The 72,089-nt window shown below is 41.2% G+C and overlaps 1 protein-coding gene across 1 annotated transcript; it reads left to right on the forward strand.

The window, feature by feature from the left end:
• Positions 1-8,058: 8,058 nt before the first annotated feature.
• SI (sucrase-isomaltase) lies at positions 8,059-55,305 on the forward strand. The gene is made up of 48 exons (XM_064720715.1): positions 8,059-8,075; positions 9,667-9,787; positions 11,512-11,585; positions 16,130-16,250; positions 16,909-17,018; positions 17,696-17,847; positions 19,253-19,424; positions 21,694-21,793; positions 22,413-22,525; positions 23,482-23,607; positions 24,098-24,229; positions 24,389-24,505; positions 25,120-25,233; positions 25,461-25,545; positions 26,141-26,258; positions 26,632-26,803; positions 27,379-27,495; positions 28,336-28,490; positions 28,764-28,848; positions 29,612-29,668; positions 30,034-30,158; positions 30,520-30,608; positions 31,815-31,864; positions 33,198-33,368; positions 33,840-33,989; positions 35,263-35,469; positions 36,280-36,434; positions 38,090-38,258; positions 39,129-39,225; positions 39,950-40,062; positions 40,149-40,274; positions 41,019-41,147; positions 41,252-41,359; positions 41,455-41,517; positions 41,763-41,894; positions 42,471-42,555; positions 43,543-43,681; positions 45,692-45,825; positions 46,353-46,387; positions 46,479-46,595; positions 47,752-47,900; positions 48,415-48,499; positions 48,595-48,651; positions 49,247-49,371; positions 49,604-49,692; positions 50,847-50,896; positions 52,466-52,633; positions 54,675-55,305. Exons 2-48 carry the CDS (start codon positions 9,667-9,669, stop codon positions 54,747-54,749), a joined length of 5,433 nt encoding a protein of 1,810 aa, XP_064576785.1. The 5' UTR covers positions 8,059-8,075; the 3' UTR covers positions 54,750-55,305.
• Positions 55,306-72,089: the final 16,784 nt, after the last annotated feature.

Here is a 72,089-nt window from a genome sequence, read left to right on the forward strand (position 1 = left end):
CAGCAGGGCTAAAATGGAGATTTTATGGCAAACACACTTCAAGAAACAGAACTGACCTCGGTGCTCTCAGCCCTAATTGCCCATAATTATAGAAGAAATGAGAAAATGGGGCAGTGTAATAAGATGCTGGAGTGAGACTCAGGAATTTGTGTGCTCTGCCTGTTTGCCACCATCAGATATTGTATTTCTGCTGAAAGGAAAGGGAAATAATTGCCTAAATGTAGGCTAAGGAGTGGAGTGGAGAAAGCTGTAAAACAAGATAACTGGGAGAATGAAAAAAAGGGAAACAGCACTTGTGTTGCAGGGAAAGCTTCAGGTCCAGCAGAGTGGAGCTATTTAGATGGCAAATATCTAATGGATTAAAGTCTCCTTTTCAAAGGCAGCTGCTTTATCTCACAGCACACACCTTCCACGGGCCCTGAAAGCCTCAAAATGCAGATTCAGGGTTATCGTGGTGCTTCCAGCCCTGCCCAATTTGCCAAGGTATTGTTCCTACATTTAATAAAGACTTGAGGCTCTCCTGACACCAGTCCTTGGTGCCTCGGGCTGATGGGTGATGTGCCCTGGGACGTGTCACACCTTGGGGACACTTTGCATTAAACATTTTTACTGTTTCCCCTGGGTTTTTATCAGCTTTTCCCCTTTTTAATTCCCATCTTATTTTTAGTGTTGCTTGCTCTATGATCAAAGAATAAATAGATGGAGGTGTTTAAACAATTTGTTGAAGTGATATTTCGGTAGTCTCAGTCCTAAATCTGTGCATGGATTTCCATCCTCATGGTTTGAGCCTGACCAGGGCATCTCCATGATCAAGGACTCCTAAAGTCAGCTGAAATAAATGTATATAAATGTTTTTATATAAATAAATGTGTGCAAATATTGAGGAGGTGTCACTCCTATGGAGAATTTTCCAGTTAGGAGCAGAACTGCTGGGATATGATGAACACCCACAGTCTCACTGGTCCCCAGGCTTTGTTCAAAGTCTGACATTGTTCTGTCATTCCCACTCCCACTTGAATTACAAGAGACTGTAAAAACATCATTAAAAACCCCAAACAAATCCATCTTCCAGCTGTTGTGTTTGGAGTGAAAACTTAGGACCAGTGTGATCAGAATCTGCAAGGATTTGTGGCGTCTAATGGCATGGTTGATCATTTTTTCATGGACGATTGGAATCCTTTATCCCAGTGATACAAAAATTACCCCTGGGTTCAATTTAGAGGTCACTAAGTGTTGGAACCCTGGTTAATGAGAATTTCAGACTTTCTGTGCTGGCAGGGACTGACCCCCAGGAGAACACTGCATTGACCTGAGGCCGTGGAGAAGCTTCCAGAATGGAATGATGGAACTGGGATTGTAAGGGTGGGGTTTGGATAGAAATGTGTGATATCACAGCTTGGAAAACTCAGAGTTTAAGGGTTTAGAATGAAGTAATAGATATAAAGCAAGATGGAGGTTTTAGGGTGGAGGCTCCTTCTCCTTCTCCTTCTCCTTCTCCTTCTCCTTCTCCTTCTCCTTCTCCTTCTCCTTCTCCTTCTCCTTCTCCTTCTCCTTCTCCTTCTCCTTCTCCTTCTCCTTCTCCTTCTCCTTCTCCTTCTCCTTCTCCTTCTCCTTCTCCTCCTCCTCCTCCTCCTCCTTCTCCTCCTCCTTCTCCTTCTTCTTTACCTTCTTCTCCATGGGTTTGGGTGGTTTTGTGTAATTGGATAAAAAGTCCCCATTGCAGCCCATGGGTGGTTGGTTATTGGGTTAAAAGTCAAAAATAATTTTGGTGTCATTTCTTAATTGGACAGTTTATCCTTAAAAGGCCTTGCAGAGAGAGACATGGGGCTCCATTTTTAGTTTGTTAGAGTGAAGTGCTGCAGAACTCAGGGTTTGTGAGACATAGATAAGAACTAATAAACATCTGAATTCCAACAAGAAATATCTCACACATTTAATCACGACCTTGGCAAAAAAGAAGTTAAGACTCGACAACTAGGAGCTGAAATTCCATGGAGGTGACAGTGGCAATGAAGGTCAAAGCTGTGAATTTTGAGTTTTCCCACATCTTGGATGGTGCTGGGTTCTGCCTCATCAGTGTCCCTTGCCCAGCCCAGCCCTCCTGGGCAGTGCTCCCTGAATTACCACACAAAGCCAGGTGTAAGGAAATCACTCTCTTGGCACTGATGTTGTGTGCATCTCTCAGTTGTTATTACAAATATCTCAATATTAAACATGCACCCGAAGCTCCTAAGCCTTTAATCCTTTTGTTTTCCTACAATAGCCATCTATTTTTTTTTTTTTTTTACTGGTAAGAAATGCAAAGCTGAATAATATCCAGCAGTATCATGTCTAAATAAGCAAAAAGCTGGCGAGGAATCAAGAGATAATAACGGTGGCTTTGCTTTGTTTCCTGCTCAGGAGCAGCAAGGAACTCAGGAATTGGCTGTTGGACCATCTGCAGCAAGGACAGGGAAAGTCATGGGAGCAGCAGAAAAGCTCTGACAAAAAAACTGCAAGGGGTCAGAGCCCTGATTTCATTAAGCAGCTCCTTTCAGAATTATCTTTTCCTCTCTCCAATCTGTCATTTCAGCTTTTGTTCAGTAAAAACATGAAAAAACTCAGTGGAACAGGGTAGGAATGGTGGATAATGAAGTTAGGACTTTATAAGGTGCGTTTTGAGTGTTATTTACTAACTGGAGGTTTTTATTCCTTTTAGGTTGTTGCCATTATGGCAGATCTGTAATTTCACCATAAAATTCTTTATTTTAATAATTATTATTATTGTAATTATTAACCTAGATATTAACCTTAATTTTTTTAAAAAACCCTAAAATTTCTGGTCTTTCTGGTCATAAAAATATGCATATTTACCAGGCAAGAAATTAAAGAGTCCCCAGTTTATTGGGTTTTTTTCCTTAACTAGCATTACAAAATCCATCCAAGGCTATTTTGGACCTGCCTGATGTATGACTCAAGGATCTTTGGAGCTGGCAGCCTCCTGGGTGTCCTGGTGCTCTGGGCATATGTGTCCCCAAACTGGCATGAAGAGGTGGTTGTGTCAATATTTATTTTGTGTTAGTCAGTCTTTGGACAGCCTAAATACAGAGGGGGGGTTTGGCCTCTTTAATCCAACACTCTCATTTGTCCATATTTGAATTCTTGAAGAGTGTCTGCTTTACTTAAGCACATCACATTTGAATTTATGCATTTCTGGAAGGCACAATGTTAATGGCATGCCTTGTTTTTAAGGAATCAAAGGAAAAGGAAGGATATTTTTTAAAGCGATTTAAGACATGATACATCCTTTCTTAACCAGTTCTTCAACTTTTCACCAATTAGGTTTTACAGGAAGTGATACCTATATTTTTATTTCAGACTTTATTTGAATTTAACTTGAATATTAACCTTGATATGTCCCCGTGCAGAAAACATCTCTGCTGTTTCTAGGTCTGCCAGCAGGAGTGAAAATTCCTTTCTGCTGGTACATTCCAGGTAGGAAGGAACTTGGGAAAAAAACCCCACATGAAGCTGAAGCAGTTGACAAAAGGATGATTTGAAAGTAAAACCTGACAGTTGTTCCCATCAAAAGGACCCCAAAACCAGCGCCCACAGTGGGCTTGGTCTGCAAAATCAACAAATTGTGAATTCAGATATTTGAGGAGGAAGGATAATTACTAATTCATTAAACTTCTTTCTCTTTTCTCTCCATTTTGCCCAAAGCAGAGCTGGGGGGATGCAGCTGAGAGTCACTTTCAGCTTGGTGCATTATCTGGAGCCAGCAATTAGCTGGAAGCAAATATTAATTGTCCTTTTCCCCTTCATTTACAGGCAGTGAACTCTATCCTGGAGTGAACATTGTCAGCTACAAATGCCAGGTTCAAATCTCTTGCTTGTAGGATATTTCCCTTCTGGAATATCCCTGATGTTCTCTTATTACAGCTTAAAAAAAAAAAATCAAAAAGCAGATGATAGATTTTGATCAAGTAATAATGCCAGGCACATTTTGATATTTATGCATGAATGGCCAAAAGAAAAATATTCTCTTTTTTTCGTGCAATCTTGTAATTTCTTTGTCAGTTGAGAAGGTAGATAATAAATATTGGCAATACATAAGACTTGGCTGTACTAAGAGCTACCCTTTGCTATCTTGAGCAGCAGCAGTTATTAATTTTCAGACATAATCAAGTGATTTATATTCATGATTATGGTTCAAACCATCGTGACACTTGTTCCTTCTACATCTGACGCCTTCTCGCTTCGTGCTTTCTGTGTTCAGCAGCAATTAAAATAGGAATGAGAGGGTTTGGGGTTTTTAGGAGTATTGTTATAACATTTCTCCTCTGATTTCAGGTCTTACGCACTGAGTCATCACCTGAGCAGTGTGTTCTGCACTGAATTCCAGTAATTATTTTTGTGTTTTAGAGACTCCCAGCAAGTCACTTCCTCATTTGCACTGAGAACTGCAAAATTTATTCTTTTTCTAAGCCATAGATCCATTGGAATTCTTACTTTTGTCATCATTATCATGGTCACTAATCTCTAATTATCACTGGCCTCTAATTTGACCTAATAAAAATTCATAAATCCCACTGGCATTAAATTTTAATGTTCCTCACCTCAGCCATACTTTGTTGGATCGAAAGTGGTATTGGAATGAGAATAAAGATCCATTGTTTAGACATAAAGAAACATATTTATCTAGAAAAATCATTTCTAAAGCATATCTATTTGCATTTCCTTGAGAAGAACTGCACATACTTCGAAAATGAACTTCAAATATGTTCTGCTTTTCCACAGCAATGAAATGACTCAGTTGATATTATTTCTCCGTCTGTTTGGTAAACAAAATCAAAATATTTTGGTTGTCAATTACTATAAAATGAAAACTGCTTTTGTCTGAGTCGGAGCTCACAGCATCTGATCTTGAATTGTGATGTGCTTTGGGAAAATGACACAACATGGGATGCATCCAAATTCGTTCTCTCCAGAGTCTCTTTGGGGGAAAATCTGTTTTCAGCGCCTTGGTGAGGCTTCACAGCTCCTTGCCTTGCTCAGCTGAATGTCTGCAGGAGACTCTGGGCCCCTGAAAACAGCTCGGCCTTTATTCTTGCTTGGACGTGGCCAGAGCCAGCCTGGAGAAGAGGGAATGCAGGGAGGGTTCAGCCACGCACAGGAGGAATGTGGGATTACAGGTGTGTGTTCCTGCTGGTTCTGTGCCGCACATCCTTCCAGGATAACGGTCCTGGCTGGACTGGAAATGTGCCAACAGATTCTTACAGAATTTAAGGGCTGTAACTCGAACTTATATTTAATATTTGACACCAAAACAGTGAAAAAATAAATCTTATTAAACTGGAAACAAAGCATGAACCATTTCTGTTTCCTTTACTAAAATGTACACAAAGCATAAGCCATTTCTATTAGCCTTTATTAAACTGTAGACAAAGCATTAGCCATTTCTATTTCCTAGCATGGTCAGGTAGCTGAAACCCCAATTTTTAGCCCTGCTGACTGAAGGTATGTCAGGGAGCTCACTCTGCCCAGCTACTGAGCTTTGCAAGCTGTGTGTGGTTTAATTAAAAATGGACCTGTTCAAAGCAAAGAGATAAATGTCTCTTTTTAAATTACTGCATTTTTAACGGTACCTCATTTCCCAGATTGCTTTCCTGTGCCATTTTCTCCAGCCCAGCCTGTACCCCTGGGTTTCCAACAATTCTTTTTCCCAGCTTTTTGTCAGAGAGGAATCAGCTCTGAATTCCTGGAAACCAAAGCAGGAGCCAGCAGAGACCACACTGCTCCAGCTCTTCTCTTATTGGAGTTCTCCTTGTCTTTATGGGCTCTCAGTGTCCCTTCCCCATTCCTCCCCCTTGCAGCTTTATCTCACACCTTGCCCTGATCTCCTTTGTGGAGTAACAGAGCTGGAAAGGAAACAAAGGAAAGCGTCACCGTGATATTTTATGAAAAATCCCTTCGCCAGGATTTCTTCTCCTGGGAAGCTGGGAAGCCTCAGCTTCTCCATGTTTTGCTGCTTTGGAATGTGATTTGGAGAAATATTTACCCAGCATGTGAATTGTTTTAATTTAATGACCAATCACAGTCCAGCTGTGTCAGGACTCTGGTCAGTCACAGGGTTTTATTCTTCATTCTTGTTCTAGCCTTTGGATGTCTCCTTTCTCTTTCTTTAGTATAGTTTAGGATATGATATGATTTGATAAGATATGATATAGTATAATGTAATGTAATGTAGTGTAATATAATGTAATATAATATAGTGTAATGTAATGTAGTGTAATATAATATAGTATAATGTAATATAATGTAATATAATGTAATATAATGTAATATAATATAATATAATATAATATAATATAATATAATATAATATAATAATATATCAGCCTTCTGAGAACATGGAGTCAAATTCTCATCTCACCTCGTCCTGGGGACCCCACAACAGCACAGGAAAGCTGCTGGGAAACCCTCCTGGAGTGCTGGCATTGCTGGGTGTGTGCTCTGGAGCACGGGGAAGCGTTCCCTGGGTGATGGATAACTGAGCTTTGTGGCACTGCCAGCTCAGGGAAGCACTTAAGCAAATGGTTTTATTGAGGGCAGGGAGATTGTTAAATGGAACCCCTGGAATATGTTGTGCTGGGCTTTCCTGGAACAGGCAAATGAAATAAATAAACTTTGGAGAACAAATATCCATCAAACAAACCCCTCAGGCTTTCCCAACCGTTGTCGTCTTCATAATCTTCACTAAACCATTTTGGTTTTTTCATGGACACCCACAAAGCAGCATATCTGGCATTTTTTAGCAATGTTTCCATCTTTTTCTTAGATTTGGGGGTTGTTCCCATGGAAAGGAGGGGTGAGGTTGGTTTGGAAACTCTGCCTGTGGTTCACTGAGTCCCTGGGAGTGGTGGCATTGATCTGAGGGGAGGGATGGATGGATGGATGGATGGATGGATGGATGGATGATGGATGGACAGGGATGGATGGATGGATGATGGATGGATGGAGAAGGAAGGAAGGAAGGAAGGAAGGAAGGAAGGAAGGAAGGAAGGAAGGAAGGAAGGAAGGAAGGAAGGAAGGAAGGAAGGAAGGAAGGAAGGAAGGAAGGAAGGAAGGAAGGAAGGAAGGGCGGAAGGAAGGAAGGGGCGGAAGGAAGGGGGGGAAGGAAGGGCGGAAGGAAGGGCGGAAGGGGCGGAAGGGGCGGAAGGGGCGGAAGGGGCGGAAGGAAGGAAGGAAGGAAGGAAGGAAGGAAGGAAGGAAGGAAGGAAGGAAGGAAGGAAGGAAGGAAGGAAGGAAGGAAGGAAGGAAGGAAGGAAGGAAGGAAGGAACTTCTCAGCCATTTCTTTATTATTGAAAATTCACCTGTAAATATTCATAAAAATATGAATTGAAAGCTTTCCTTTGGAAAATGCAGATTTAATGTTAGAATCCCACCTATCATTTGCAAAAAAAAGACAAAAATCAGTTAGGTGTGAAGCATTCATATTAAGGTTATGATTGAAGCCTCTTGGCTATAAAATTTTAACATTTCTGTGTTAATCTTTCATCTTTTTCATCTGCTTTTGACATTTATTAGTAATATCCCCTGAAATCTGTTTATATTGATTTAAGATTAATCTTTTATAGTTAATTCCAATAAAAATTTTAATGGTCATAAATTAGATTCTCCCCTGCAACATGTTCAACAGCTCTTTCCCTCATTTGAGAATGTTTAATGACTTCTTGTGGTGATTAAGCAGAAATATTACAAGAGGAACGTGACAGTTCCATGAAGGTTAAAGTAACAAAGATATGGGAGAAGAACAGATTAAGAAAACCCAGCCATGCAACTGGATGAGCTGTCTGGCATTTCATGGCTGCTCTTCACTCCTTTGCAGAACCTGATGTTTCATATTGAGGTCCAAAGAGTGTTTGGTCCAAAGAGTGTCTGTAATCTGCCTGTAATTCTGGCTGTGCCTGCCATTGGCCCAGGGCTCTGCAAACACAGCTGAGAACTGATAACAGCAGCTCATAAAGCCCCAGGTCTGATGCTGAGCTTCACACTCAGGAGCAGCAAATGAAGGAACCACAGAAACGTTAAGGTAAGGCTCTCATTTTCTTATTTTTATATATATTCTATTGCTTATTATTTATTTCAAGGTTCTGGAGAGTTTTGCCTCACTGATGAACGCTCATCACATAACATAACTTAAATGTATAAATTCTAAGGATTTATTTCCAATGTTTTAGGGTTTGGAGGGAGACCAGGAGAAGAAAGAACTGAAATTCAATGAGATAGAAGGCTTTAATGACAAGAACTTTAATAAAATCCTGCTTTTCAGAAAAATGAAAATGGTTTTTAAGTTTTAGGATGATACCAGCTGGGGCAACACCGCAAAAGGGGATTTTAGTTTGTGATGGTGGGAGGGTGATGGGTTAAAAATGGCAGCCGGTGCACACAATGATTTAAACTGTTATTTCACACACAAAATAGTTCATTCTAAAGTATTCTTCACTTGTGCAGGTCATCACTAAAACATGTGAAAGTGTTCTGATGCGCCAGTGCAATGCCCATGTGCTCCCATGCTTCCTTAACTGAAAAGAACCAATTTCTCTGTATTTAACTCTGTTTTATGAGGTTAAATCCCTTAACCACGAGCTAAATGCAGTGGTAGCTGCCAGTGTGTATTGATCTGGCTGCTGAGATTCGTTTTAATTAGTTTTAATTAGTTTTAATCAGTTTGATTGCTGGTGCACAGTTCAGTGTTGATGGCTCTGGGTTGTTCTCTGAGCCAGCACAGCCCCCTTGGCTCAGCACTCCTTTCTCACCAAAAATATTTTAAAAAGGCTGTGGAAAACACGAAGTTTTCCCAAATTCCTAAGGCACTGACTCCATTGAGTTATTTCCCATATTTGAGTTGTGATTCCAGCAGCAGCCACTGTGCCATGAGCTTGTACACACTCTGTTCTGCCACTGCACAAAAAAGCAATTTATCTCTGTCTTGCCTTCCCCACGTGTCCTGGACACGCCCTCAGGGTTTATTCCAGCTTTTCTCAGGTATATTTCTAACCAATCAAGTTCCTCCTTTTTAAATGAATTGCCTTGTGTTTGCTTTATAGGAGAAAAGAAAGTTTAGAAAAGGAAAAAAGGGGAAGAAGATTTATTTTATTGTCTGTTTCAGAAATTTTGGTAACCTGTGGGAAACTTCATGGTTAATTGCAGGAGTAAATTGTTCTGTGTTCAGTGATTTGCAGGGACCAAAATGCGTTTCTGAGTGTAATAATTTCATAATCTGCACTGGGCGAATTATCCTGAACTGGAGACTTATTGCACATAGCATTTAAGTAGAGTTTTATTTAAACCTCAGGATTAGGTGATGTGGCTTACAACCAGAAAAATTTATTTAAAAAAAATTTTAATTAAAAATCATATTTTAATTAAAACGTATTAAATTATAAATGTTATTAGCAACATTTAGAAATATAATATATACAATTATATAGAATATATTATATAATTATATACATAATATATATAATATATATATTATATATATAATTATATACATAATAATATATATATTATAGATATAATAAATTCTATATATATAATATAAATATATATAGATTATTATAATTTAGAGCTGATGCTCGTGTTTCTCCTTGTCTGATGGAGTTTCTCTGGGTTCCTAGATGGGCAGGAAATTCAGTGGGCTGGAGCTCACCCTCATTGCCCTCTTCACCGTGGTGACTGTCATTGCCTGTGTCCTCATTGGGCTGCTGGCCACAGGAGAGCCCGGGGTCAAATCTCCAGGTGAGAGCTTCCCCTGGCTGCTGCAAGAACAAAAACCCTGCAAGAACAAAATCCCAAAAAAGCTGCCTCAGGGCTCCTGCTCTTATCAGTACCCAAATGCTCTTATCATCACCCAAAGGTGAATGGTGGCCGGTCCTCGCTGTGGGTGATACAATCACAGTTATCATGAATGCAATAAATGGTGTGAGTCAGGGTTTATTGTCGTGAAAAATCTCTTATCTCTCCCCTCCCCGCTGGTTGGACTTTCTTTAGGAGCATGGAGCTCAGATAATCGCAATTTTTGGAGTGTTAAAAAAAAAGATAATTCTGAAAAAAAATCTCCGCCTGATCCCTGTGTGGGACTGGACAAATTGTGTGCAATATTATAATAATCCTAAAATCCCCCAGTGTTTCTTGCTGAGGCACTGATAAATCAGGAAACCCTCATGTTCCAGGGCTGTGATGCCGAGCACCTGCTTTACTTCCAGTCCAGTTCTGTGTAATTCCATTCACACACAGGGACTGAAGTAAACAGCTTGGAGGTGAAAATGGCAGAAAAATAAAAATTATTGCTTATAGAAGGCAAACCTCAGTGTTTTAGTAGAACTGCCCATCCAGACTCATATCTGCATATTTTTTTCTTGTTTCTGTCAAGAGCAGGAGTTTTTTTGAGCAAAAAGCACAAGTGCAGCTGATGCAAAGAGGCAAATCTGGGGCTGTGTGTCCATCTCAGCCCAGGGCACTTTACAGTCCTTGCTCCAAACAGTTCCCAAATACATAAAATAATTTTCACTGCTCCCTTTAATCAGCTAAAGCTGCCCACCTTAAATTCAGTCCCACAAACATGAAATCTAAAGGAGCATTTTAATGGAGTTTTAAGATGCTTTTCCCTGTTGCTTCAATTCCAGTTCCTGTTAAAAACTCTGGCTCAGGGGAAGGAGCACCAGGACAGCCCAATTTAAGAAGAGAAAAGTTTTTCCCATTTTTATTTTTTGCACATATTTTCAATGGAGCAGAGCACATTGACAGGAGTCACTGAAAAGTGGACTAATGAAATAAAATTATCAAAATTACCTCTATGCCCGAAGATTATGAAGTTTTCATATCTGAAATAATTGTGTGCCATTTTCCAAAGGTAAAAATGAATCACAGAAGCCATGGTTGATAGTGAGTTGGATCTCTGTTATTGTTAGGGAAGCAGGCAGCAGGAGCTGAGTTTAGAGGGAATCAAGTTATTCCTGCAGTTTAGAGACACTGGTATTAACCCATTCCTTTATTTCCCTGGTATTAACCCATTCCTTTATTTCGTGGTATTAACCCATTCCTTTATTTCCCTGGTATTAACCAGTTCCTTTATTTTCCTGGTATTAACCAGTTCCTTTATTTCCCCTGGTATTAACCCATTCCTTTATTTCCTGGTATTAACCCATTCCTTTATTTCCCCTGGTATTAACCCATTCCTTTATTTCCCTGGTATTAACCCATTCCTTTATTTCCTGGTATTAACCAGTTCCTTTATTTCCCTGGTATTAACCAGTTCCTTTATTTTCCTGGTATTAACCCATTCCTTTATTTCCCCTGGTATTAACCCATTCCTTTATTTTCCTGGTATTAACCAGTTCCTTTATTTTCCTGGTATTAACCCATTCCTTTATTTCCTGGTATTAACCCATTCCTTTATTTTCCTGGTATTAACCCATTCCTTTATTTCGTGGTATTAACCCATTCCTTTATTTCCCTGGCAGACTTTTTCCCACAATGTCAGGATACACCAGTAGCACAGAGAATTGACTGCATCCCAGATGAACTTGCAACACAGGTTGGTAACATTCTGGAAAATACTAGAAAAGAGATTTTATCCCATAAAACCTCCTGCTTATTTATAGAAATGTCATTTGTCTCTACTAGCTCAGGTGTTTCCTTAACCTGTTTAAATGTGTGATTTTCCCAGTGTTTGCAGGATTTCAGCCCATTGACAGCAGGTCTGATTTCTCTGGTTTGGGGAGAGGTGGCAAAAATATTGGTCAGACATCAAGCAGTTAAAAGAGTCACCCTTGGTTTTTAACAACTTTTTCTGAATGGTTTCATTTGGTTTGATGGCCAAAAAGTGGCATTTACAATAATTCAGAAGTGATGGCCTTTACTGGGATGTGCCATTTTACAAGGTGTGGTCAGAGTTTCCTTTCAGACCCACTTTGGATCATTTCTTTTAATATAATATATATCATAATATAATAAATCAGCTTTCTGGGAGCATGGAGTCAAATTCTCATTTCTCACCTCATCCTGGTTGGGGTGTCTGAGAGAGCAGAGTATGGAAAAGACCTTTTGGCTTAAGAATCTTGGAGTTAAAATTCCCATGAAAAGCATCGTCTCAGGCTGGATGAGCCTTGGAGCAGCCTGGGATGGTGGAAGGTTCCCTGCCCATGGGAGGAATTGGAATGAGAGGAGATTTGAGGTCCCTTCCAACCCAAACCCTTCCATGATTTTATGATGCCCTTTATTTTTTCAGCCCTTTCACATTGAGAAGGTTTTTGTAATAGTTACTCCTGAAAGACTACAATCGTTATAATTTTTATTATTATAATTATTATTTATTTATTATAATTAAATTATAAATGTTAATTATTTATTATCATTATTATTTTCATATTTATTATGAATTTTCTTGTTTTCTGGTGGATGCCTGGTATCTATCTTTGATCTGGGGAGGGGCAGCTTAGGAGAGAAAAAACCCCCAGTGTGATGTGGGTTACTTCTGTCATTCACAGAGGTATAATAATTGCTACCCAGCTGTTTGAACCTGGAGGAAATCCCCACCTAATTCCAGAGCTGGCTGTTGTTAAAGCCTCTCCTGCCATGGGTTTTGTTATGATTTGTAGCTCAATAAAGTCCTGCAGGGGATGGGTTAGGAAAGGTTCAAATCCCAGCCTGTTCTTGCCTCTTCAGGCTCCTTCCCTGGCCCAGGAAGAGGCAGAGCCCTGCAGGAGAAGCCATGCAGATCATTTAAATCCATTTAAATCTGTAATTACTGCCTCTGAACCGGTCACCCCACGAGCAGGGAGGGCAGCAGGGCTGCTCTGCTCTGCTTGCAGCTGCAGGGCTGGGGCTGGGAGAGAATTAAAAACCATCAAATCACAGCTCCCAGCAGAAAAGTAGATGCAGATTGCAACGCTGAGGGTGCCTGATATGGAATTTAGAGGTAAAATAAATGATTTCTGAATATTAGTGAAGAGCAGGCAGCAGATTTGACAGGGTTCAGGATCACATTTAGTCCATGGGGAAAGCCAGAATCCCATCCCAGTGATTCCATTCACTCTTGTGCTCATGTTGCCCTGGAAGTGATTTGGTTCCTCTAATGCAGGAATCTGTGAAACTGCATCACTCTGCTGCAGTGGTTTGTGGTTGTGGTTTGTGTTTGTGGTTTGTGGTTGTGGTTTTCAGAGTAAACAGCAGCTGGGGAAAATGGCTTGGCTGAGCTGATCTGCAAGGGTTGGTGATTGCATTGAGTACCTTGGTCACTGAGGATGTCCAGGGTGGAGCCAGAAAATGAGTGGGATTGCAGAAATGAGAAGTAAATAGGAGAAAGAAAGAAAATGAAAGGAAGGAGGAAATAGAGAGGAGATGGAGAGAGGAGAAAAAAGAGGAAGGCAGGAAGAAATGGAGAGGAGAAAAGAGGAGAGGAGAGGAAGGAAGGAAGAAATGAAGACAAGAGGAAGGCAGGGAGAAAAAGGAAGGATAAGGAAGGAAGAAATGCATAAAAGAGATAGAAAGTAAGAAAATAACAAAAGAAAATAAATAGATATTTTTTATTTGATCATGTGGTTGGTGAAGATAGAGCTGCTGGAAGAAGGAAGATATTCAGGATCTATTCACTGCTGTGGAAAATTGCCTGGAGGTCTGCTCAGACAAGCAGAACACAGCAGTAAAACAAGAATTCCACTGAGCAGAGCTGGAGTAGGCCAGGCTGACACCTCTGAAAGCTCAGGGAAGGGGGAATTGTTGCTTTGGGCTTGGTTTCTGTGCTTTTCTCCCCAAAATGCCCTGCTGGAGGAGGCCTGTGTGGATGCACATCGAAGCTCAGCACGTGGCCAGGCTCCTCTTGGAGCCCTTGGTGCTCAGCCCATGCTGTACCCCAGTGCACGCAGCTTCCTTGTATCCAGGGTAATTCCTAATGAAGCTTTGGGTGCTGGTATCCATCGTGCTGCTTTTACAGCCCCCAGGCTGGGATCCCAGCGTTATTTATAGCAGATGATTGCTTTTACAGCAGGCTCCCCAGTGTCTCTGGTGAACTCTGCTCCTTCCCCTGTGCCGGGCACAGCTCCTGTGTTCACTTCCTTGTGCAGATATAAAGCTCAATATGCCACAAAAATAGGGATCTGCCAGGGTAAGATCCAGCTGGAAAAATATCACTGGACTGTGAAGGAACTGCTGAAAATAGTTGAGGAGTATTCAGGAGAAATAGCTGGGGAGAAGAAGAAGGTGCTTAGGAAGCTGGGAATGTGGATGCTTGAAGTGCCAGGTTTTAGGAAAATCAGTTTATTCTGCTTTTTATGGGATGGTCTGAGAAGAGGATGGGAGTAGTGAATCTGTTCTTATATTCAGGATATTCCCCTCTATATGAAGGAAATGAAGTGAGGGGATCAAGCTGAGATCTCTGCAGTCTTGGAGAGCTGTGTGCTTCCTCTCCTTTACCCTGGTTTATAAATGGGAAATGGGGAGTTCTCAGCTGGCATCTGGGCAGGTGGGAAGTGAGCCTGGGTTTTTCACAGCCTTACAAAGGCTCTGTGTGTCAAAGGGGGAAATGAGTCCCTACAGCTCTCCTCCAGCCCTTAATTTTGGCTCGGAACCTGATGGAAATGACAGCAAATGCTTTCTGATGGGATGATTCTATGACAGAGAGGAAAAACATTCACCTGTTTGGTGAATCTGGGGTTTATTTTGGGTGGTTTTGAGTGATTTCTGTGCTCTGTAAAACCACTGTCAGATAAATGCCCTGAGGCTTCCCAAGGCTGTGGCTTTGTGAGCTCCCTCAGTGCTTCCTCCAGCACCTGCCTGATTGCTGGGCTGGAGCTGCCTTATCTTTTATCTGCCCAGAGCCTCTGAAAGTAATTTAACCTGCACTGAGCACTCTGGGCTCTCCAACCCCAAAGCAAGGACAGCAGCAATGCAGGTTTGGGCTCATGTCCACCTATTTCAAGCTGCAGAATATTTTATATATTTATTACAAACAACAAAAGCATTTTTGCACGTTCAGATGAAGGCAGAAAGAGCTTCTGGTAGTGGAGAGGTGAAAGTGAGGTTTGGAAGGTGCCTTTTGGAGCAGGGTACCTGAGGTCACTGATGGAATCACCCTTTGCCCTCAGTGAGAGTTGTTTTGCCGCTGTCCTTTGCCCGAAGTAATGAATGGGGGTTTGAGGAGAGAAAATGGGTGGAAACTTTGTGATTCATTGCCCCAATCTTATCTCCAAACATAAACCTCACACCCAGAGCGCATGAACAAGTTCATTTCTAACAGCAGAGCAAAGGAATTCCAGCTTTCTAGTGAATGGGTGTGTAAAGCATGGTGCCACTGCACTGAGACAGAGGCTTGAAAAAATAGGTTTATTTTTAAAAAAAAATATATATTTATCTCAATTTGAGGTTATGCAGAAGCAGTCTGACTATTTCTGATACTGGAAAATTACATTAAAATGTAGATATTATACACAATGTTTAATTATGCATTTTTAGATGTTTATTACATGTTAATCCCATGATAAATTTCAACCCCTCTCCAGTGTGTGACTGTTAGTCAGACTCTGCTGTATCTGTCACAGCAGAGAGATGTAGATTATTGAACATAATAAATAATTCTATATTATGTATTATATTATAATATATAATATATATTATAATATAATATATTATAATCAATATATATTATAATTAATATATGATTCAACAATAGAATAATATAACAATTCATTAAGTATTGAATAATAATTCAATAATATAACAATATATTATTGAATAATATAATAATTCAATAATTATTGAACAATAATTGAATAATTCTTTTAAAATATTTAAAATTATTCAATGATTCTTTTAAAATATTTATTTTACCTGTGGATCTTGTCTTGTCCTTATGAAAGACTGCATCTCCAATAAGCAAGTTTTCTCTGAATCCATAAAAAACCTTTCTAGTGTTTTTTGTGCCACTATTGAGTTCACTCCATGGGGTTTTTTTCAAAGCAGGGCTTGACCCGAGTGCAGAAATCCTGGAGGTATTTGGTGTTTGGGGTGAAATGTGCACTGGACTGGTTTGGTGTGGGTATGTTTGTGTAACCCCACTGATCTGTGCCCGCTGTCCTTGCTCAGAGCACCTGCTCCCGCCGTGGCTGCTGCTGGAGCCCCCAGAGCGATGCCAACGTGCCCTGGTGCTACTTCTCCCCCAACCACGGCTACAAAGTGCGCGGCTCCGAGAGGTCCACGCAGGCAGGTGAGCTCTGGGCTGGGCCCCGGCTCCCCCATCTCGGGATTTCTGCTGGTCACAGTGACTCTGAGATCCGTACCAGCCTCTTTTCCCAGCCCAGCAGTCAAAGAAGGAGTCACAATTCTTCTGTTCTGGTTCTCAAGATGTTTATTGTTTCGTATTTATTGCATTCTTTCTCTGACACGCCGAGATCTGTCTGGCAGGTGGGTTGAGGCACACTGGTGTTACCTTTTTATACTAAAAACTACATCTACACTATTTACAATAACTTCCCAATACCCATCACCTATGTTAGACAGTGAGCTTCTACTCTAAACCAATCCAAAAGTGCCACCATCACCCAGAAGATGAAGGCCTGGAAGAAGAAGGAAAAAGACCAAGGCACACCCAGATTCCTCCATCTTGGGACCCCAAGCCCCTATTCTAAAACCCTCAAAAATCTATTTTTCACCCCGTGACAAACTATTCTTCTACTTAAACTTTCTTGTCTCGTAATTCTTCATATAAAGGTTGGTGGTTGTTTTTTCCAAGGGCTCAACCAGAGGCACAGGGGTCCTGGGCTCTGTGCCAAGGTCTCTGAGCCCCTCAGGCAGGGGCAGGAGCCCTCCAGGGCAGCCAGAGGAATTTCCTGGGTTCTGACACACCCCCCTGTTTGTCTCCCAAGGGTTTGAGGCCACGTTGGACAGGCTGCCATCCCCTTCCCTCTTCGGGGATGACATCCAGACCGTGCTGCTCACGGCGGAGTATCAGACAAACAACCGCTTCCACTTCAAGGTCAGCTTTGTCCTCTGCTGCCCCACGGCCTGTTTGCTCTGCCAGATGTGGGGCTGCCTGTGCAGGGAGTGTAGGATTGGTGCCTCTGGAGCACTCTCATGGCTCCCAGTGAAGTTTTTTGTTGTTATCCCTGCTGTTGCAATGCCTCAGGCTAACGGGGACTTGGCGCACTGGGAATTCTGCATGAAAAATCACCCAGACCTCTGGAAAGCTCAGCTTTCCTATTATCCACCATTTGTCCTCATCACAGGAAGATTTGGGGGGGATAAATGTATTTACTTACTTTTTGTTGATGGCCCAATCACATCTCTCAATCATTTTGACAGACAATATTAGCTTTTCCAATGGTTTGTGTTTTCCATGGAGAGCTCAAGCTCTGTGCCATGGATGTGGGGTTGAGAACCTTCTGGGGGAGACTTTGTCCTGTGGTGGGTTCCTGGTGAGCCAGGGAAGCACAGAGACAAATATTCTGAAGAAAATGGCTGGAAATGAGTAATTAAAGTTAGAAGTGGATAATAATAAAAGCAGAGGAGGAGACTGGGATAAGGGTGGAAATACCCTGAGTCAGAACTGGGTGGAAATACCCCGAGTCAGAACTGTGGATAATGCTGGAAAATGTCTGTATTGGGGACTAATTCTGTCAAGGCCCAACGCTTGTGTTGTGTCAATGTGTGCAGATCACTGACCCCAACACTAAAAGGTTCGAGGTCCCTCACGAGCACGTGAAGCCCTTCCAGGGATCCAAGGCCTCCAACCCCAGCTACAAGGTGGAGCTGAAGCAGAACCCCTTCGGCCTCGTGGTGACCAGAGCCAGCAATGGCAAAGTGCTGTAAGTCCTGGTGGCCTTCCTTGGTGACACAGCTGTCACTGGGGCTCCCTGAGAGCCACACCAGGTGCCACCTGTGAGGTGTCCTCGTGGACACAGACTCGACTTCTTCCTTCTTCTTGACTGCTGGATGTGCCTCAAGGACTCTTGGGATGACTTTGGGGGCAAAGTCTGAGGTGGGAAGCTCTGTCTGAAGGGTTTCAGTGTGGCTCTCTGATCACGTTGCCCCAGTGCAGGGGAAATCTCAATATGGGGAATTTTTATTGCCTGAGCGACTCTGCCAGTGCTTCAAACCATGTGGGAAAATTCCTGATTGCCTTTTATCTTCTTTACCTTTTAACCTTTTTTTAACCTTCCTTTACCTTTTATCTTCTTTACTACACTTGTGCTGAGGCCCTGAATAACCAAAATCAGGCTGCCCTTTGTATCACCACCAAAATCAGGCTGCCCTTTACACCTGTGTTATCCAAGGACCGCTGGTTGTGTAAGGCTGTGTGTAAAATATTGAATGAACTTGAACATTGGATTGTCTCATCCCATTCATGTTCTAAAAATAAATGAATGAAGCCAAAGGCACCAACCCAGAGGTGTCCAAGTGCCCTGAGAGCAGGGAAGTGCCAGATGAAGGTGCTCATTAAATCAGCCAGGAATGATTACCTGTCACAGGGCTGGGCCACTTGGATTAGCAAGGCTTCGAGTTTCATTAATTAAGGGTTGCTTTTTGCTCTTATTAGTATTGTTTTCTTGCTTGGAATCCTCTGTAGTGATTGATTTGCAATTATAGAGGGCACAGAAGATGGACTTGGCAGTCAGCAGTGCCTGACTGATTAAACAGGTACAGGGAGGGGGATGAGACACCTGAGGGACCACACTGAAACAATTCTCTGGAATATTGTCTAAATTTCCTTAGGCCTTCGTTTAATTTCATCAAAGTGTTTGCATTTGGGTGTCTAAAGAAAAAACGACATGTGAAAAAATGTCTAAAGAAAAAAATGACGAATGTTGGACTCTGAATTTGAGGCTCTTAAAGGAAGCTGTTGCTACCATGGGATAAGAGCAGAGATAAATCCTTGATAAATTTCTTTGCACGAGGTTTACACTGATTTTCCCCAGCTCTTAAACAGAGAGGTTTTTTTATAGAAGGAGAATATGTCATGACAATTCACTGCCAAAATCGTGATTATTCTCATAAAGCGTGTGACTGTCCACCATTAGTTGTTCCACTTGAGGTCCCAAAAGAGTTCTGATTCCAGCAGCAGCTGGAAGAAAACCTGAAAGATCTGTGTGGAGACCTGACTCTGCCACCCATCTCCAGCTGAAATGACCAGAAACATTCCTTGCAACAACCCTTATAAAACCCTTCCTTTTTTCCTCATTATGTTTTTTTTTTTTTGCACTTTTCCACCAGGTTTGACACCACCATTGGGCCCCTGCAGTACGCTGACCAGTTCCTGCAGCTCTCCATCAGGCTGCCCAGCAGCAACATCTACGGCATTGGGGAGCACGTGCACAAGCAGTACAGGCACGATGTCAACTGGAGAACCTGGCCCCTCTTCAGCAGGGACACTCCCCCAGCTGCTGTGAGTCTGGGATTCTTTCCCCTCAGTCTTTTCAGTTCTGCCACCCAAACCTGGCTGGGAGCACATTCGTGAATCCACCCGAATGAAATTAATTGTTGCGGATCGAAAGTTGATTCTGTGTTTGGATGAGAATAAATTGTTATGGATTGTGACGGTGCTCACAGGGGTTCTTGGATGAGGGAAGAGATGAGGATCTGACTCCATGTTTCAGAAGCCTTGATTTATTATTTTATGATATATTATATTAAAACTATACTAAAAGAATAGAAGAAAAGGTTTCATCACAAGGCTAGCTAAGAATAGAATAAGAAGGAATGATAACAAAGGTTTGTGTCTCGGCTCTCTGTCCGAGCCAGCTGACTGTGATTGGCCATTAATTAGAAACAACCACATGAGACCAATGCCAGATGCACCTGTTGCATTCCACAGCAGCAGATAATCAACATTTACATTTTGTTCCTGAGGCCTCTCAGCTTCTCAGGAGGAAAAATCCTAAGGAAAGGATTTTTCATAAAACATGTCTGTGACAATGGATTATTATGATTTAGAAGAAAACACCTGAAGGAAAGGAAAAAAAGAAGGATTCAGTTAGTCTTGGGTTTGACAGAAGTTACTGAAACAATAGAATTGGCACGAGAAATAAAACTTCCTTGCTATTTTATCAGTATCCTTATTTGGTGAAAATTCCCGCATTTCTTATGGATTTACTAGAGGCTGTTGCCATAAAACAGAGGGGTTGCATAGCAGTGCTGTCTTGAAGGATTGAATTTGAGACAAGGTCAGGATGTTCATCCATTTAATTCAGCCCAAGATATTGTTTTTGATAAACATCATATCTGCCTAAACATTTGGCACAAATGTTTCATTTTATTAATTTAGTGTTATTTGAAAACAGGAAGGAGCTCAGGTCAAAAGAGGAGATATTTGCACTTTTACATACCTGGGTAACAAGCTTGTTCTCCTCCTGTTTCTTGTTCTAACATAATTTATATTTGAATGTAACTCAGTAGTACTGAACTCAGCCCACTGAAGCACTTCTGCCTGTGGAGTTTTTCCATGAAGATTTTTCAGGCACTGTGTTGTTGCTAACAGCTCCATGGTAGTGATGGGTGTTCCCTGGTTTTTACGTTGCTGTGCAGTGGAAAACCAGAGGATAAACCTTAATAGATGAGTCTTCAGTTTCTACTAATAATCAGAATAAATAACATAGTAGTAAATAACAACAGGCTTTGCTGAGGGCAGGGTTCAGTTCCTCTGGACAGGCTGCCTCAGCAATATCCTTGGAGCTCAAATTATGGAAAAATTCTGCTTAACAGCTGCTTCTTTCCAAGATAAAATATGTCTGTCAGCTGTTATTTGTTGTTATCATTTTCTGGCTGTCCCTTTATGAAGCAATTTCGGTGACACCCATTTTGTGGTAATTGTAAGATTATTTTCACCATTGCCTCAGCTTCATAAAGCAACTCCTTGCTTTGAAAGACAACTTTTGTTCTCCTGCAACAGGAGATAAATGGACTGAAACCTGAGGGTGAGAGGGCTGCATGTAGTTAATTAATAATCTGGAATTTGTACCCATTGCCTTGAGGTTCCTCCCCACTCTTTGCTCTGGATTGAAGATAGTTCTTGACTGAATGGCTCCACTGAGTGCAGACTCATTAAGCTAAAATGACACTGAACAGCACCAAGTTAGGCTGATTTCAAACTGCTCAGGCTCTGTTTCTTGTTCATTTGAACTGAATTTGCTTTTTCAGGAGAAAAAACACAACTACTGCAACAATTGTTAGCATCTCTCAGGGGTTATGTTGCTAATAATAACAGCAGAAATAAAAAAAGAATTAGAAAGGAAATGAAAAAGCAGCGAGGCACTCTCCTATTTCCATAGATTAGGCATCAAAATTATTGCCTTGTCGGATGAATAGAAATATAGATTAGATGTAAAACCTAATCTGTGGTGAAAGGGAAGCACCTCTCAAGTTCTTGATGAGCACATTTATTCCCCAGAAATAGAGCTGCAATATCTGCCAGCCTTCCTGGAGATCCATCAGATCTGTTATCTATTTATTGGGTAAATTCTTGTTTTAATGGAAAATAAAGGAGAATAACATCAGGAAAACCAGAACATATAAAACAGGGAAGTGTCGGGATTTAAATTTCTGCTGTTTGCTCCATTTTGAGGCGTTGTGAGTTCTACCTGTGATCTATTTTGGAGTATTCCAGAGCAGATCCTGTTGTTAGATGTTGATCAGCTTGCCTGTTCCCTCTATTTTAGACCGTGGATAACTTGTATGGAGCCCAAACTTTCTTCCTGTGTTTGGAAGACAACACTGGAGCCTCCTTTGGTGTTTTCCTGATGAACAGCAATGCCATGGGTAAGGAACCTTTCTCTGGGGCTCTGAGCAGTGCAGTTGAGTTCCTTCTGAAATTATTGCAATAAAACTGAGCTGATGGAAGTGTCCCTTCTTAAAAACACCCCCAATATCTGAGGGCAATCATTACCCTGTGTCTAATAATATTTCAAGCACAAGCAGTGAGTAGCTCCCAGTTAACTGGAGGATTTTGATGGAAATCTGAGGGCCAGGAATTTATCCAAAGGCTGTACAGGTCTGCACTGCAATAAGAGGCTAAATTTGGAGTGAACAACACTTGGAAGTAAATGTCCTTTAATCCCTTCAGATAAGTGTATTTGTATTTATGTGTACTGAGCTCTGCACATCTTTGGGCTGGAAAGCTGTACTAAAAATTCAAGAAAAAAGGTTGAACCATTGGATTTCTTCTGATGCTCTTCTCTGGAGGATGTAAAGCAATGGGAATAGGGACACATAAGGAGTTGTCTGATTTCCCCTTCTTTGCAAGTTCAATTAATGGTTTAGGGTTCAATAGGTATTTTGTGGTTTTTACTTCAGTGAATTCTCTCTTATCATCAATTGTAAAAGTTACTTTAGCATTTCCTGTCCTTCAGAACTGTTTTTGTGCCCTTTTGTCTGGCAGAGTTTGTGGTGCAGCCTGCTCCAGCAGTGACCTACAGAACCATTGGAGGCATCCTGGATTTCTACATCTTCGTGGGGAACACTCCAGAGCAAGTAGTCCAGGAGTACCTGCAGGTACCTTTACCTACAGGGATTATGCAAAGGGCAGTTTTTTTCAAAGTGCTTGGGGTTTATTTTATCATATTTTTTTTGTCTGGGTGCTGGAGAGGAGACAATTTTCCAGGTCCAAGAGCTCCAAAGTTCATAAATCTGTAATTTACACCATGGCCTTTAGGGCTGGAGATGGTCTCTAGAATAATTTGTTTCCTTGCTCTTGTCGTCAGGAAAAATTCCTGTTCATATGGCAATATTATGGGATAGAGAGTGTGTTTACACGATGTCTGGATCTTATGATCACAAGATATCACTGAATGTCTTTTGCAGTTCTTGAGATCTTCCATGTGACACCTTAGAGAATGGGCATTGTCCCAAAATACCAGTATTTATTAAAATAAAAAATAGGGAAAAATATTGTGTTTAGGAGTGGGCTATTGGAGTAAATTTGGGAAATGTGGTGATGCCTTACCAGGGCTACCTAAAACCAGAGGGCAGACAGAGTTAAAGGAATAAAAAGCAGTTCTGTTGATTGAAGCCCTTCAGGTACATCCAGGGCAGACCCAGCCCCTCAGGGCCTACACCCAAACTGCCCCACGGCTCACGGCTTTCACACTTTTATAACTTTGGGCCATTTGCACTTTGGGGGTTCATCCTCCAATTCCAGCTTCAGGTAATGAAGGCATTGAGCCCCAGTTTGCTGCCCCAACTCCCTTTTGTTTCCATCTCTGGGCCCTGGGGCAGTGAGGTGTCCTTGATTGCCAGGCCTGGAGAGGAATTGTTGTGTCTGCCCCAAATGGGACAGCAGCAGCTGACCCTGGGTGTGGAGCTCAGAGTTACACACTAAAGAACTGCAGGGTTACAGAGAGATGGAAATAGGAAAGCTCAAATCCTGAGGCATCACTGGGAGCAGGGAAAGGGAATGGGGTGACCCAGGGTGTCCAGCAGCACATGGGATTTGTGTTTTCCCCTCCCAGCTTGTGGGACTGCCAGCCCTGCCTGCCTACTGGAACCTGGGATTCCAGCTCTGCCGCTATGGGTACGCGTCCCTGGACGAGGTGAAGGAGGTTGTGGAGAGGAACAGAGCTGTGGGACTGCCCTACGTGAGTATGGGGCCGGGGAGCGCTCTGGGGTCCCACAACCGGCTCGTCTTCCATGAGCTTGGGTTAGGAAACCTGTGGTGCCAAAGGTTTTTGTGCATTTTGATGTTAGACCCATTATCAGAACGTTGGATGAGGGGTGGAGCATTGAATTGTCTCATCCCATCTAGGGGTGTCCCATCTAACTGCAGTTAGATTTATTCAAACACTTTCTTGTAATAATTTTTCTTTTATTCTTTCCAACTCTATCCATTTTTCTTCTCTTGAAACATTTTTTATTTTCCTATGGACAGTTATGGAACAATATATTATTATTATTGACAGTCAAAGGCAAAGTACGATTAACTTTTAAAATTAGACTTTACGGGACATGAACCTCGTGTCTTCAATAGAATAAAAGTAGCCTAATATTCAGCTAACATTTGGGAAGAAAAATAATAAAAACCCTTACCAATCACTTCTCATGGAAAAGCTGAACTCCCTTCTCTTTCAGGATATCCAAATCATTGATATTGATTACATGGAGAACAGGAAAGATTTTACTTATGACAAAGTGAAATTCAAAGACCTCCCTCAATTTGCATCTGATTTGCATGCCCATGGACAAAAATATGTCATCATATTGGTAAGCACTTATTTACTCCTTTCTTCCCTTGTGAACACTTCCATTACAGTTATTTATTATTATTATTCTTTACTTACTCTATGCAATTACTTCGTTTACAGCCAGTAATAATGAATGGAATATCCTGATGTCTTCTTTGTGGTTTTCTAATTTCTTTAGGATCCTGCTATTAGCACCCAAAATATGATTGATGGAAGTCCCTATGGAAGCTACGTCAGGGGATCGGACAGGCATGTCTGGGTCAATCAGTCAGATGGAAAAGTGCTGGTTGGGGAGGTAATTGTGCTTTTACACACTTGAATTTCATCTCTTGTCCCTGTTGTGATTTACTTGAGCTCAGGGGATTTGTCTCTCAGTGAGAGCAAAGTTTGTAAGGTCTCTTGTAGACTATGATATTTCTCAACCTTTCTTAGCTTTTTTTCCCAATTGTTTACATTTAAAAGGTATTTTTCATTGATTCTACATCAAAATTAATTTTTTTTCATTTTAATTTTTTAAAGAAAAATAGAACTAAAATAGCAATTAAAATTGCTAATTTGGTCACATTAACCCTATTTTTTTAAATTAACACTAACTTTTTTTTTACATCAAAGGGTAGTTTGAAGGCTCAAGGGACATTTCATCAACCAGCTCCTATTTATTTCCAGTAGCAATTGAAGAGTCAGATCCCACATTATCCTTTTAATTTATAAACTTAACTTCTATTGAGAATTTTCTCAGCTGTGTATTGTTGACTAACAAGAAAAGCAATTGAAAAATGCAAAGTTAAGAAATTCATACTCTTTGTGCTCTTCAACCTCCCATCCAACCTGAGCAGGTCTGTGATCCTATGACAGAATTTTTTAATCTCATTCGAGGTTTTATTAATTATTTTCCTTTGGATATTCCAGGTGTGGCCAGGGGAAACTGTGTTCCCAGACTACACCAGCGCTGAGGGCACGGACTGGTGGGTGAACGAGTGCAAACTGTTCCATGACATGGTGCCCTATGACGGAATATGGATTGTGAGTAATTCAAGATTTTAATTTTTTTTGTTTTTAAAATATAGGTGATAGCAGATGTTTATTACATTGAATTTTTATTGGATTGAAAGGCATTTTTGCAATCAGAAAGGAGACATGGAAGAATAGCTACTAGTGGTTCCTTAAAGGATGACAGAATAGAGTGGAAGACTTTTTTAGGGAAATGTACGTAAGGCAACTTTATTACATCCTGCATCTTCTCTTTCCAGGACATGAATGAAGTGTGCAGCTTTGTTGCAGGCTCAAAAGAAGGCTGTGCAGACAATAAGTTAAACTACCCTCCTTACACTCCCAGTAAGTCCACCTACTTTAATCAGAATAATAACATATGAAATAAAATGTTAATTGCCTTCAAGGTTACAACATGATTTTAGTGTAGTTCTTGTGGGTGGGGTTTGGACATTCCTATTGACAGAAAACAATATTTTATGTGCTTGTATTTGTATACTTCAGGTGTGGTTTATAGAGCTGCCTCTTTTATCTCATCAAATAAATACTGGATATTGTCATTGCCTTAATTATGTCTGATAACGCAATGATCCTTTTGCACTGTCAGTGGTTTTTCAGATATTTGCAGAACTAAAATGGAGTTCATAGTTTGAATTAATAGTAGATTTAAGTAACCTTTGCCAATGTGCTGTCAGATGGTGATTCAGGAATTTAGAGCACAGCTCCCAGTTCCCTGGATGGGTGCAAAGCTCAGGAGTGGAAATATCACAGAGCAAACCAACAGCCAGGAGCAGCATTTTGGTTTTGGAGTAATTAAACTGCCTGAGTGAAAGAATAAAGAGAAAAAAGGGGCTTGGATATCATAAATGTGCATTAAAGATTGGAAATATTGATAATAAAAATGTACCTTACCAGTGCTGTTTGTATTCCTTCCTTCAAGAGATCCTCGACAGACTCATGTACGCCAAGACACTTTGCCTGGATGCAGTGCAGAGCTGGGGCAAGCAATATGATGTCCACAATCTTTATGGATATTCCATGACCCTGTCCACTAGGAAGTAAGGAACGCATGCTAAAATCCTGCAGGGGGGTTTCAGAACAGTCCCTGACCTGTGTTTTCCAAAGCACCACGAGATGTGGCTGCTAAAGGAACGAGATCCCTGGAAAATGCTGTGTTACTTCTGAGCCAATTTAGCCAAGGCAAAATCCACGGCCTGGAATTGGTAGGAAAAGCCACAAATTGGCTGCCAGAGCTGTGTAAAGAGATTATTTCAGATTAATCTCTTGAACCTTGCTAAAACACACCTGCAAAGGGGCCCCCATCCTTGGGATAAATAATCAGTGCGAATCGGTGTGAATCTGCTTTGTTCAGAATTTTCGATATTTGAGCTGTGTTTTCCTCTGTGTGATTCCGGCCTCATTCCTTTCCAGGGCCCTCGACACATTGTTCCCAGGAAAAAGAAGCTTCCTCATCTCGAGGTCCACTTTTGCAGGATCAGGAAAGTTCGGGGGGCACTGGCTGGGGGACAATGCGGCCACGTGGGACCAGCTGAGATGGTCAATCCCTGGAATGCTGGAGTTCAACCTCTTCGGAATTCCCTATGTAGGACATCAGTTCCTGCCGTCCTTTCAAATCAGAGAACAGATTACCTAACCAAGCACTCTCGAAATAACCACTTACACTGGCACCTCAAAATCAACCCTTTTTTAGAAATCTCCTTAGAATATTTCTTTTCAATCATCGATTTTTGATTTATGAGTTTAAAGTGATTTTTGTGGTTGTGGTGACATAAAAGTGGGTAACAAGCTTATTATCTTATATATCCCAATCTACCTCTTATTGTAGCAATTTTTAAACACCAGTAAGGGATGTGAAACAATTCCTGGTTTTCTTATAATTTCAAATTAGAGACATCCACTTAGAAGGGAAATAACCAGAATCCTTTTTGTGATTTAAATTTGGCTTTGAAGCTTTTTTTCCCCTGCATATGATCACCAAACAGGAAGGTAAAATTTGGAGAAGCAGAATGATGGGCAGTGTTAGTGAGTGATAGTCAGTTTAATTTTTTGGATTTTTGGCACAGCTGGATTTGGGAGAGGAAGGCTGCAAATACGTTGTACCTTTTGAGGTGCACTGTACATCCAACACATTCTGATTTTTTAATTTTTTTTTTTAAGGTTGGAGCAGATATTTGTGGTTTCTTTGATGACACCACAGAAGAGCTTTGCAGACGATGGATGCAACTGGGAGCATTTTACCCATTTTCCAGGAACCACAATGGTGAACTTGTCAAAGTAAGTTGTGCTTTCTGTTCAAAACTGCTTTGTGCTGCACGACCACATTTCCTTTAATACCACTTCCAGTCCTCACTCTCACTGACCAGCTTGAAAACAGAACCTTAAGCTGTCTTTATGGAAATTATAGATGGGAGAGGCTGGGTTCCATAAGGGTTAATTGAGAATGCAGCTGTTTGGCAACAGTTCTATGAATATTTGTTGCTCAAACCACTAAGGAACATTGAGGTCTGTGTGAGCCACCAGGCTGAGCCCTGGGAGCTCCTTGGCATGAACATGAGTGCCAGGATGAATAACCCTGATGGACAAGGAGGGACAGGACACCTGGTCACAGCACCAGTGCAGAGCTGCCCCACGGAACCCCAGTGTCGCAGACATCTTTTCCTTAAAATCCTTTCTTAGGATTTTTCCTGCTGGAGCTGAAAAGTTTCAGCAACAAATGTAAACAATGGTTATCTGCTGCTGTGGAATGCAACAGGTAGATCTGTGATTAATCTCTTGTAGATGTTTAGATTTACTGACTACTCATGGCAGAGCTGCTCTTGCTCTCTGCCGAGACACAGATCTTTGTTATCATTCTTTCTATTCTATTCTTAGCTTAGCTAGCTTTTGAAGAAGTCTTTTCTTTTCTATTTCTTTTTACTATAGTTATAATGTAATATATATATCATAAAATAATAAATCAAGCCTTCTGATCATGAAGTCAACATTCTCTTCTCTCTCATCCTGAAAACCCTTGTGACCACGGTCACACCCCAGCCCCTCTGAAACAGCTTTTCACACCTTTGGCAAAGAGTTTCTGAAAACCTGGCAATAAAACCAGTGGATATTTGTTTGCAGCATCAAGATCCAGCTGTGTTTGGCTCCAACTCCTTGCTGGTGAACAGCTCCAAGCACTACCTGAACATCCGCTACACTCTGCTGCCCTACCTGTACACGCTGCTCTACAAAGCTCACACCCGGGGGGACACGGTCACCAGGCCCCTGCTCCACGAGTGAGTCTGGCAGTTTATACTCAGTAGGGAAATCTGACTCATTTCATACTGCTGGGGGACTTCCTAAACCTCTATCCTGTGAAAATGCACATTGGGGTATCCGTAGGTGGCTTCCCAGTCAGTGAAACCCCATCTTGGCCTAATCAGGAGGTGATTTTTATATGGCATCCTCAATCATGACTGTGAGCAATCAGTGCCCTGAAACCTTGGGGTTGCTGCTGATATAAATCACAAAAAAATCTCAATTTCTGCTCTAACCTTCACTTTTTTCAGGTTCTACTCTGATGAAATAACCTGGGACATCGACAGGCAGTTCCTGTGGGGCGCTGGGCTGATGATTTCCCCTGTTCTTGAGCCGGTAGGTTTGGCTGGTTTGGGATCTGTCTGGTGGCCACGGGCCATGTTGGGTCACCAGCTCCCTCTCCTTCATTGTTGCTTCCAGTGAGAGAGCCCACAGCACGTTTTTATCCCTGCTGAAACAGAAAATCCTGCAGTTAAATCCTGCTCCTGTTTTCCAGTCTTCTATGGAGCCAGGGATATCTGGTCTGATATTCTGCTTTACCTCATCTTCACACCATCTCTGAATTTCCTTTGGAATTCCTCTCTGGATTTCCTTTGGATTTTCCTCTTGCTGTATTTCAGCTTCTCTGTGGCACAACAAGAAAACAAAAAGGTTGTGGCTTATTCTGTGGCAGAATCTTGTAAATAATGATTTCTCCTGCCAGCAACACATTTGCCATGGAGAAACATAAAACATCTGTTAAAGACAGAAAGGGACAGCGAGAATGTGGAAGGTGCCAGCCACAAAATAAATGGAAATAAAGGAGATAGAGAGATATCTGTGGATAGGATCTGGTTCACTGGGTTTGAAGCATTGTGGCTTTGGGTGGCTTTCTATGAGCTGCCCCTTTGCAGAGCAGCAGTTCAGCTACACCCCAGCAGCTTTTCAAAAATCTGCTTGGATTGCCCTTCCCCCTGTCTGGACCATCCTAAACACCAGGAAACAGCAAATTTTAGGAATATCAGTGACTTTGTTCTCACACTGAACTTCAGCTTTATTGGAAAATTGAGTTTATCTGATTAAGTTGAAATATGCATCTTGTTTCTTTATTCACTTTTAGGGTGTGCAGTCCACTCGTGTGTACTTTCCTGAGGCAGAGTGGTACGACTACGAAACGGTAAGGAAGTGCAGGGATATTATGGGATATTGCATCATTTTCTAAATGGGATTGTGATGAAATAGGATTGTCAACCCTGCTTTGGGGACAGAAACCTGGAGGAAGGACTTTGGGGTTATCTGGAAGACAAAGGATGAAGGGCAGTGGGATAAGCACAAGAACTGACACCTCAAGAAAGGGCTCGGATTATGACATTAAATCAGAGTGATATTCAATTATTTTATGTGCCCATTAGCCCATAGATATTTACATAAATTAAGCCTTTTTTATAAGGAACAATTTGATGAAACTCAGGATTTAAGAGAACACTCCCAGCAGTGGATAATACAAAATTCCCTGCTCTCTTCTCAATCTCTGTCCATCAGGGTGAACCAGTGCAACTGAAGAAAGTGTGGATCAATATACCAACCCCAGAAGAAAAAATGGGACTGCACCTGAGAGGAGGATACATTTTCCCTACTCAGAATCCAAGCACCACCACAGAGGCAAGGTAGGATCCCAAACATAACACTTTTAACACTTATTTTCCCCCATAATGGGGCTGAGGACTTCTAGGCTACAAATAACAGCAGCCCATTGTATTTAGGATTTTCACCTTGAAATGTGGGAATAGCTGTGATCCAAACCTCACTTCCACACCTTTAGTAATGAATTATTTGCATAGAAATTTTAAAATTCACAGAGTATTTTAATCCATTTGCATGAAAATGAAAGGAAACCAAGGATTAAACTTAATTAAGGCAATTCTGCAAGGATTTGTGACCCTGTTGGGTGTTTCACTCTTGCTTGAACATGCAGAATGCACCAAGAATGTCCAAATGTTTGTTAGACACATGTATATCTTTCCACAGCCGCAAGAATCCAATGGGACTCATAATTGCCCTGGATATCAACAATGAAGCTTCTGGGGATTTGTTCTGGGATGATGGAGATTCCACAGGTGAGCAGCCACCAACAGTGAAATAAATACGGTTAACAAAGCTCTAATGTGCTCAAATTTCAGTGTTCCTGCTGGAAGAGAAGATATTGTAACACACTGCTGCTGCTTGCTCATAAATCAAATGGTTTTCATCACTTTGAAGCAGAAAACTGTGACTGTTATTAATGTAAGATTGAAGTCACGACTTAATTCTGCAGAAGTAAAGGAAAAAAAACCAGAAAGCTCTACTCTAAGGTCAAACCTCTGGTTTTCAGGAGAAATCTGTAGATTGTCAGGAGGTGACAGGATGGGGTTTTCCTATGGGATTTAGGCAAACCACTGCCCATCCAGGGAGGTGTCTGAACATCAATATTGGAAAACTTTACCCATTCCACTTGGACATCTCCTTTTCCCTGAGGCCTGTACCAATAGCATCTCCCAGCAAAACTCCCAGGCCTCTGCTTGCTGGAATTCAGTGAAAGCTGGGGCTGCTTTTCAGAAATAGAGCAGTGATTCAGCTGATCATTGCTGCCATAAATCCAGCAGGCCTGGGGAGGCTGCTGTGCTTGGGGGCCACAGCTCCACGTGCTCCTCTGGCCTGAAATAACAAAGCCATTGCTGCCCTCCCTGCTGCGGCCTAGCACAGCAGTGAAACATTCCGTCACTTTATGGCCTGCCCAAAACCCACAGGCTGCACTTTTACAGGGGGAACCATTTGCAATTGGCTTGTGATGGCAGGATTTGTCTTTTCGTATGTGGAGGGGGGAAAAAAAAGTGGCTTTGATCACATTTTGTATTTCTTTTTCCTGGTCACGTGTTATTTCCTCTCTTATGGTTCCATGGCATTTATCATCATCATCATCACCATTATCTTTGTATGAAGAATCCTTACCTAGATCACATTAAAGGATTATTTTTGATAAAAACTTTCATATTTAAGACAAGCTAAGAAGAAATAACAGTACAATAAAAAAAAACCCACTACATTTTAGAAGAGCTGATTTCAATGAATTTTTGTGGAAACAATTAGGCCTCCTGGGAGGCTGGCCAAAGGAAAAAGGGCCATTTCAGTTCCTCAAAGAAACATTAGTAAATATTTGAGTTGCTTAGTGCAGCTTTGAATGCAGTCCTAATAATTAAGTTTATTGGTCTCTAGCAGTGGCACAGCCCTACTTTAATTTTATTCTTTTCCGCACTCCAACTGTAACCTCTTTCTTTACCTTTTAGGCACAATTGACAATAAAGCCTACATTTACTATGAGTTTAAAGTTTCCAACGTAAGTATTTGATTTTAATTTCTGATTTTTATCCAGGATCTTTTAAGAGCATTCTTTTCTCTCTTTATTCTCCTGTAAGATTTGCTGGGAAACAAAACATTTGCCAAAGCCAAGAGGAATCATGTTCAAAATACTCCCATTTAACTGGGATGAAATCTGTGGTGTTTTTTTCTCCTATTTAATAGAAATATCTAAATAACTCCTATTTCCTTCCATGTAATAAACTCAGCAGCAGTGTTCACTGAACAAGAGAACTCTAAAGCACAAGAGGCATTTAAAGCAGTGTCAAAAAGGACAAGCATGGTGTGTTTGTGATTCTCAAAATAGTGGCACTGTAAAAAATATATATTTTTATACTGTGAAAATACAGCTGAATGTCTCCAGAGAGTGAGAGAGACCCACACCTTGCCTGAGCCCTCAGAAACTACATTGGGATTAAGTTTTATTGTGTTATTTTAAGCAGAAAGTGCCTTTGCAGGGTTCATGGACATCAGGGTGGAGTCCCAATAGTGTTTCTATCTAATATTGATAGTAGCTATCACCAAACAAGGATTGCCAACAGCATATTATGTAATAATTATGTAACATATTATCTGTACAATGATAATAATGATAACAATATCGTTAATCTTGGGTAAAGGTATTCATTCCTTTGCCATGATGAAAGAGCATAAACTAAGCGAGAGAACGCAGAGGAACATGAATGAAGTTCATAAATCAGCTATGTTTTAAGTCATAACTAATCAAAGAATCGTTTGTAGATAAGACAAACGATTGTTGCTGTTGGAGTTTGAAACCCCAGTCATGGCTTGCCTGTGATGACATTTGAATTAACAATTAGCAATTAACCTCAGGGTTCCCAGGGAGGGCAATAGGGAAGTTCCACACACATGTCACAGTCATGGTGCGTTTCCTCTGCTTGCACTCTCCATCTGAAAAATAACTAATGGCATGGAATAGCAAGTGGTATTTTTATATAGAAGTGGTATTTTTATATATAAGTGGTGTTTTTATATCAAGAGAAGTGAGAACCTTTGGATGTTGGAACCCAGCGAGTCTGGAGTTCATCTGCTCTGTCACAGACTCACCCCCACCTTTCTTTATTTCCCAAGCAAGGAAGAAAAGCTGAAACACCACTCTGAATATTGTTTTATACATGGTATAAAAGCTTTATTGTGATAACAACAAGCAGAGCAATAATTAATGTGTGTGGGAAAAGATATTGGTTTATTTATGCTACAATGTGAAAATATTCATAGAAAAAAAAAGTTAAATCAGGAGGACTTTTGGCAGATTTTTAAAAGAAGAATATGACCACTGTATTACTTTTCAGAATGTTCTGCAAATGACTGCTACACACAGCAATTATGTTGATCCAAACAACCTGAAATTTGAGGAAATCAAGATATTGGGATTGTCCCAGGAAATCACATCAGTTACTGTGACTCAGAACAATGCTGAGCAGGATTATATCCCTGATTTCTCCTATGATCCTGCAACAAAGGTAAAGCAATAACAGGGAAATGGAAAGTAAACATATTTAAACTTGCATCAACTTTATTTTATATATTGCAAAGGACAGTACTCAGTGCCAATGTTGTTTCAATGAAATACAATGTGAATTTTATTACAGAATAAAAGTACAATTGCATTCAACTCTGCTGCATAAAAGTTCATCTAAGTTATGCTCACAGTGCAGCAGACAGCTTATTTCATGTTTTTATTCCTGTTTGCTTCCAAGGAATCTGTGGCATTAACTCCATATTTTTAGAGTCTTAATTCTTCAGATTTTATCTGTGAAAATATCAGTTAAGTGTGTTTGTAAAAGTGACACTGTATCAAATCTTACAGGATGGGATTTTGTGCATTTTCAGTTTTTAGTATATTATACTTAAGGACCAGCACCTCTCCTGACTGAAGGAAAGCTGGATGGGATGTAGCATTTAATAACTGTTTATTGTTTCATATTTATAAGGTTGGTGTTATAAAAGGACTAAAGCTTGAGCTGGGAAAATCTTACACAATCCAATGGACTCTAAAGATGAACGTCAATGAAAGATTTGATTGTTATCCTGGCTCTAATGCAACATTAGAAAAATGTCAACAACTTGGCTGTTCCTGGGAAGTAAGTCATTATTTCTCCAAATTAATTAGACAAAAAAAAAAGAAATAAAATCCAGAATAAAAGGATTTCCTTTGTGGTTGTTACAGACTAAAAGTGGTCTGGGAGATTTGTCAGGTTTCAATAAAATGGGCCTCAGCTGGCCTGTACTGATGGAATTTATTTACCTCACTAGCTGACAACCATTTAAATTCTACCACATTGTATCAGGAGTGGAGGAAAAATGAATATTTTTTTGAAAGATGAACAGAAATAATATTAGAGTTAATTAAAAACCAGAAGAGCATCTTCAGCTGCCCCTTCTGCCTCGGTGGCACCATGGCCTGCAAGGCTCACCCCCTTGTTGTCACTTTTGTGTCACCCAGGGACATTTTAAAATTAATTCCTCTGGATCTCAGTTTGACAGGGAATCCTTGAATTCCACAAAAAATCTTGATTCATTTGTAAACTTGTTTATATCTGCGTCAAGGAGCTACTTCAAAACCTTCATCTCCAACATGAAGTTCTTAACCACACGGATTAATGTATTAATATTATCATTTATTAATAAACATGTGGGAGCAATGTGGCCTGGCAGGGCTGAACTTCAGAGGGTGCCTCCAACTAAATTACTGCCTGTTTTTCTAAATCTAAAATGCCCATTTTGGGCCATTTGTATAGGAATGAAATCCAAAATTCAGTGCTGGCTGCTCCAGCACCAGCACCTGCTGAAGCAGTTGATGAGCTGCTCTGGTTTTGTTGCACCACTAAAAGGATTTTTTGTAATTTTGGACATTTGCAAATGTCAGGAGATCTCAGATGAGTAGGATGTAATTTTCACTGGATATATTAAGGATAATTTGTGTGAATAAAGCCAGTGAAAGATCTGCTCTGATGCTGCCTGAGTATGAAATGGGTTTTGGGCACATCTCCTTGAAGGCGGCCAGAGAGAAATGGGATTAAAAGGGACGAAGTTTGGGAATTCCCACAAGCCAAGATTAAACCATGCTGAGGGATTGATCTGAGGATCACAGAGATGGGGAAATTAAATCCTTCTTAATTGATGAGGATTCAGTTTCCTGACTGAACTATTTGTGCAGCCTTCACTGGATGGCTTCATTACACCTGAGTCAGCACAGAGATTATTCTGTATTATTTCTTTATTCAGAATTCCATTAATTTCCCCCCCCAATTCCACACTTGACACAGATCTGATTAAAATAAGGATTCCATGCTAACACCTAATAAAAAAATCCAGCAGATTTGCTAACCTGAAACTCCTTTCTGTTTGCACCAGGAGTCAACAAATCCAGATATTCCTTCCTGCTACTACAGCTCCAGCAATCCTTACCTGGTAGAGAACATTGATTATTCCGACACTGGAATTGTGGCCACCCTCAACCTGGATGACTCCAAGGTCAGGGCTAACGAGGCTTACACTGCCCCCATCAGCACCCTGCGCCTGGAGGTGAAATATCATCTCAACAACATGCTGCAGTTTAAGGTAAAGCCAGCCCAGAATCCCTCGAAGGTTTTATTTATGGAAATTCAAAGGGCTTTTTATGGCCAAATTTATATTTCACAGACAGAAGCAGCCTTGTGTAAATATGTCTCTCCTTCTAAGAAATTATTATTGCTCTTAGCTTGAATTTTTTTTGTCCTAAAATCCTAGCACTCAATTTTACAAAGAAATTACATGAATCAAAGGTATAATAGTAGTGTGTGCGTGTAATGTCAAACAGGAACTTTGAAACTGAAAGTGTTTTGTTAATATGCAGGTAAATTTATCTGTAAGTGCTCTCATGACTCTACAGTTTATTTTTACATCCACCATTGCACTTCTACTCTAAAATTGTCCATGCACTGTTTGACTGCAATTTATTGCCATGTGTTTAACAATATTGAGCTAAGTGGTCAGGCATCAAAAACTAACTTCTATCAGCTTTCAAAATACAGAAAAACTGTAAAAGAATCCTAAAAGTTGAGTGAAAGGAGAACTAGAAAATTATTTATCACCCGTGCAAAGTATATACACCTACGTACAAAGTATATACAACGAAGTATATACAGCTGTATTCTAAATAGAAGTATATACTTTAAATTCATGTAGATAATTAGATGAGCCTGATACAAAACAAATCTTTAAGGTTGATTGGTTGAGATTCTTTTGCCTCCCAACAAAATCCTGTGAAAGAAACGGTTCAAGACCATGCATTCGAAAGAAAATACTCATCACAGCAGGTGTTCAGAATCTGAATCTGATATAGATTTTGAAACAACTGGCTTGTTTAAAAAAACTGACTTTTCTTCACAGATCTATGATTACAACAACTCACGGTACGAGGTCCCTGTGCCCCTGAACCTGCCCAGCTCCCCCTTGAACTCGAGCCAGGAGCGGCTCTACGACGTCTCGGTGCAGATCAAACCCTTCGGGATCCAAGTGCGCCGCAGGAGCACGGGGACGGTCATGTAAGCCACTGCCACCCTTTTGTCCGGTTTTCAGCTGTTTGGAGGGCCTGGAAAGGCCCGGGGTGGCCTTGAAGCAGCCCGCGTTCCAAAGGATGAGAAGAGGCTTCAGTTCTTTTCTCGGTCTCTGTGTTTATTAATTGTTTATCTAAAAGATTTTCTCTCGGCCCGACAGAGCTCTGCTCAGCAGCCAGCCATGAGCACACTGTGCTGCCCTCCGGACAGTCACCTATCTTTATACCCAAAGTTACGTGTACAATATTTATCATTTTTCCCCAGTCCTTTCTATTCTTATTGCCCGGTGCACTTTTAGTAATGACCAATCAAAAGTGCCACCATCACCACAGAAGATGGAGGAGAAGAAGAAGAAGAAGAAGGACAGGACACGCCCCAATTCCTCCATCTTACTTCTCTAAACCCCCCTGTACAGAAATCCTAAACCCTGTGTTTCACCCTCTAATTAACTGATCCCTTCACCATTCACCCCGGTGAAACCCTCCTGTCCTCATACAGGTGTCGTCTCCTGTGTAGGATCAAAGTCCAGCCACCAGACACTTCTGGAACATTCCAGGACTCCCGAGCCCCCCAAGGGTGGTCTCGGTGACTCGGCACCTCAGTCCTGAGGTGCTGAGATCCCACACCCTTTGGGACTTCGTGCCACACGGTTTTGGTGGCCTTTCTCATGCCAAACCCTCTCTCTGTGCATGGGTTGGAGTGAAGAACACTGGCGGCCCTGAAGGCCGCTCCTTGTGCGCTCCCCGAGTTTCTGGGTGGCAAAAGGATTTTCTGCAGTTCCTAAAATATTCCTTAGGTGACCACAGCACTGCTCATTAGGGATTGGCCTGAGCACAGCTCATTAAGGATTGGCTGTTTGGGTCAGTTTGGGGAATAGTTAAGGAAAAAAAATAGAAGGAAGTGGTGTCCCAGCTAACTCGAGATGGGTTTTGGTAACAACACAACAGATGAGTCTGGCAGGAGCTTCATTTTTCCTTGATTAAGTCAGAGCTAGAACACAGAGAACAGTTAAGTGTGTTAGGTTTTTTTATTCAAAAATCTAATTTTATTTAATTTTTTTTAAGTACTCAAAACTTAATCGTGAATTGGGTTTCCTTTGCCAACCAGAATAATAATTCAACCTGCAATTGAAGCTCCTGGAATGATGAAATTCTCTGGCAGAGCCCACCAGGCTGCACTTTGATTTCTAACTGGAAAGATGCTGATTTATAATAAATGTGACCTGTGAATGCAGTTCCAGTGTGATCTGCACAGAAAGCTCAGTGAACTGTTAAAAGCACTTTGTTTACTATATTCCATGTGGCTCCAGTGCTTGGTCCAGGAGAAAAATAGGATTGCAGTGTACTGCAATGAATTTTCTCTCTAAATTGTCAAAATATGGCACAACATGCCGTGTACGATGCCTGTGTGCTATTCCTCTCTGGGAGACACAGATGATTTGGTGTCCCTAAACTCTTCAGCAATTCTTGCACACCCCCATTTCATGCCCTTTCAGGTTTTTTGATAACCCCAACAGTTTTAGCCCGCTTCTACTGAAGAGTGAGATCTCCAGAGAAAAAGAGTGGCTCAAAAGGAATTGTCTGCCAGAAACACGGCCCTGAGGATGCTCTATTCTAATTCTCCCTTTCCTCTTCCTACTTCAGCTGGAATTCAGCCCTGCCCACCTTCACCTTCAGCGACATGTTCATCCAGATTTCCACCCGCTTGGCATCCCAGTACATCTATGGCTTTGGGGAGCACGAGCACCCCAACTTCCGTCACAACATGAGCTGGCACACCTGGGGAATGTTCACCAGGGACCAGCCTCCAACTGTGAGTGGGCAAAGAAAAAAATGTGATTTCTGAACCAATGAGTGCAGAACTGTTCGGCATGACTTTAAAATCCAGTGGATGTCTGCTGGTGTTGAGCATTGGTTCTGAGTATATTTATCAGTTTACAATTTTAGATGGTGGCTCCATGGCGAATGTCTTCTGTAAACCCATTATTTGTGACCTGCAAGTACAATGTGAGGAGCTCAGGCCCTCAGTCAGATGTTGGAAGGTGACAGATGGCTTAGGAGTAGCAGCACGTTCCTCCTTTTTTTTATTCTCCTCTCCTCATTGTTTTGAAAATTAGACATGAGTCAGAACAATTCCTGTTGCTTGGGGATTAATTTAGTACTTGCACAGGTAAAGCAGAAATCTTATCTCTGTTTATTTGTCTTATTTCCTACAAGATAGCAAATTTCCAATTATCAGGGAATGGCCAATGAAATAGCAGCAGCTAATTGTATCTCTAACTTCCAGTTCAGGCTGGAACACATTTTGAGAAAATCAAATATAATGTCACCAGCACCTCCTGAGCACGCAGACACCTGGTTCTGTTTGCAAAGAAGGGAAAGGTTTGTCCTGGGGAAGCACCTTCTCATTAGTGAAATTTAAGTGCAGCAATACCTTTGTTTTCCTTCCTGCCTGAGCAGCCTAGACAAGCCTGACAAATTGTGAAGCTCCGAGTGACCTTTTGCAGGTCTGTTTTGTGGTTAGGGAGGGTTTAGGTGCATAAATTTAAGGTTTATTTGCTATGCTTGGCAATTGTCTCATCCTTGAGATGAAATTATTTAATAAATGAAATATATTACCAAATATTAATAAGCAAATGTTTGCAATGTTTTTCCAGTAAAATATATTTTATTTTATTTGCAGTACAAGTTGAATTCCTATGGTTTTCATCCATTTTATATGGGTCTTGAAGAAGATGGCAATGCCCACGGAGTTCTCTTGCTTAACAGCAATGCAATGGGTAAGAAAACCTCCATTTTATCTCATAAAATCATGGAGTGGTCTGGGTTGGAAGGGACATTAAAGCCCATCCTGTTCCACCCGCCTGCAGGGACACCTCCCACTGTCCCAAGCTGCTCCAGACCCTGTCCAAGCTGGTCTTGGGCACTTTTAGGGATCAAGGGACAGCCACAGCTGCTCTGGGCAACCTCAGGGCCTCAGCCCCCCTCACATGGAACAGTTTTTTCCCAATATCCCACCTAAGCCTCCTCTCTGCCAGTCTGAAGCCGTCCCCCTTGTCTGGTCCCTCCAGACCTGTCGAAGGAAGGGGACCAGGACACCAGATGATTCAACGAAGGTCCAGTCCGGTCCAGTTTATTGAAGAAAGCATCAAACACTTATACAGCAAATAATAAGCTTATGAATATTCTGTAAGCCAAGCAATCTATTGGTTAAACTCTTCCTCATTCCTTAGGGGTTACATCTCTCTTTTCTCATGTCTCTTGCACTATATGTAACCCTACTACAGCCAGGCCCAAGGACACGCTATCAACACAGGTGCAGGACTTGGAATTAGCCACGGTTTTGTACTTTTTCCAGTCTCTCTAGTCAGCTAAATTCCCAACACAGACCTGTGTAAATTGTCTCTCTCCATCCTCCTCCGCGTGCTCCATTTTTACAGTGAGTGTTTTGCACTGGTGGCAAATCCAGGCCTCCTTTTCTCCCTTCCCTCCCTCCACTTGCAGATGTGACCTTCCAGCCCACGCCTGCCCTGACCTACCGCACCATCGGAGGGATCCTCGACTTCTACATGGTGCTGGGCCCCACGCCCGAGCTCGTGGTTCAGGAGTACACCCAGGTAGGAGCCTGGCTGCTGCTGGGCCTCGCTGGGGCGGCTTGGTTTCTCTTCCCCTCCTCACCACGAGCATCCTTTCCTCTCTGCAGCTGATTGGGCGCCCGGTCATGCCACCCTACTGGTCCCTGGGATTCCAGCTGTGCCGCTACGGGTACGTCAACGACTCCGAGGTCTCCCAGCTCGTGGAGGAGATGAAGGCGGCTCGGATTCCCCATGTACGTTGGCAGCAAATAACTTTGGGAGCAAATAACAAATAATTTGAGCTTTTGGCTTCGTAGCCAAAAACTACGACTAAACTATTTAAACACTAAAGCAGTAACCCACCCAAAAACACCCCCGATGCGCTAGAGAAGAGCAGGTTTTGTGCCACGGACTCTGGGCTGTGTTAAAAGCTGCTTAATTTTCTTAGTTATTCACACCAAAGAACGACAGGAAGGAGCAGTGATTAAGAAAAACCAGCAGGGAGAAAAATGAAGAGCGTAATTGCATTGCCATAATGCTCTGTGTCAAGTCAGCTGTGATTTGGCCCAGGTTGTTGTCAGGGTAGTAGGAATAGCACCTAGTCCTAATAAAATTAGGCTATAAATTGAACGTGGATTCATTTTAAATATAATAATATCAATTATTCAATAGAGAACAGGTATTCCCATAGTTTCCTTATAGCTATGGAAATATAGGTGCAGTTTCTGTGTACATATGTATAGACAAATCAATTTTTTTCTCTATTTTGTCACCAGTTTCTCCCTTCAGTTTAGATGCAGCAGTGAAAAGTTTATTTTGGTTTGGACTCGCTCACAGATTGTGTAATATTCATTTAACAACTTCAGCCTGAAGTTATCACTGCTTCCAGTTTTACACATTGAAAGTTCCATATTTTACTTATTTTGGCCAATTTTCAGTATTTGGCAAAAAAGAGGAGAAAATAATTTAAAATTATTTGGTTTTCTTTTTAACTGCAGGATGTCCAATATGTAGATATTGACTACATGGAAAGGAACCTGGACTTCACCCTTTCCCCACGTTTTGCTGGATTACCGGATCTGGTCAACAGAATCAAAGCAGATGGAATGAGATTTATCATTATCCTGGTCAGTTTGGAATATCATTTTTAAATTCAAATACAGCATCCCAAAATGGAGAATATATTCAATGTGAGTTTTGAGCCTAAGGGTAAAAGTGTTTCTATTTGTAGGATCCAGCTATTTCTGCAAATGAAACCGATTATCCTGCCTTCACCAGAGGTGTGGAGCAAGATATCTTTGTACAATGGTCTGATACCAAAGAAATTTTATATTCCAAGGTACTGTCCAGGGATGAGTATTTAACTGTGTGTTGTTGGTGCTCAGCTTGTATTTAGTGTGGCTTGATTATTTAAAATATTCTTTGTCCCATTAGGTCTGGTCGTTTCTTCCCAATGTCCAAATCAATGAGTCACTGCCTCATGAAGACCAAGTAGAGGTAAATACTGACATGGTTTGGTTCTGGACTCAAATATAGACATTAATCAATTAAAATAGCAGCAACTGATAAATCTCATGGCAGGAATAAAGTGCAGAAACTGGTTTAGCCTTCCTAAAAGCCAAAAAAATTATAGAACAAGCAATTATTTTTTGTTGTGTTTTAACTTTTTTTTAATTCCAGAGCTTTAACTATGGAATACTTTCAGTCCCCTTACCCGTCTTGTTTTCCTTCTGTTTTTACAGAACTACGTATCCCATTGTGCTTTCCCAGACTTCTTCCGCAATGCCACAACGGAGTGGTACAAGAGGGAAATCGCGGAGGTTTACAACAATCCTGACCCCTCAAAAAGCCTCAAGTTTGATGGGCTGTGGACTGTAAGTGTGGAGATGCATCTGATTTCAGGATTGCTTTTCTCTGCCCGACACTGGTGGAGAGGGCCCCAGTTCCTGATTCCCAGTATCTGCACTGCTCTGGCCGAAGTATCCTGCGTTAAATTCCCACTAGGGAAATGTTGGACTTGATGATCTTGGAGGCTGTTCCCTTGAAACAAAGAATTGCTGAGTCACAGAACAGTCTGGGTTGGAAGAGACCTTAAAAATCTTCTATTCCCACTCCCTGCCATGGCAGGGACACCTCCCACTATCCCAGGCTGTTCCAGCCGCAATGTCCAACCTGGCCTTGGGCACTGCCAGGGCCTGCCCACCCTCACAGGGAACAATTCCTTCCCAAAACCCCATCTAATCTTGCCCTCCTTCAGCTCAAAACCATCCCCCTTTTTCTGTCACTCCATGCCCTCATGGAAAGTCCTTTTCCTGCCTTTTTATGCAAGCTCCTTTATGGAACGTGGGATTTCCAACTGAGGCTCCTGAGGAACCCTGCAACACTGCTTGTGTGTAATTCAGAATTTATGGAGTTCTGTAGCAAACTAAGGGGTTTTACTCTGTTTTTAGGACATGAATGAGCCAGCAGCTTTTATGAATGGCGCCATGGGTGGCTGTAGGGACAACCTCCTGAATTATCCCCCCTACATGCCTCGTAAGTCTGAATCCTCCTTACAAGAGTTTTAGGTTTTTCTGGTTCCCACATAAATTCTTATCTGGTATATGGGGCAAAAAAGCTGAAATAAAGATGGATTTATAAACCCACAGATCCTCACGGAACGTGGCCCTTTATTCCTGAGAATATGGGCACACTGCAAGCCCAGACATTTCAGCAGGAGCTGTGCAGCACTTTGTAAAAAAAAAGTTCTTTCCAGCTCCTCGCTGCATATGGATTTTGGTCCCTATTTTGTGTCTAAGTGCTTTGCTTGAGGCATGCCAGAGAATTGAGCTCTCTGTTTTTGCACTTTTCTCAGATGAATAATGCAATTAATTAAATATTTAGAAAATATCCATGTGTCTCCTCTCATTACCATTTATGTGAGCAGTCAAATGCTTGAAATGCTTCGCTTTCTTAGCTCGGCTTTCCTGAAGTACTGGTGTAAAGTAGTACTAATTAGGATTATTTATTAATGGTTTATTAGCATATTCTCACTGCTTACTGTTGTATTCAGGTTTCATGAGTGGTTTCTCATGAATTTCCAGGAAATTAATATTCACATAGACAGATCATACCCCCACCACATCCATTTTTCTGTTTATGTGATTAGTGTGACAGCGTTCAAAAAGACTTGAAATATTTTCTGATATACTCTGTTTATTCTTTGAGCCTCTGTAGTAAGAGCATCTGTAACTGAACCATTAAAACATTCACAGGCTCAGATACCTGCATAGGAATACTGGAAATATTCCATTTTGGAAATGCTGTTTTTATAATTATAAATAAATAAGTGTCAGGCTCAGATACCTGCATAGGAATATTGTAAATATTCCATTTTTGAAAATGCTATTTTTATAATTATTAATAAATGACAGTATAAAGAGACAGAATGCCTAACAGATTATGAAAATTAAGAAAAAGTAATTCAAATGATTACAACATGATTATTAATAATAATAAATACATTTCTTCCCTCTCCACAAGAATTGGGCTATAGGGATGTAGGATTAATCCACAAAACTCCATGCATGGAAGGTCTGCACTACCTCCCAGACGGGACCCCAGCCAGACACTTCGACGTCCACAGCCTTTATGGATGGTCCCAAGCCAGACCCAGCCTGGTGTAAGTGCTTTGCATGTTCCGTGCTGCCTTCAGGATATGTTCTGATGCCTCAAGGAGTGGGAACAGAGACTAGATGGAGTTAGGAGAAATAAAAGTGGATATTTATTGAAGTGCCTTCAAAGGCCACAGCCATGGCTCTGCCTGGATGGTTCCAAGATGGGAGCAAAAGAGGGTTTGGTCACAAGATCTCGTATTTTCATAAATTTCAGTCCATTTGCATATAGGAGTTAACTATCCAATTAATAGCTTCAAATTATGAAGTTTCATCCTCCTTGCTTGCCTGCCCTTCTCTTCTCACTTGTTCATGCTTTGGGCCTGCAGTTTGAACAGCTCCAGTTGCTGTTGGGAGCTGAATTTCCCTTTCTTATTCCTGTTATCCCAAAGTCACTCAGTGATGAGCTCAGCCTGGGGCAGGTCCCTCTTGGCTCTGTCAGAAAAGAGGAAACTCCAGAAGTTCCTCACCAGAGCCACCCCTGCCAAGACCTTGTTGTGCCCACCCAGTGGAGCAGACAAGAATTTGATAGGAAAAGGAATATCACCATCGTTCCTGTGTTTTAAATATGAACGGTTTTCCTCTGTTTCGTGAGGCACTGCAACAGAAATCACTCCAGTAAATCTCACAGCTCACACAGATACTCTCACACTGGAAATTTATAGCAAATGTTATCTACAAAATATATACATATATATACATGTATTTCAGTCCCAAATTTATGTTTTGGCAGTAACTGAAGGGGTACTTGTGAAACTGAAGAAATGCAATAATTTATTTTGATACTAAACCACCCAAACAGAAAGATTATTTGCACACAAAGCTCACAAAAGACTGTAACTGAGAAGTGAACATCAGTATTTTATGTAACCTGGTGTCATTTCAGTCCTCCATCCATTAGACACAGGAACTTTGGGATATTGCCTCGATGCTGTTCTTTTGTAATGAGGTTTTTGCATAGCCAGAGTCCCTATTAGCGAATACGGGAACTGTTTGGAGGTAAATGCAGCCTTTGTGACCTGAATAATTATTTTTCATGGATAGAGCTATGGAGCTGCAGGGCTGAGGCTCCAGGCACTGAACACTCAGGTCCTGCTCATCCCTGAGCAGTTCTACACGTGACATTTGCTGTCTTCACTTCTGGAATTTTAGCTGCCACCTCCAAAACGTTATTGACACAAGGAAAGCAAGCAGAGAATTAAAGTGTTGGACAATATGTTATAAAGGAATAAAGGATCCCAGGAAAGCTACTGTTTGTTGTGGAGGAAATAATTGTGGCGCATTAGTCTGGTTTAATTGCTGCAGTAATTTAAGTGACTTGTGCATCTTTGCTGTAATTATGGTGTCACTAAAGCTGCAAATCCTATAGAAAAATAAGCAAATAGTGCGTTATTGAAGCAGCAGTTTAGGCAATTATGGGACTCTCGTTGGAGACCAGTGGGACCTAATCAGGATGATTTTCTGACTAATATTCATATTGATATCCTGTCACCTTGGCCTTTAAGAAGGGACTAAAAATCCCTGTCCCCTTTTTTTCTTTTATTTCAGCAGCTTTTAATCAACTAAACTTATCCTGAGAAGTCCAATATTCCTGCTACCTCTGTTTTCACTCTTGTGAACCCTTTGGTTTGATTTCTGCTAAATTATTCCCGACTGTTGCTTCAAGTTTTTGTGTACTTTAAGAAAGGACTGACGTTCCCTCGCACATGTCGTGGAGCGCTTAGGAAAGTTTTGCCACATTCAAATTTTCCCACAGAGGAGTTAGCCTGAGCTGGAAAACTCCTTTTTAATCCCTCACGTTTCCCAGTTCTCTTTGCAGCTGAGGTTGGGCCAGCTTTGCTGGGATTGTGTCTGGATCGTGCAGAATTGCCACAAAAAGCACGAAAGGGGGGATGTTTATGATGCAGCCCTTCACTAGGACAACACAAACCCAGATATTTCCTGTCAGAGGCTCTCCTGCAGCAAGCTCTGGTGCAGTGTCCCTCCTGTCAGCTGTTTCTGTGCTGTTCCCAACGCAGGGCTCTGCAAGCGGCCACGCAGGAGCGCGGGATCATCATCAGCCGCTCCACGTTCCCCAGCAGCGGCCGATGGGTGGGACACTGGCTGGGGGACAACACGGCAGCCTGGGACCAGCTGCACAAATCCATTATTGGTACGTGCCAGGGAGAGGGGCTGCGTGCCTGGGAGCACCCAGTCATGGAATGGTTTGGGTTGGGAGGGACCTCAGAGCCCTAAATCCAGTTCTGGCAGGGACACCGTGCACACGTCAGGCTCCTCCAAGCATTATCCAACCTGGCTTTGCTTCTCCTTCACCTCCTTGGTTTTTGATACTCCTGTGATTTTTAGCTGAAAAAAATTGTTCAGCAACCAGAATTTGTGGTCAATTCCTTCTTCATTCTTTCTTCTTACTTCCTTCTGTACCAGGTGCTGGGAACTCCTTGAATTCCTTTGGGATCAGGCCCTTCCATGCCCTTGTCCTGCCACTCATTTTTTGTTCTTTGCTCCTGTCCCCCCACATCCCATCTCCTTCAGTAGCAGGAAAACACAACACATTAGAGAAATTGTGGGGCTTGGAGTTGGTTTTTTCTCTTCTGAATCAGTAGTGTAATAAACACTGTCTATGTAACCATAAAGTAAAAAAAAACCCAGCGAGTAACTCCAATTTATTTCTCTTTTCAGGCATGATGGAGTTCAGTCTCTTTGGAATATCTTATGTAAGCTAATGAGTTATTAACTTCTATTTAATTACCGTGATGCTGTACATGATAATACAGTTTTCCATTTGGGTTATTCTGAATATTTCAGACGGGAGCTGATATCTGTGGCTTCTTCAAAGACTCGCAGTATGAGCTGTGTGTCCGCTGGATGCAGCTGGGTGCCTTTTACCCATTTTCCAGGAATCACAACGAGAAAGGAACACGGGTGAGTTGCAATTTTTAAATAGTCCATAGCAGCTGGGCCTCTGCAACACACAAGCAAAACCAGACAGAAGAATGCACAACTGCCCTGGCTCAGAAAAAAAAAAATACATTCCAAGTCAAATGGAGAAAAACACAACACTTTTGGCACTTTATCAAATGAAAATTGTCATTATTTCTATGCTGGCTGTGCTGTGAGCCTCCCCATCACCTGGGAGGTTTTGTACCCACAGAGGGGCTGCTCTGGGATTTGGGCACTTGAAGGAAGCCCCTTCTAAAAACTTTGCTTTCACTGAATCTGAACTCTGCATATTTTCCCCTCTGTGCCATTTGGATTTCAAGGAGCTACAGCAGGGCTAAAATGGAGATTTTATGGCAACTGACCTCGGTGCTCTCAGCCCTAATTGCCCATAATTATAGAAGAAATGAGAAAATGGGGCAGTGTAATAAGATGCTGGAGTGAGACTCAGGAATTTGTGTGCTCTGCCTGTTTGCCACCATCAGATATTGTATTTCTGCTGAAAGGAAAGGGAAATAATTGCCTAAATGTAGGCTAAGGAGTGGAGTGGAGAAAGCTGTAAAACAAGATAACTGGGAGAATGAAAAAAAGGGAAACAGCACTTGTGTTGCAGGGAAAGCTTCAGGTCCAGCAGAGTGGAGCAAATTTTGATGGCAAATATCTAATGGATTAAAGTCTCCTTTTCAAAGGCAGCTGCTTTATCTCACAGCACACACCTTCCACGGGCCCTGAAAGCCTCAAAATGCAGATTCAGGGTTATCGTGGTGCTTCCAGCCCTGCCCAATTTGCCAAGGTATTGTTCCTACATTTAATAAAGACTTGAGGCTCTCCTGACACCAGTCCTTGGTGCCTGGGGCTGATGGGTGATGTGCCCTGGGACGTGTCACACCTTGGGGACACTTTGCATTAAACATTTTTACTGTTTCCCCTGGGTTTTTATCAGCCTTCCTCTTTCTAGTTCCCCTCCTGGGGCTGACAGTGACAGCCACAGTTTTCACTTGCTCCTGAGGTGAAGAATAAATAAATGAAGATGCTCTGCTTCAGAGAGGAAATTCCCTCGGTTTGTTTTGCTGTGTGGATTTGCTTTTTTTAGCTTTCTCACGCAGTCCAACCCAGCTTCTCTAACAACACTCTCTTTCAGAGGCAAGATCCTGCTTCCTGGGATGCAGCTTTTGAAGACATGTCCAGGAATGTGCTGAACATAAGATACACCCTGTTACCTTACCTCTACACCTTGCTGCACGACGCCCACGCCGACGGCAGCACCGTGGTCCGCCCCGTTCTCCACGAGTAAGTGCAATTCCCCTGCTCTCCTCACCAAGAATTCCCATTAAAACCCCTCCAGCTGTGACCCCTAACAACAGAGTTGTCTCTTTGTTACAGCATTCCCCCTTCAGTCCAAAATACCAAGTCTTGGCTGGGAAAAGCAGAGTTTTTTTGCATGTAGCGATTTGCTTTTTACAAAGAAGCTCAGTGGCTCAAATTAAAAAGTCTGTCCCAGTCTGTCCAAGATTTTATTACTGTAAATAATAAGTGCAAGACTTTGAGAATTTTGTTGTCCAAATGTCACTGAAAGCCAAAGTCAAATGAAATGTCCAAATGCCATCAAAGCTAAGCAGAAAATTACATTTCTCTGAGTGATCACAATTCATCAGGATCCTTGTGCAGCCATTAACTGATCTCTGAATTAACAGCAATAATGAGGAAACAGATCCTAGAAAGAGTAGGTGAAATTAGTGACAAAGAAGGGCGTTCAAGGAGGAGCTCTCTGGGAAAGCTCAGCTCTGGCTTCTCCTCGTGGCAGGTTTGTGGGAGACAGGAACACGTGGGACATCGACGAGCAGTTCCTCTGGGGTCCTGCCCTGCTCATCAGCCCTGTGATGAGAGAGGTGAGCTTTTAAACTGATTTATTACTGAAAGGCAGTTTAAATAAGCTTCACTCTTTTTGATCTGAGGTGCCTAAAATTTGTGTGTTTAACTGCAGAATGATCGGAGTGTGGTGGCTTACTTCCCCGATGCCCGCTGGTATGATTACCACACAGTAAGTCATCCTAAAAAATTGTATTTTAAAACTTGGATTTTCTGTCTTTTCACAGTGCTGAGCGTGGCAGGGAGGTGGGAACACCCTGCCTAATTTGCATTTAATATAAGTTCTTAGAAATATAAAAAGAAATAATAAAAATCCTCGATTCCTTCATAATAATGTATAATAACATGACCAGAGTTATGAGAAATGAAAAGGCAAAGTTAATACCTTTAATTTAGAATTCTTTTCACTTTTTGTAACCCTCAAATGATACACAGAAGGCTTTTGTAATGGAATTCTCTAACGAAGAAAGAAAAAAATAGATTTAGCTGCATAATTTTTCCTGGAAAATAATAAAAGATTTGGAGATAGGAAGAGCAGGATCAAAACTCCCTTTGTTAATCACAGGTTTGCGTTTCACCTGCTTGGCCCCTTTGGTTCAGCTGCCATCACCCATGGTCAGGGCTGGCTTTTATAGACCCCAAATTTCAGGGTTTCTTTTATTAATAGTTGCTCCTGCAGTAACAACTCCTAATTAACCTGTCTAGAGAAATATTACATTTTATTCTGAAGGAAAACTCTGTAAAAATTCCTATTTTTCTGTCCACAGGACTCAGATACTGGCTTTAGGAAACAATTCCAAAATCTGTCGGCTCCTTTGGATCACATCAACCTGCACATCCGAGGTGGATACATCCTGCCTTGGCAATTACCTGCTAGAACAACTGCTTTCAGGTAGGAACAAGTGAAACTTTTGAATTTTGTCTTTTTGCGGGTTTTTGGTTTTTTGTTGGTTTGTTTACTGGTTTTGTTTCTTTTTTCCTAATGGTCTTTAGTAGTATGGGATGGGAAGATGGCTGTGGGAGGCCAGTTGGGTGGTACATGACTTTTCTGGAAAGGAATTTCCATTTGGGGAATACGGAATGTGACCAGCTGAGGGAACTGAGAGGGAATTGTGTTTTCACAGCCGGCTGAACGCGATGGGACTCACGGTGGCCCTGGACGATGCCCAGTCTGCAGCAGGACACCTTTACTGGGACGATGGCGTTCGCATTGGTACGGCCAGCCCTTCCTCCCTCCATCAAACCCTTTTATGGCTGGGTACCGCCAAGGGAGGCTCCATCCCTGGGGACACTCAAAGCCCCAGTTCAAGCAGACAACACCAAACCCAAGGATGTGAACTGGGGAGAGAGGGAGCAAACTCTGGGGTGGAAGGGATGGACTTGGCCAAGGCCATTTCGGGGGGACAGATCTGAGCTCACCTTCAGAGGCAAAACTGAAGTGAAACCTGCAGACCAACGTTACAGAAATGTGATCCTTCCTGATTGAAGCCACACCACACTGTGATTTGTCCGGTTTATCTCGGCTGTTTGAGGGGCCTGGAAAGGCCCGGAGTGGCCTTGGGGCAGCCCGCGTATCGAAGGACGAGAAGAGGCTTCAGTTCTTCTTTCGGTTTTTATGTTTATTAATTGTTTATCTAAAAGATTTTCTTTCAGCCGAACAGAGCTCTGCTCAGCAGTCAGCCATGAGCACACTGTGCTCCTCCGGCAGTCACCTATCTTTATACCCATTGTTACGTGTACAATATTTATCATTTTTCCCCAATACCATTTATTCTCATTGCTGGGTGCACTTCTCAGTAATAACAATCCAAAGTGCCACCATGGCCAAAGAAGATGGAGGAGAAGAGGAAGAAGAAGAAGGACAGGACACGCCCCAATTCCTCCATCTTACTTCTCTAAACCCCCCTGTACAGAAATCCTAAACCCTGTGTCTCACCCTCTAATTAACCAATCCCTTCACCATTCACCCCGGTGAAACCCTCCTGTCCTCATACAGGTGTCGTCTCCTGTGTAGGACCAAAGTCCAGCCACCAGACACTTCTGGCAACATTCCAGGACTCCCGAGCCCCCCAAGGGTGGTCTCGGTGGCTCGGCACCTCAGGACTGAGATCCTGAGATCCGACAGTGATTTATTAATTAATGTGCTGTATAAATGAACTCATACCCTGGGCCTGGGGAAAGGCAGGTAACAAAGATTCCTCCTCAAACCTGTGAGAACCATAAAGTGCACAACTTCTCTCTATTTACATATAAATACATCCCTTGTATTTGTAAGCTGTCAGTGGACAGAAATTTTGATAATGTGTTAAATAAGGTGGCCAGCAAAAGACATTTTATTCAATTTCTTTCATTCTTTCTTTTTGACAGATGCCTATGAAGATGGTGTTTACCTGCTGACATCATTTACTGCTAAGCAGGTAATCACATTAGCTCATATTTATTTAATAGTCACTTCAGGTGATTTTTTTTTTATATTTTTAACTATGGGTATTTTAACTTGGGTCTTCCTAATGTCTGCGTATCCCAACCTTATACTAAATTGTGCTCACAGATGATTAGGCTACAAGAAATGTGATTAAATTCTGTTAAGAATGAATTTAGGGGGGAATCTGAAGAGTATTGTTAAGCACAATTGTCAGATTTCATTTCCATAACCAGTGGAATATCTGGAAATAAATTAGGCTCTAATTACAGGGACTTTTGGCTTAAAAGAAAAGCTCTTTCTATTGTAGAAGAAAACACACTTTCTTATTTCATTATTTTCCAGTGTGCCACAATGTCTTCTAATTTTATCCACACTGTTCTTTCTTCTCATCTAATTCTGTCTTTGTCAAATAAAAGGGTGTTAATTGCTGAGGAAAGGAGTTTGTTTTGCTAACACTCAATATTTGCAGTTGTAAGGAGATTATAAAATAAAAGCACCTTTCCCTGCTCTTACAAAAACCTCCTAAGGAAAAGCCTAATTAAAGAGGTCTTGAATCAACCAACAGTGAGAAACACTCTGAGCACCAAATACATGGGATTATGTCACAGCACTTTTGGGTGCGTCCTAAAGAAATCCAAAATCTGCTTAAAATGAAGGAGGGGGGGCTGTGGGTGCTGAGGGAGGGGATGGGGAGGCAGGAGCTGTTCTGGGAGGGAAAAAGCAGCAGGAGGAGAGGCTGGAGCAGCTCTCAGAGCCCCTGGAAGGTGACACAGGGCAGGGAAGGAGGGCTCTGTCCTGCAGCTCTTGCTGCCCAGCCAAGGGCTGAGAATTTCTTGTTCTTCACTCCTCGAATCAATCAGCTGAGTGGCAATTAAAGCACAGCAGAGCCCAGGATTTGGCCAGGCTAACAGAGTGGAGAAAAGCTTTCAGCATCTGAAAAATAAATAACAACACACAGGGATTAGGGAATAAAAATTGAGAAAAAACCAAACCTGGGGCGAGGACAGCAAATGGAAAGCTGAAGTGGACTGATATTACAGCGACCTTAGACGGTCACTGTGGTGAGAGAAGGACGAGAATCTTGTTTCTTGATCAGAAGGTTGATTTATTTATATAGGATATATAATACATTATAACTATACTAAAAAGAATAAGAAGAGAAGTTGCAGAGAGCAGCTATGCTAAGAATAGAATAGAAAGAATGAATAACAAAGTTCTTTGCCCAGGGAATCTGTCCCTGAGCTGCTCCTGTGATTGGCCTTTAATGGTACACAAGGAAGATGAGCCAATCACAGGGACACCTGCTACATTTCACAGCAGCTGATAACAATTGTTTACATTCTTCCTCTGGGGCCCTTTGCTTCTCAGAAGAAGGACAAATCCCAAAGAAAGGATTTCTATGAAGAAATGTCTGCGACAGACTTCACAGAATTAGAAGGTTTGGGGTGGGAGGGACACCAAAATCCTCTCATTCCATGGCAGGGGCACCTTCCACTGTCCCAGCTGCTCTGGATTTGTCCCAGCCTTATCCCAATCTCTGATATTTGCCTTTTCCTTCCAGAACACTCTGGAGATCACAGTTACACACCAGAACTACACGGACCCCAACAACCTCATGTTCACGGAGGTCAGGGTGCTGGGGGTGCCCAGGAACGTCACTGGGGTGACGGTGACACAGCACGGGGCAGCAATGCCATCCAACCACCAGCACGGCTACAGCAGCAACCAGGTGAGGGTTCAAAACCTGCATTTGTGCTCTCAAACCTCCGCAGATTTAAAATATGTAAAATATTTTTACTTACCATATTTTAAAAAAATATATTTATTTAGCATATTAAATTTTTTATTAGCCTTTAAAAATATTTATATATTTACCAAATTTAAAATACTTTACTTACCATATTTAAAACATATATATTTAGCATATTTAAAATGTTTATAATAGCCTATTTAAAATATTTATATATTTACCAAATTAAAAATATTTTTACTTACCATATTTCAAACATATATATTTAGCATATTTAAAATGTTTATAATAACCTATTTAAAATATTTATGCTATTTAACCAATTTATATAAAATACTTTCCTTACCATATTTCAAACATATATATTTAGCATATTTAAAATGTTTATAATAACCTAATTAAAATATTTATATATTTACTATATTAAAAATATTTTACTTACCATATTTTAAATATCTGTATATTTAGCACATTTAAAATATTTATATATTTAACGTATTTAAAATATTTATATATTTCCATATTTAAAATACTTTGCTTACCATATTTAAAAATATTTACATATTATTTTATATATTTAAAATATTTATATATTTACTATATTAAAAATATTTTACTTGCCATATTTTAAATATCTGTATATTTAGCACATTTAAAATATTTATATATTTAACGTATTTAAAATATTTATATATTTGCCATATTTAAAATATCTTGCTTACCATATTTAAAATATTTATATATTTATCATATTTAAAACATTTATATACTTACCAAATTAAAAATATTTTACTTGCTATATTTTAAATATATTTATTTAGCACATTTAAAATATTTATATATTTAATGTATTTGAAATATTTATATATTTGCCATATTTAAAATATCTTGCTTACCATATTTAAAATATTTATATATTTACCAAATTAAAAATATTTATATATTTATCATATTTAAAACATTTATATATTTACCAAATTAAAAATATTTTACTTACTATATTTTAAATATATCTATTTAGCATATTTAAAAATTTTATATTGGCCTATTTAAAATATTTATATATCTACCATATTTTAAAAAAATTTACTTACCATATTTAAAATATTTATATATTTACCAAATTAAAAATATTTATATATTTACCATTTAAAAAATATTTCTATATTTACCAAATTAAAAATATTTTTACTTACCATATTTTAAAAATATATATTTATCATATTAAAATTTTTATATTAGCCTATTTTGAATATTTATATATTTACCATTTAAAAATAGCTTTATTTACCATATTTAAAAATATAAAAATTTTAATATGATAAATATATATTAGCCTATTTTAAATATTTATAAGTTTACCACATTTAATATATCTTATTGCCATATTTGTATATTTACCATATCTGAAATATTTACTGTATTTAAATATTTGTATGTTTACCATATTTTAAATATCCATCTATTTAGCATATTTGGAATTTTTACAATACATATTTTAAATATGCTAATATATTTAAAAATGCACATATTTACCATATTTAAAATACACATTTATTTACCATATTTAAAATAAACCGTATTTCAGAAAGAGGCACGAGCTGCCATCAGGTAATGGCACTTTAATACCATTTAATGCCATTTTTGGCAATGGATTTTGTTCCCTAACCTGCTCTGAGATTCTGCTGTTGACTTTTTGATGGAAAAAAAATTCATATGCACTGTTGAATTGCAATGTATCCCAAGGAATTTTTTAAAAAATTCCTTTATTTTTAAAACAAAAGGAACCTCAGCTCTAAAAGAGCCCGTGGGTGAAGGAAGGGATCAGAGAGTCAAGGTCAGACTCCCAAATCTGTGCTGGTTGAAGTCTGTTTGCAGTGATATATAAATAAATGTAAATAAAAAAAGGGAAATAAATTCAGTTTAAAATGAGAATCCAGTTTCTCCCTGGAACACAGAAAACACCGTGGATCTTCAGGGCTCAGTTACTAAATGTGCATTTTGTGTGTTTTATTCCCAGGTCCTGAAAATCACCAATCTCCAGCTGAAACTGGGCCAGAGCTACACCGTGCAGTGGAGCTTGGAAGGACAATAAAAGCGGCCACACCTCTGCATTTTCCCGTATTTTTAAAACCACTTTTCAATTTCCAAAGTGCTTTTTTGTCACCCTGGAATGCTTTTTCCCTTCCCAACGCAGCAGCACAGTCAGTTCACAGCCAGGTGTGAGCAGAGCCACTTTAGGATAAAGTTCATCTTTCAGAGTGAGAACTGAAGGGAAAAACTCTGTTTTTTAGAGTAGAATTCCTGTCTGACTTCATATCTGATTAATTTTGTAAAAAAAAAAAAAAGAGATGCAGTTGATGTTACCAAAGTGGATTTGAAGCTGTAATTTTGCCTATATTTAACTTCCACCCTAATTTTAATTATACCCATGCAGGTCATTATTATGGAGAATTTAAGGCCAGATAAAGTAGAAGCAAATGTTTTGAGATGACTGATTTAGCATGAAATAATGTTTCAAGATGTTGGTCCATAAAATATTCAGATACTTGAAGGAATAATTTGAAGTTGAGGGGTTGTATGACTTCAGATTTGTGCTCCCTGTGTTTCAACTTGAAGTTGTAAAAATAAAGCTGAAATTTTAAGGTTAATTAATGAATGTTGGTCTCTGTTTATTTCACTCAATGAAATGTTGTTGTTGTGTGTTTACCATAATAATAATTCACATTAAAGCCTCTTTTTATCCCAAGAGTGCAGCATATGAACTAAAGAGACTGGGAAAACATATTTACAATTAAATTTGATGGAAAGAAATGCTTTAGGAGGTAGTGGCAATCTCCAGTGACTGAGCTTTACATTCATTTCAAGGATTGTTCTTTGCTTTAAAATTCTGGGGTACAAAACTCAATAACCAGCATCTCATAGGTGGATTAATGCAATTACAGGGGGTGAAATTATTGAAATTTCATGATGATAATGATCTGGCAAAGAAAATGCTCATTTAGGAGTAATTTTATCCTTTATATTTTGACAAATAGAACTTGCCCGTTTCTCACAGAGCTGATGCAGATGTGTCCCTTTGCTGCAGTGAGGGGGTACAGAACCTTCAGCCCACTCCCTCTCACTTTGTCCCACCATTTTGCACCCTCTCCTCTGACACTGGAAACATCAGGGACAGCCAAAGGCTTCCAAAAAACCAGGTTTTTCCTATTTATTTGGGGAACCTTGTTGTTGGAGATTTTTTCAGAGATGGCTTAGAAAGCAGCTGTGAGGAGCAGATTCTCACAGCCTGCTTCTGTGAACAGCAGAGGTTCTCAGGTTGTTTTTAACTACAGGTAAAAGTGGCAAACATGAAGGCCTTGAGAGCCTTGCACATCAGAGTTCTCAGGCAGCTTTCTCATAACAAGTGGATGTTCTATCTTTGGCTGTTTTGGGAAAGCAAAAATAATTTTGAGAACCTAAATCTTGGTATTGGAAACATAAGGAGGAGTTGGTGTGTTATCTCTGACCTATTGTGAGCTCAGATTTTGCAATATGCATGAAGTGAATTAACACTGTTATAAAAAGTGCCTGATTGATCAAAAAAGTGGAGTCGATGCTGACCAATGCAAGGTGGGTCGTCTCCCCTCCAACTTCAATACCTTGTTATTGGCTTTTTTCCAGCTTTGAGACCCCTCCAAAAACTATATTATTCCTTATTTATTTGGGGAACCTTGTTACTCAATTTTCTTTTAGCTTTGAGACCCTTCCGAAACCCCAATTTTTTATCTATTTATTTGGGGAACCTCATTCTTGTCAGTTTTCCAGCATTCAGGGTCCCAGCACATGAATTGAATCCTGTGTTTCAGCCCCAGGGAAGGTTTTATTGAGTCCCCAGGGTAGGAATTCCTGAGGAACTCATCCAGGCTGAGAAATCCCAGCTCCAAACTCTCTTGGCCACCCCTGGGAGTCTGTCCCACCCCACAGAGACCCTGGGGCTGGATGGAAAAAGGAAATCCCACGAAAATCCTTCATCCTGAGCAAGGGGGAGTTTCCAACAGAATTCCACAATTTCCTGTTGGTGCTGGAATGGGATTTTTTAACTCTCCCTCTCCTCCTACTTTGACTTTCCAGCAGCTGTAAAATAACGATACCCAGATGGACAAAATCTTGCTGTACGTCCCACCAGAAAATCCTCACTGAAGGAAAAATGTCTTCCCTGAGAGCCACAAAGTTCTGCATTCCCAATCTTTTTTTTCTGAGCTTCGTTTTCTGGAACTCTTGGAATTTTGCTGGAATTCTTGAGGTTTCAGAGCAGCTGAAGAGAAAATCCCACCTGGGACAGCTTGGAGGGAAACCACCACTAATTGATGTGGGCAGGAAAATGATGGAAAATCAAAGGGTTCCCAAATGATCCCTGCACTGCAAAGGCTCCTCCTGGACCCAGATTTTGGGAGAGACTGGATGGGGTAGAACAGGAGCAGATATTGCTGCACTGAAGAGCCACGGATGGCCCTGGAATTACAATTCCACTCATGGAAAAGATAAAACCATGTCACACTTGGCTGTGCCTGTTCTCATGAAGCCGCCAGAAATGCACAGGTAATTGGATTTTTCCTTGGAGCTGGAAGGAGCAGCTGGATGGCAACATCTGGCAGCACAGCTGGAGCGTGGTGGGCTGGGAAAAAAGAGGGTTTGGCACTTTTGGGGATTTTCCTTTCCCATTTTCCATTCCCCATTTCCCTTTTCCCCTTTCTCCTTTATTTTCCTTTCCCCTTTTTCCTTTCCTCTTTCCCCTCCCCACAAAAAAAACTCTTTTGTGATTTTTGTCCTCTCAGCTGAGGAACTTCTGGGTTCTTTTCAGCTAAACCAGGAAATCTCTGATAAATTATGCAGAGTTAGAACTTCCTGGAAATATCAATCTCCTGTGATTCAGTCAAGCTTGGTGGTGTTTCAATAACCAACACAAATATATTGCAATACGAATTTTTGAGTTATGATTATTTGCAAGTAAAATGTTAAAAAATTAATCCAATGCAGTGAACTTCAAATTAGCCCATGTGGAAAGTTTAAGTGTTTAAATACACATTTGGTGTGTGCTGTATTTACATATATAATTCATAACTGCATGGTTAAATGTACACACTTAAACTTACCCTATGTATATTAGTTACATTATTAATATTTTAAATTCTATTATGTAAAATAAAAGGTTTTTTCCCATTATTATATGGTTGCTCTCACATTCAGAGTCATTTCAGCTGAATGTTTAATGCATATGAGGCATTATGCACATTATAATAATTATGGAATAGGAGATTCAGAAATGCTCCCTGACCAGTGGGTCCCTTTTAATCATCTCAGGAGAACTTTCAGGTGGATGTGGAGCCCCATTCCCTCCCCTTGACACAAACCCCACACTCAGGGTCAGCCCAGAAAGCAGCTGATACTGAAATATCCCAGCTCTTTTTAAAAATGCATCAAATTTGCATCGAGTACAGTACAGGAAAGGCAAATAAAAGGACATTTAAGCAGAATGTCCAAAACTACCTCCTAAAAACATTATTAAATGAGTCTTGAAAGTACCACAGGCTTGGAGGAGAGCAAAGAAGCTGCTCAAGAGGATCTCTCCAGATCTGTGGGTTTCTTTGCCTGCATTGGGAACAACTGGTTCAAAAATCCAAACCACCTCATCAGGACACAGCCACAGCAGCTGGCATTAAATCAGGTGAGCCCAGGAGCGGATATAACAGCTTCCAATGCCCTGGAAACTGTTATGCATGGATAAAAATATCCTCACAGCTGCTTTCCAAACAATCATGGAATGGTTTGGGCTGGGAGGGAACTTAAAGCTCATTTTGTTTCATTTCCACTGTCCCAGGGTGCTCCAAGCCCCATCCAACCTGGCCTTGGCATCTTGGGATATTGGATAAAAGTCTAGGAGACTGAGGAGTTTTGGACTTGGGTGGAATGCAAAAGAGCCGCTGCCTAAAAATGACAGAACTCAGTTTGTTTGTGTTGTTTTCTCCTGAATTTGAATGTACTGGTGAGTTACAAACTGGGATGTGTTTGAATTAAGTTAGCAAAGGGAAACCTGCAAAGCATTGGGCTCTGCTTCAAGTCCAACCTCTTGTTATTGCTTTCACTAATACATTTATATTGGTTATTATTTTTAACAGATGACAAATTAAAAGCAATTTTTATCAGTGTTACACTGTCAGATAAATATTTAATAAATATTAAATATTTCCATTTAGTTTCTGTATTAACGCTTCTGTTCAGAACAGCACAACTCTGGACATCCCCTGAGGATAACAGTAACAAAATCTCCTCTCCATTCCTCTCTGTTTTGATGGACACAGATCCTCCCACATTCCTCTCATGTTCAACGATGAAAGAAAACAGAATTTCCTGCTCTGCATACGCAACCCCTCCAATTACCCTGTGCTACCCAATACTCCCAGCCATGCTCCAGTGCAGAGATGCTGGGAAGGGCATTTTGTTGTTTTCTATGCAGGCAGCTCCTGCTTCCTCCACAATATTCCAACTCCTTTCACCAAATCCCTCTCCCACTGCACTCCTGTTCCCCTCAGCTCTCCCTTTCCCATTTTTCCTGCCACCTTTGGCTCTGTTCAGTGCTCTGAGCCGTGCCAGGCTGGAGAAAATCCTTTTCCAAGCTCTGCTATTCCATCTCTCTTCATTATATCTCAGGTTTAGCTGGGTGTGTGTTCAATTCCCATCTGTCAGAGCTGGGGCAGTTCTTTGCTGTTCTTTGGGCACTTTTATCTCTCCCACAGCCAATCCTCCCTCCAGATCTCTGCTGTCCATGGACCATTAATTATTAATTATCTTCTGTTCATGGCCATTAATTATTAATTACCTTCTGTCCATGGCCAGTGAGTGTCCCTGCATGGCTGATCCAATCCCATCATCCCATGGGGAGATGCTCCGCCCAGGGGAGGAGCCAAGCATTCCTACCTGGGTACAATCTGAGCTTTGGGACAGCACAGCAGCCTTTGCCCCCTGCATTGCCAGAGGAGCAGCTTTGTGCTGCCCTGCATTGCCAGAGGAGCAGCTTTGTGCTGCCCTGCACTGCCAGAGGAGCAGCTTTGTGCTCCCTGCATTGCCAGAGGAGCAGCTTTGTGCTCCCTGCATTCCCAGAGGAGCAGCTTTGTGCCCCCTGCATTCCCACAGGAGCAGCTTTGTGCCCCCTGCATTCCCACAGGAGCAGCTTTGTGCCCCCTGCATTCCCAGAGGAGCAGCTTTGTGCCCCCTGCATTCCCAGAGGAGCCCAGGCCCATCTCCAGCAGCCCTGGAGCTGCAGAGTGACTCTGGCAGTGTTTGTGTTTGTTTTTGTTTTTTTTTTTTTAACTACTGCATTTGTATTTTTAATTTTCCTAGTAAAGAACTGTTATTCCTATTCCCATATATTTGCCTGAGAGCCCCTTAATTTCAAAAGTTTTATAATATTTCAGAGGGAGAGGGTTTACATTCTCCATTTCAAGAGAGGCTCCTGCCTTCCTAGCAGACACCTGGCTTTTCAAACCAAAACACATTAGGACAGGAAATATTTCCTTGCCACCTCTGCACGCTGCAATCCTGAATGGATCCCATCAGTTCTGCCCTTTATAACCAGAACCACTTTGGAGGAAAAATGGAGACATCCCATCTTTTGGAAAGCCAAATCCCTTCCCACACATCTTTCCAAGCAAGAAAAACAAAGTTTGCCTGACTTTGAGAACTTCCCCTCAGCACAAAAGGGTTTTAATTGAAGCCAAGCACCTATTTGGGTTACGATGTCCTATATTTAACTTGAATGGAATAATTTCTTTTCTTGTATTTAACCTTTGATCAGCTGCCTACCTTTGAACTCTGGATATCGATCCCCCTCCTTGTTATCCTTGTCCCACTTCTCCTGGAGCTCTTGCATAACCTCAGAAATCAAAATAAAATTCTCTCTTTGCTGAAATAACTTTTTTCCCTTTTTTTTTTTTTTTTTTTTTTTGTTCACAGGGATGGCTTCACTTTGTTCTTTTGTTTTTTAATGTAAGCACCACAGAGATCTGGAATACAATAATGAAGATGTTTGTACAGTTTTAAATCAAACTCAGCACTGGGGGAATGTGCGGTTGCACAAACAATAAAAATTAAAGAAAAACTCAAAATCGGGGTAAATTTAAAAACCAACATTAAAAATCTTGTCATGGTCTGAATGTTCCTTTTTTAGTATGACTTAAAATGTTCTAAATCATGTAATTACCTAGTTTCAAGAACTTGCATTAAATGATTGTTGCTTCAGAGTGATGCAGGTAAAAATCTTCCTTAGTGATATTTGTTCCTAAATGAATTCCAAAGAGAGAAGTGAATTTCTGCACTCAGGGTGCACAGATAAACAAAATCTCACCCCTGTCCCCAAATAATTTCAAAGTACCCAGATCTAAGTGATTTATAAATCCTGTGCCACTCTCAGGCTTGGGGCACATCCCAAAGCGGTTTTTTCCTTTTTTTTCCTTTTTCTTTGGGAATATCCTTTCATCCCACATCCCACCCCACTTCTTTCACTGTCATATCCCAGATGGAAAATGAGCATTTTCTTACCTAGGGACACAGAGAAATGAAACTGGTTTTAGCAAGACCAGCAAAATGCAAATCCTGCACTGAGCAGGAGCAGCACCTCTGCTTTTCCTCAGCATTCCTTGGAGCTGGATTTTCCCAGAACTTATGCCAGGCAGGTCACCCCTGAACCCTCTGGAATTACACAGATAAACCTACCAGGAGAGAATTTCCATTTCTTTTCCATAAGAGATTATCCTGTTTCTCAGAGTTTGCCGTGTCTGTGCCCCAAAACCTTAATTCAGCCACACATTCCCATTCCTGGACATCACTCCAGCCCTTCTTGTGCTGACTTTCCCCAAACTGAAATTTTGGCTATTTCTGCACCCTTTTTTCTGCTTTCCTGCCATTCTAGGAGTGAGTATTGCCATCAGTGCCCAACTTCAGAAATTCCATGATTTAAATACCCAGGACCTAGAAAATAGAACCACTCATTAATATCTTATGAGAATAATTTTGGGTCAGGCTTTTTGCCTCTTACAAAGCATTTTTATGCATTTCTTATTGAGTCTTCCATTAGACCTCTGCAGAGGTAATTCAGATTTCCCTTTTATTCAGTATTTCCTCACAAGGGAATAACAAAAACTGGAATTCTTCACATCCTGTGAGATAACTCCTGTGAGATTTTTGTATTTATTGCTTCTAGATGTCAGACAGGGAATTCACTTCCCACCGTGGCATAAAGCAAATTTATAGAATACAAATGCATATATGGGTCAAAATGAAATGTATTTTTTTTCCTTAAATAAAAGGGGAGAAAAAGTAAAAGAAGCTTTTAAAATAATGACAACGCAGTGAAAATGTCCAGTTTCAGGTTATATATTTCCAACATTCAAATTCTATACTGAGGAATACATCAGAACTTTATTTTTTTTGTTGTACTGGTGTAGAAAAAGCACCTGAGAGAAGAAATATTTTCAGCTGCTGAAAATATTTTCAGCTGAGTGTGAGTGGCCTTCACACTCATTTATAGCACCAACCTATGGAGGATGTGTTTGTTATGATAAATATTTACATGTGCAGACATAAATTTCCATATCCTGCAGAACTGATTATGTCAAAGGAAAATATTTGGGTACTAGACAAAAAAAATCTCACTTTTTATTTTTCTTTCCTCTTTCTTTTATCTCATTTCTTTTCTTTGTAAATGAAAGAAAAAATATAATGTGTATTATATAAAATATATTTTATTATTAATTCCTGCATCTTTCAAGGGTAGAATCTTCATGCTATGGAGACTCTGTAAAAAGTCACCACATTCAGAGATTGCTTTTATTCAGACTTATTCTTTATTTATATTTATTTATATTTATGCTTCATCAACATGCCCTGTACTCACATATGTTCACCTGTGTACAATGGATATAAGCAGTCTGCTTCCTTAATTATTTTAAGATAACTTTAAATAATAAAGGAATTCCCTCAATAAAGTAGCATGTAAGACCACATCTAAAAAAATATAAAATATAAAGAGGGGAGGGAAAGGAAAGGAAAGGAAAGGAAAGGAAAGGAAAGGAAAGGAAAGGAAAGGAAAGGAAAGGAAAGGAAAGGAAAGGAAAGGAAAGGAAAGGAAAGGAAAGGAAAGGAAAGGAAGAAGGAAAGGAAAGGAAAGGAAAGGAAAGGAAAGGAAAGGAAAGGAAAGGAAAGGAAAGGAAAGGAAAGGAAAGGAAAGGAAAGGAAAGGAAAGGAAAGGAAAGGAAAGGAAAGGAAAGGAAAGGAAAGGAAAGGAAAGGAAAGGAAAGGAAAGGAAAGGAAAGGAGCACACACAGGAGCAAGATTAAAAACTATATTCTGAATATCTGGGTAATTACCTTCAAGAATGAGGACAAAATAAATGTTTCTTTTCCTGCAGCCTGATTTTTTAATCATTTTTAAATAAATTTTTGATTTTTTGTAATATAAAAAAAACCCTTCAAGTTTTTGTTCAGTATCCTGGAGAAGTAAACGTAGCAGCTGTGGACTTATTACAAAACAAGTATGAGAAGATCTTACAGACGTTTTTAGAACAAAATGAGCATGAGAGCATCTTGAGGTAGCACTGAGTATCTGCTGCAACTGCAAACCTGATTGTGCTGCAGCAAATCCACAGGATTTCCCAACCAAACAAGCAACAAGAAATGTTTTACAGGGAGAGAAAAAGAAACGTGAGTCCCTCAGTGCCTCTCCTGCAAGGATCACACTTCTGTTCTTATTTACTTTACTTCTGTAATATTTATACCTAATAAATATTTAATTTGAGCAGGGCCCATGGAACAAAATCAGCTCAGAGCACAAGGTGACCCAGGGGTTTCACCTGCAGGGACAATCAAAGGTTTATTGCCACCCTACTGGAAGAGCAGGGGCAGGAAATTTGGAATTCTAGACTTGGTAATGTTGGAAAAGACTTTTAAAATCATCAGGTCCAACCACAACACGGCACCACCAGCACACTCTCACTGAACCCTGTCCCTGAGTGCCACATCCAGAGAACAGCTCCAGGGAAGGGACTGGACAATTCCAGGGATGGCTTCTCCACCACGGCCCTTCCAATGCTTTACAACCATTCCCATGAAGGAATTTTCCCAAATATCCAATCTAAACCTGCCCTGGCCCAGCCTGAGGCCGTTCCCTCTCCTCCTGTCCCTGTTCCCTGGGATAAGATCCCAAATCCCCCTGGCTGTCCCCTCCTGTCAGGAGCTGTGCAGAGCCACAAGGGCCCCCCTGATCCCCCTTTTCTCCAGGCTGAGCCCCTTCCCAGCTCCCTCAGCCCCTCCTGGTGCTCCAGGCCCTTCCCAGCTCCCTCAGCCCCTCCTGGTGCTCCAAACCCTTCCCAGCTCCCTCAGCCCCTCCTGGTGCTCCAAACCCTTCCCAGCTCCCTCAGCCCCTCCTGGTGCTCCAGGCCCTTCCCAGCTCCCTCAGCCCCTCCTGGTGCCCCAAACCCTTCCCAGCTCCCTCAGCCCCTCCTGGTGCTCCAAACCCTTCCCAGCTCCCTCAGCCCCTCCTGGTGCTCCAGGCCCTTCCCAGCTCCATTCCCTTCCCTGGATATTCTCCAGCCTGAGAAGAGAGATAAGGAGGGACAGCTCAGGTCCTCCCAAAATCCCAACTCTACGTCCCTGAATCCCAAGGGCTCCCCACATCCCTAAATCCCTGCAGCTCCTCAGCAGGATGGGAGGGACGGGGCCACGAGCAGGGGAGCAGCACCAAGAGCTGCAGACAAAGGAGAAAAAAGTTTGCTTGTAGTATGTGAAAAACATAAAAACTGGGAAAACTTCTCCTGTATTTTCTTCTATTTTAAATGCTAAGTCACAGACTTTAACAAGAAGGGGGGGGAAAGAACATTGTTGTTGAAACCAAAGAATTTCAACTTCCCAGCCTTCTTTATTGTTGTCAACTTCAGAAATTTCCAATGCCTAACAACATCACTTCAAAAGCACTTGGTCTAAACGAACACCAGATAATGAAAGAACATCTTTTAAGCATATTTCCAGAGACATAAAAACCCCCAGCAAGCTTCCACCAGCGACACTTTGACAAACGACGCTTCCAAAATAAAAACCAACAAACCCAAAAAATGTGGGCACGGAACTGAAGGTGCCGGTGAGAGTGACACTTTCCCTCCTGCTAATTGACAACTTGGGGAAACAAAGCCACAAAAGGAGAGACAGTTCTGCTGCTCCTCTGGTGCCTGGAGCCTGTCAGGAGCTGCAATCAGCTCGGGTTTGATCTCGGAGCCGAGAGGGGGAGCAGAAGGATCTGGCTGCCAGAGCACAAAGAGATGCAAGAGGCAACCCAGGTGTGTTTGAAGGCCCACAAGGAGCAGCCAGGGAGGCTGAAAAAGCAGAATTTTCAATCTTTTTAGTGCTCTGTGGTTTCTTATTTAACAGCTTAGTGATGTTGCGTTATTACAGCCAAGTGGGGAAGAGCTTCAAGGTGGAAGTTGGGAGGGTGAGATGTTGGAGGCAGCACTCAGCCACTCTGGATTCAGGACACTGAAGCACACCCAGGAGTCCTGTTTGGAGAACAATCCAGAAGTTTTGGCTACAGAAGTGTTCAAGGCCAGGCTGGCTGGAGCTCTGAGCAACCTGGGCTATGGAGAGTGTCCCTGTCCATGGCAGGGGTGGAACCAGAGCAGCTTCAAGGTCCCTTTCCAGCCCAAACCATCCCATGATCCTGTGATTCTGCTGACTCACTGGTTTTAAATAAATCCTAAACTGTTTTTAAAAATAAAATGCTAAATTTAATCCTAAAAATGGGGATTTTCTTTTTTTTTCCAGTATTCTGAGAGCAGTAATTACTTTATATCTTTGCTATAGAGCTCTCTATGTATTATACAGATTTATAGATATAAATCCCACTATTATAGCAGCCAATAGCTTTTGTCTTGTGCAAAAAATCTGAAAAATATTGAGCATTTTATTAACCCTTTTTAAATACATTCTCTATGCAATCATGAACCAGCCTTGGGTTTTGCACTGGAAATTTCAGCTGAAATGATTACAAATCACAAGAAAATAAATTCAGGATTTAACAGTCTCTTATCAGATATTTTTATTATAATCAGAGATCCTATGGCATCCAGATTAGATGCTCTGCTGCTTTTTTCCCTTTAACTTAGCAATAATCCTGTGTCTATCTGTACCAAGAGGGCTCTTAAAATTCTACCTTTACATGCAAGAACACTGCTCCAGTGGCTTTTTCCCCCCCAATTTTTATTTCTGTCTCACATAAAAACCAATCCTCCATGAACTTACCACCAGCGAGGCCAATAATAGAAAACAAAATGCACTGATGGAGATTTTAGTGCCCAGTTTCATGCTACAACCCACTCTCACGGCCTGGTTAGAGGGGCAATAAAATCTGCCTTGTTTAGGGGAAAGCTGACACTTTCTTTTTATTTCTGAGTCTCCAAAGGCTGGGCTGAGGAGTTTGGATGATTTTGCCATGGGAATAATGAAAAATTGCCAGCAGACGTCATATTTTGCATCAAAAAATAATGTATGGAGCATTCAGGTTTGTTATTTGGAATAGTGATCACACGATTTAGCAAATTATTAAAAATAATGACAATTGCACACCAAATTCTGGGCATTTCCTCTGCAGGCTCAGCTGTGCTGTATTTTATTCCACTTTGCAGAGAATTGTGTTTGGTCTCCTGCAGAAAGATTAGCATCAAATATTAATAGTTTTTCCTTATGCAGAGTCAGAAGATGGGAAGTGTTTGACTGTTTTCCATCATTCTAATAAACTGTTCTGAAAAGGAAGAATTATGGAGTGTCTGAGGTGGTGAAAACATTGCACTGGCAGGTAAAAAATGATCCCAATTCTGAAAATCACAACAGAGAGCAAGTCCAGAGGAATGATGGGAGAATGTTGGGGCTCTCCAGGTACAAATGCACCTTGTCAATCTTTGTATTTCCCTCAATACCAGAGCACTTCAGACATTTTTCACCCATTTCTGAAGTTCCGTGGGAGGCAATGAACAGGAATGAAAGCTGCCTTGAGGTTTGAGTGCATTGTTTTGAAATGCCACCCACAGAAAGTTCCTGTAGATCTCCAATAAATAAGGTGAATAAAATCCTGTCTTTCAAAAAGGAGATGGGCAGAGCCTATCATTCACCAGGAACTTGTTTGCCTTCGCTGCAAATTCAAAGTTTTGCTCTTTTAGCAGGAATTACTGACTTTGAGAAAATGAACACATCAGGTACAGACTCGTTTCTCACACATAATATGGGCAGGAAGGAACTCAGCCTCCAGATCCACCTGGAACTCTGTGCCACCTCTGGATCTCATCACCTCTCTGCTTGTTTGGATGCACCTAGAGGCAAGCAGAACAAAGCTCAAACAGCTCCAGTCCCTCAGAAATGTGCACTTCCTTCCCGAGAGGCTTTTAAACAAGAGCTGACTGCAGGAGAAAACAGACAACAGCTCCGTTAAAAACGAAGCCGTTCCTTCCATAACATTTTAGATCAAATTAATGATTTAGTGAGTACAAGTATTGCTGCTATCAGACTTCCATGGCACTTCCACAAAAACAAGTAGATGGCTGGAAAAATCCTGTGGAGAATTATTGCTCCCACAGACATGGAAGAACGGAGCTACAGCTCTCGCCAGCGATGAGAGCAATAAAGTCTGATGAAGATAATGCAACAAACAATAATGGTTTGCTTTGCATCTTAAATAGATAATGAAGCAACCAGAGGCAATAGATCCAGCAGTTCCTGTGCTCAGGGCTCCATAAATAACAGCTCAGAGCAGCAGGATTTACTGTGCCAATGAAGTTAACAGACGGCTGGATTCCGGCGCTTTTACTCAGCCCACTGGGGATGTTCTCCCGGGAATGGGGGGCTCGCTCACTCCCAGGAGGAAGGCAGCGGCAAAGTTTGGAACACTGGAGGCAAATATGAGTTAAAATTATGTTGTGTGGATTGGGAGAGGTCATCTTCAGGGATTGTGAATCAAAATTCCCAGAGCAGGTCCCTTGGGAGCGTTCCTTCTCCTGTGGGATCTCAGGATCTGAGTCCTGAGGTGCCGAGCCACCGAGAGCACCCTTGGGGGGCCCGGGAGTCCTGGAATGTTCCAGAAGTGTCTGGTGGCTGCACTTTGATCCTACACAGGAGACGACACCTGTATGAGGACAGGAGGGTTTCACCGGGGTGAATGGTGAAGGGATTGGTTAATTAGAGGGTGAAACACAGGGTTTAGGATTTCTGTACAGGGGGGTTTAGAGAAGTAAGATGGAGGAATTGGGGCGTGTCCTGTCCTTCTTCTTCTTCTTCTTCTCCTCCATCTTCTTTGGCCATGGTGGCACTTTGGGATTGGTTATTACTGAAAGTGCACCCAGCAATAAGAATAAATGGTATTGGGGAAAAATTATAAATATTGTACACGTAACTTTGGGTATAAAGATAGGTGACTGTCCGGAGGCCAGCACAGTGTGCTCATGGCTGGCTGCTGAGCAGAGCTCTGTCGGGCTGAAAGAAAATCTTTTAGATAAACAATTAATAAACACAAAAACTGAAAGAAGAACTGAAGCCTCTTCTCGTCCTTCGATACGCGGGCTGTCCCAAGGCCACTTCGGGCAATTCCAGGCCCCTCAAACAGCCGAGAAAACCCGACATTCTCCCTCTGCAGCTCCAGCCCCCAGGAGAAGGCTCCAGACTCTCCTCCCTGTCCTGATCCACACCAGCCTCAGTGATTCAGTGATTCCATTCTGTGTTCCTGCTGAAGGAACCCATTCTGGGGTTCTCCTCACCTCCCTTCAGCTGCTCACACAGCTTCAAGCTGAACAAAGCTCCCCAGCTTCTCCGGCTGCAAGAAATCAGCCAGAATTAGAGCATTTAGAGCATTAGAGCAAAAATCATTTCTCCTGATTTAGCAAAGTGTCTCATGAGGAGAAGGGGGGCAGAAGGGTTGCCCACAAGTTGCAGATTCATTATTCCAAGTGTCCCAGGCCAGGTTGGATGGGGCTTGGACAAACCTGGGCTCATGGAAGGTGTCCCTGCCCATGGCACTGGAGGATCCTTGAGATCCCTTCCAACCCAAACCATTCTGGGATTCAGTCTGGAGAGGGATGAGCTCTGCCAACAACGAGGTGGAGATAAACAACCACCCAACAGCAGCTGAAATTCAGGCTGAAATGAAACAATCTTGTACCTAAACGTTCCCTTTCTATTCCCACCAAGAAAATCCTCTTGACATAATTTAATTACACCTAAGAGGACATTACACCTCAGCAGAGGCAGGGAATTCTGAGAATGCTGTGTCAGAGCTGAAGACATTATCTGAGCCACTTTTGATGGGATTAATGTTGTTTAAGGGGAGCTGAGGAGAATTTTGCTGCACGAGATAGAAAAGCAACAGAACAACAGGTCCAGAGGGTGAACACGGCTCTTCCAGGCAGCGGCGGATAATTATGAAATGTAATTATCCTTGGAGTTTCTCAGGGAAAAGAGCAAGGCTTGATAAACATTTCAGCACATTCTTGCTGTTAGCAGGGAAAGAAAGGGAAAAAAAAAAAGGACATTTCAAGGAAATTAAAAACCTAAGGCAGCAGGTTTGAAATACTGAATGCTGGGATTTGACAGGTCATTTAAATACGTGAAAATGTTATTTAATTCATGTAACCTAAAACTGTACAAAGAAAAGTAAATAAGAGGGAAGAGGACAATCTTACAGATGTGTGGGTGTGCATGTAGGATGGGAATTTTAAAATCTAGAACTAATCAGTGCCTAAACCCAACACAGAGCCCCCCCTTTCCTTGCTGGTGACTTCTCCCCATCCCTCAGTCCCATCCCGTTCCAGCAGCTCTAGTGTGGACTGGATCCAACCCAGGTGCAACTTTCCAAACTTTTCGTAATATTCTGCACAAAATTATATAAAAATCCCCACATGGGAAAGGAATAAGATAAAGAATCCTATCTATTACCTTCCCCTTTACTTTTGCACTGAATTGTATCTCACATTGATATTGCCCAACTGGATTTTGAAATTCCTTTTATACTATTAATTGGGGAAAAGAATAAAATAAAAGAAGACAGTGGCTATGACTGCCAAAATCACCAAAGTGGATAAAGCAGCAAAATGTCTGTCCACTCCTTATGATTTACGTTGAAATAAATTTTTTGCAAATAGCAAAGAATCAATATTATGAACAATGTGCTCCCCCTCTGTTCTCTCCATTTCTACACTCAGAAAATCTGGGATGGGTTTTGCTGAGGACCCTGAAAACACAAAGAAAGCTGTAAAGGAAAATATTTTAAGGGAAATATTTTTTAAACACCTCTATTTTAAAATATTTTTCAGTATTATTTCAAAATAACTACCATTATATATATATATATATACAATAGCTACCATACAGTTCAATTCCAGAAAAAGTGACTCCTCAAAATTGCAAGATCTCAAATCCTAAAACTCTGCTCCTCCTTGGCACCATCCCAGTCCTGGGACTCCACCTTTTCCTGCTCCAGCTCAGGGCAGGTGTTGTGGGGCCAGGGAGGAGTGATGCTGCACAAACAGATGTGCTACAAAATGTGCAAATCTGGAGCTGCCTGGGCTGGCATCCCTTGCCTTTTGTCACTTCAAATCAACATTTCCACGTGTGCTTCTGCAGGGCTGGGGCCATCCTGATGAATCTGTTTCTGACAGGGTTTTGTGTCGGATCTCAGGATCTCAGTCCTGAGGTGCTGAGCCACCGAGACCACCCTTGGGGGGCTCGGGAGCCCTGGAATGTTCCAGAAGTGTCTGGTGGCTGGACTTTGGTCCTACACAGGAGACGACACCTGTATGAGGATAGGAGGGTTTCACCGGGGTGAATGGTGAAGGGATTGGTTAATTAGAGGGTGAGACACAGGGTTTAGGATTTCTGTACAGGGGGGTTTAGAGAAGTAAGATGGAGGAATTGGGGTGTGTCCTGTCCTTCTTCTTCTTCTTCTTCTCCTCCATCTTGTTTGGCCATGGTGGCACCTTTGGATTGGTTATTACTGAGAGTACACCGAGTAATAAGAATAAATGGTATTGGGGAAAAATGATAAATATTGTACACGTAACAATGGGTATAAAGATACGTGGCTGCCCCGGAGGACGGCACAGTGTGCTCATGGCTGGCTGCTGAGCAGAGCTCTGTCGGGCTGAAAGAAAATCTTTTAGATAAACAATTAATAAACATAAAAACCGAAAGAAGAACTGAAGCCTCTTCTCGTCCTTCGATACGCGGGCTGCCCCAAGGCCACCTCGGGCCTTTCCAGGCCCCTCAAACAGCCGAGATAAACCGGACAGTTTTGCATATGTGCAGAGGACTTTATGGAATTTTGATTCCAGCAGATTGAAATCTCACAATGCAATCAAGGACAGATTAAAAATCCTCTTTGTGAGGTTCATCAGGAGTGACTGGGGGACACATCCAAGTGGGCATTTTTGCCATTTGGTGTCCCCCTGAACAATAAAACCCTGCCAGTTGTCAACGTGTCAAGGTGAGTTGGCTTCACAAGGGAAGGCAAAACCTTCTGGAGGAGCACGAGAATAGAAATGCTGCAAGAGAAAACCTTGGCTCAGCAGACATTCCTCAACATTTACTCAGATCAGGTCTCTAAAAATAAAGATGTCTGCCTTTCCCACTAAATTAGCCTCAGCCAGGGATTCTTGTCAGATACATACATTACATAAAGCCAAAAAGAGTCTTAAAAATAGAAGAAAAATAAATAAACCAAAAAATAGAAAGCCAGCAAATCTCTTGCTTTGAAAGGAGAGATTTGCTTTCATATACATAAATACAAATGAGTCTTTTATCCTGGCATGTGTAGCCTTAATTAGAGCTGGAGGTACAGGAATTTCCAGGCACTACAGAGGAGGTGTCAATACAGATCACAAAGTACATCTGGATGGGTGCACAAAACCCTGGGTGCAGCAATTCCTGCTGCAGAACATATATTTGTTCTTATTTCTACTTGTTCTTCTTCAAAACAAATTTAAAAAATGAAAAATCAACCACTCCTGCACAGAGTATTTAATGGAGAGATCAAAATATCTTCTCTATATGGTGATTTTTTTCTTATAATTTTATTTATTCTACTAAAAACAATTCTGCATTTTGTTTGTCCTATTAATTTATTTATTCTACTAAAACCAATTCTGTTTGACTTAGTGCAGCATCAAAGGGAATAATTTTTACCATCCTGGTAGATTTTTACCCCCTGGTACATTCCTACCCTTATTATCCATGGAGTTGGTTGGTTCTTTTGTGCTGGGAAAAATCAGGCAAAAATTGAATATCCTGGACTGATCTCCATGGGAATGGCAGAAGGGAAAGGGAGAAAAAGGAAGGACAGACAGACAGAGGAATTGATATATGAATTCATTTTACAA

This window comes from Zonotrichia leucophrys, chromosome 9, assembly GCF_028769735.1.
Source record: "Zonotrichia leucophrys gambelii isolate GWCS_2022_RI chromosome 9, RI_Zleu_2.0, whole genome shotgun sequence".
NCBI classification, from domain to species: Eukaryota; Metazoa; Chordata; class Aves; order Passeriformes; family Passerellidae; genus Zonotrichia; species Zonotrichia leucophrys.

Bases quoted from the DNA above. Each gene is read 5' to 3' on its own strand.
- SI (XM_064720715.1), top strand. From the start codon at position 9,667: ATGGGCAGGAAATTCAGTGGGCTGGAGCTCACCCTCATTGCCCTCTTC. The intron at 36,435-38,089 runs GTAAGCCACTGC...TTCCTACTTCAG, and splicing joins AGGAGCACGGGGACGGTCAT to CTGGAATTCAGCCCTGCCCA. The intron at 43,682-45,691 runs GTAAGTGCTTTG...TTCCCAACGCAG, and splicing joins CAAGCCAGACCCAGCCTGGT to GGCTCTGCAAGCGGCCACGC.